This window comes from Equus caballus, chromosome 3 (genome assembly GCF_041296265.1).
Source record: "Equus caballus isolate H_3958 breed thoroughbred chromosome 3, TB-T2T, whole genome shotgun sequence".
Classification (NCBI taxonomy): Eukaryota; Metazoa; Chordata; class Mammalia; order Perissodactyla; family Equidae; genus Equus; species Equus caballus.
The window spans coordinates 33,392,903-33,462,942 of NC_091686.1; the positions used below are offsets into that span (position 1 = coordinate 33,392,903).

The window sequence follows — 70,040 nt, forward strand, 5'->3', positions numbered from 1 at the left end:
GACTTTCCCTCATCATGAATTTTACGACGACGATGCTGACAATACTCAAGAGGTGTGGGAACAAAAAGCGGGGCCACTGAGCACTGCCTTGTAATCTGGCAGGCAGCCCTGGGATGCACCACCCCTCCCAGGACTGCCCGAGGCAGGAAGGAGCAGGAAAGGCTGCGGCTGGTCCATCCGGGGTCTCCGCTCAGGCGCTCACTCTTTAGTTTTCCTTATACTAATCTATTTTCCACAATACCAAAATGATAAACTGATCCGTATTATCTGTATATCAATGTATCTGGACTATTCTGGCTGCAGGCGACAGGGAACCCAGGAGACCTGGCTTAACCGGGAGGGGTCATCACTGAGTGCAGGACTCTGCGGTCTCAGGCAGGTGGCGGCAGGCAAGGCCGCATGCAGGGCTCCCTGTGGTGGGATCAGGATCCAGTTTTTCCCTCTAATGGTGGCAAATCAACGCTAGAAAAGTCAACAAAAACTAAACCAGAACACGTCAAGTATGGGACAGGTTTTGGAAAAAAGAAGACAGAAACCAGAGTGAGGGGTTATGATGGTCAGCTCGCTGCTCTGGGTGGGGGGGGTGAGTGGGCCTCTGACACCCGAGCTGAACGCCAAGGGACAAAAACACCACGAGGACCAGCTGTGCGGACGGGCACGGACGGTTCAGGCCGAGAAAGAGGGAGCCGAGAGGCCCCAGGCTCGTTTAATTCACAGCAACTTAGAAAAGGAGTGCGTTTAATGAGCAAATCTTAGGACAGATTTTCTGTCTGAAGTCTCCACAGTATTTTCACTGTGAAACCAATGAGAAAACACCGTCTCAAAGGGAGACTGATGGCCTTGACAACGTTTTCTTGAAAGCCCGTGCAAGGCCTGCCCTCTTGAGGCAAATAATGCACTTAAAACATGCTCAGTAAGACCCTTGGCGAAAAAGTTAAAGTTTCCAATGTATATACATGTGAAAAAAATAAAATCTCCACTTAAATGCTTATTTTGACTTTTTGCCCAGGATCAACTGCAAAAGTGCTTCTGTTTAGAAAGCACAGTTCAGCCAAAATCCAGCGTGTTTTTTAGGAACCGAGGACTGGAGGAAAAACCCAGAACACATCAGGCACTGGGCACGCATGAGTGTGTGTGTAAGACTCTGTCTACGACGTAGGCCGGGACAATGCGTCTTCGGAAGCCAGTGTCTCCCAGGGGCAGAGCTTCCTGCTGCGTGAGGACAGCTGGCTGAGAGCGGCGGGGGCTCACCCAGAGGGTGGGCTGGCTGGAAAGGTAAGGTGGGGACGGAGGTGGGACCCGTTCGACCCAGGCTCCATGCGGGACCGACTCTCATCTCTGACACTAGGACTGAGTGGTGACAAGCAGTTTGTACCCAGGGGACTGACTACCTGGCTTCTGCAGTTTGCACACAGCCCCCTCCAGCAGTGGCAGCCAAGGAGCCAAGCACACGAGGGCATTTTCTGGTTTTGGCCCTCTGTGCTCCTGCACTTGGTCCCTGCCAGGGCCTCTCCTGTCAGGATCCTCTGTTCCTCTTAATTCCCACTCCCCTCAAATCCAGAGCACGCACTCTCCCAAATGGCTGTCACCACTTACTCCCACTTGTTTATTGCTCACTCAACCCCCTGAACCCTCCGAACTGCTGTCTCTACGGAGAGAGCCACAGGTCTATACCACCCGGCTGGCCAAAGGACCGAGATAAACTAGAGCCTGCACACACTGGGTTCCCAGCCTCCCGCACGTGGGAAGGGTGTCACTGCTCACTCCCCACCCATCAGGAGACTGCCAGGCAGTAACGAAGGCTGTGACTCCCTAGGAAAGGCTCATGCAGCCACAGCTCTGCGTGTCCTGCTCCGTGGGCCGCTGAAGCTCCACGGGGACTGGAGCAGGGCATTGTCATAGGTCAGCGACGGCCGGGCGACGGTTAGGGTGCGGTTCTCCAGGGCGGGTGTCCACCAAGTCACTGGGCCTCTGCTGCCTGGCCAGTGCCACCCTCAGGCTGTTGGCACCCAGGCGTAAGTCCTGCAGGCAGGAGACGGCCTGCTGGGCTGAGGCGGCGTCCGGGTAGTGGAGGAAGGCCCTGCGCTGTGGCCCCTGCCAGCTGAGCCGCAGGGGGGCCGCGCCACGGGCTCTGAGGGCCGTCTTCAGCTCGCTCACTCGGGCATCCCGGGGGAGGTTCCCAACGTAAACAGTGTCAGCAGGCACGTCTTCCCGCTGCGTGGCTAGGGGTAGGGCCTGGGGTCCCCTGAGTGCACGCAGTGGCGCCGTCTGCAGGCGGCTGGCGTCCAGGTCCCGTGGCTCATCCTGCAGGCTGACATCCTTCCCAGCCTGCTTCTCTCGGCTGCGAAGGCTCCTCAGTACTGGGATTTTCTCCATCATCTCACAGCTGATCTGAAAGAGTAAAACAGCCTGGCTATTCTCAGGGTGTCCACAGGGGACCACGACATGATCACACAGGAGGGGGAAGTGAAGTCACAGGGGGCCTCTGCCAGGTGCTCTCGTGAGCAGCCTCCACCTGCCACACTGCACCAGAGGAGTAGACGATGAATGGCCCAGCCTGGCCCTCTGGGAAGTGGGACCCCCACTGTCCTAACCAGGAGCTTTGACCCCCCAGCTTGTCACTAGAATGAGGGCTGTGATGGACCTGGTGACCCACAGGATACTGGGGGTCCCCGCCTCACGCCTGCCCCCTCCCTATCCCTTTGGGTGGGGTGCAGTCTTTAACAGATTCACAGGGCTCACCTCCCCCTCGTCTCCACCCCTCCACTGAAGGAGCGCATCTCAGCAACTGGAGCTTCCAAGGTTTGCTGAGAAAGCGCAAGCAAGGGAACCTGAACTAGAACGCCACCTTTGCAAAGATGTCTAGCAACGGGCCATCAAGCTACAACATAATGACTACTGCGCAAAAGGTTAAGTTCCAAGGAAGGGGACTTCTATCCGCAGGTCTGATCCAAGCATTCCCCGAAACCTGCCACAACCGGGCGGCATGAGAAGCCCGGCACGGGAGGCTCGGCCAGGGTGAACAGCTGGCATCGGCTCCATCCAGCCCGGAATGAGACTGCAGCCTCCATCCCGGGGGCGGTGTGCTGGGGGCTGCCCACAGGCTCAGGCGGCATCTGGATAACTGAGCCGAGGGCAGGGTTGGTCTCACGTTGTTGGAGGAATCACACGGCAGAAGAGGAAGAGAAAGACACTGGTTTGTACTTTCTGAAAATTCTTTCTATAGAGATGCTTTCTGTGTTTCTTTTGGGCTCAAAGCTTGTAAATGATCATAGTTACCAAGAGGCAAGCAATGGTCCCAACTCGGGGCTTCCCACAGACGTGGGTCTGTCAGAATACGGATCAGCACACAAGGTAGACAGGGACAATTTTTCTACAAAATTAAACAGTTCACTAGTATCAATGGTCTCGTTATTTTCAGGATCAAATGTAACTTGGAGCGATGGTTCTTATCCTCGGCAGGAATCAGGGACCTCGGAGAGAAGCTGGGGTTCCTTCTCAAGAGGGGCTCCCCACAATTATGTGTACAACTTCCCAAGGTCTGTTCATGGGCCTCCAAACCACAGGAGCCACACGAGCCCCCGCTAAGACGCAATGAGTCAGGTAAGATTTAGAGAAACACAAACACAGAACAGTGCTTTGCCTTCTCGCAAGCCTCAAGGCTGCTAGTGCGCATTGATTTAGGACGTGGCTCTCTCCTGGTGCGGAGGAGAGGATGCTCCCCACCTCAGCAAAGCCTCCTCTGTGGGTCAGGGCCCCCCACCGTCGCTGCCCTCGCTCCCCGCACTGCCGCACGCAGCAGGAGCCTCCGCGGCGGCACCCGTCCACTCTGGTCTTCGGGCGGGACAGACTCAGCTGCCAGAGAAGGACGCAAAGCCAGGCCCGCTCCTTCTAATGTTTCCCATTGTTCAGACGCAAAGAAAAAACAAAGAACCATCACGTCTATGCCATGGAGACAGTCACAAGATGTGACTGCTCTTGTATAATCAAAAAGAAGTTTTCCCTTTCACCCTCTGCAACGTTTTTCAATCGATTCATCCGCAGGTGACTGTACCCACAGACCAGCATCCTGGAGCTCTGGGTCCCAAAGAACCCAAAGGTGATCCAAGTCCAGCCAACAGCTCCTTCCCGAGCCCCTGGTCTACCTCCTTATCTGTCAGAATAGTTAAAAACAGATCGAACTGGGCATCATTAGATTCTTCAGGATTTCTTCAGTTACTACACCTAGTATTCAGAAAGGATGAGAAAATTCAAGCTGCGATTACAGTCAGAGACAAAGTGTGAGTAAAGTGAAAGAACTACACGTTACTCCACTCCGAGCGCGGCTGTGGGAGCCCCGAGGCGTGCCTCCCGGGAGGCACAGCGCCCGCTCGAGCTCTGGGCCAGGGGCCACCCTGCAGGGCCGTGACTCCCAGGTGTTTCTGCCGGCGGAACCACAGGGCTCCCTGGGGCAGAAGGAAGTGTCAGGAAACAAGGCTCCATACCCAGGCAGCAGAAATCCATTCTGAAACACGTCGTGTGACGCAGAAACACACGCTCCGGCGCACAGCACGGGGAGCCGCTTCATCCCGAGCCGGTGCACGCGCCAACCAATGAGCCAGAGGATCGTGAAAACGTGTACCACAGTACGAACTTATGGAACGGCCGCGGCACACCCGGCCGAGGCAGACGGGTCTGCAGAAATGGAAACGGTCGTTTCGGGAGCGAGGTCAGCCCCCCTTCCACACTCCCCGACAAGTCCAATGGAAAAATCTCCCTGAGCAGGAGCTGGCTTTTGCCACTTGCCCGGTTGTTTGCCATTTCTGGACTCTGCGGGCCAGCCTTGGTTGGTTGCTGTCCCCACAGACAGAAAGGCCTCTGTGAGCCCACAGGATGGGGGGCTCTTGCTGGGGACAGGGCCACGGGGGCAGTGCTCGGTTTCTCCTGGTTGACAATTAGCAAGATTTGTTACGTTTTGTCAATTTGCCATGCGAAATGGAAGATTTTGCTTGTTAATCAAACAGAAAAAAATATTTCTGCCCTTCTGTAACTAATCATTCCATTTAAAAAATCATATAAAGCAAATTTGATTTTCTTTCATATGCTACAACCACTCTTCACGGAGGCGTACAGGTGTCATTTATAAATACGTATTCTCTTTCAAGATGAAATTTACAGACTTGTCCCCTAGAAGCATGCGATAAGTCTAATACAGATGAGAACTCAGACTCTCAAGGTGTCTGCTGCCAACGCAAGAGGAAGAGACGCGAGCTGTAACCATACCTCCGCTACACACTGGTTTTACAATCGTGGGCAAGTCACTCTTCTTCCTGCCTCTCACTGTCCTCGACCAGAAGGTAAGGAGACTGGCACAGATGATCTTTAAAGTGCCTCTGGGTCTAAAATGCTACAATGTGTTTGAGCAGCTGCTGGCAAAGATAAACAGAAACACTGGGGTTTTCTGTGAAGTAGAACTTAGGCACCGATTGTCAGTTCTCTTGCGTGAGATTAAAGCTTATTCACTGACGGAAATGCGTTTGGGTACCTCCAGATGACCAAGGTGAAATGACTCCAGGACGAGGCATGCTTAGGGGCAGAGCCCAGCACCTGCAGGGCACCCACGCCCGGAGGCAGCTATTCCCTTCCTAACCACAGTGTCTCAATCATAATGCAGCTCACTGAAGACACCTTGTTGCATACAGCTGATCAAAGGTGCCACTTAACAGAAGTCTCCATAGGTTTGCCCCTTGAAGGACAGGCAGGGGCAATGACCACACCATCACTGAATTGGACGGTGCCCCAGTGTCAGGAAGAGACAGGCTACTTGGAGCGGCATGGAAGTCAGTACAAATTACTTAGCAGGGGCCGGCCCCATGGCATAGTGGTTACATTTGTGCACTCTACTTCAGCGTCCCAGGTTTGTGGGTTCAGATCCCAGGCACGGACACACACCACTCGTCGGCCATGCTGTGGAGGTATCCCACATACAAAACAGAGGAAGACTGGCACAGATGTTAGCTCAGGGTGAATCTTCCTCAGGAAAAAAAATAGTGAAAAACATTGTTATTTTCTGGTGTCCATGGTGTTCCATATCCCAGAACATCAGCCCCTTGGGGAAGAGCAGGCATAAGCTTTGCACAAACATGTTGGACAGAGCAGTGGACACAAGCTCACATACACAAGCACACGAATTCTAAGAACCGGTGGACCTTGAACTCTCATCTTTACCACCTCTGAGTGCACTGGGAACAGAGACTATACAGCTTAATGCTGTGAAACCAGATTCAAACACAGCTAGGATGAAAGTCCAGCTTGGAAGATGGTTACCAAATCTGCTGTCTTCTCCACTGATGAGTTTGATTGGGAAAGTAGCATGTGCTTGCTGTGGGAAATGTTGGGGGGAAAAGGAGAAAAGAAATCTGAAACCCTACCTCGCAGAGATAACTAGCTAATATTCTGGTATATTCCTTTCCATCTATTTTCTATGCACATTTTAACATAATGAGAACACAAAATTACATATCAAACATATAAATTTATATTCTGCTTTTTCCACTTGATACGTATTACCCCAGGAGCATCTTCTCAGGCCATCAAATATCACTGTGTGCACTTGAACTGTTGGGTTGGTGTTTAAGTGACTAACCTTTCCCCCTATTTTGAGGCACTGCCTTAGACCTGAATACATACAAATCAACCTTCACCTGAATTTATAAATATTTCCCTAGGACAGATTCCCAGAAGGTGAGCTATTGGGTCAAATACAGTAATTGTTTTAAGATGAAAGCATCTGGCAGCCCTCCTACCCCGCTGGCCCCATTGCAGGTAGGTGTCAGTTCATTCAGCTGTTGCTTCCAGAGAATGCGCGTTTATGTGGGATCTGAAGCTGAGCTTCAGTTCCCAGGGCTGCGGCCCCTCAGACGAGCTCCTTTCCCCAAACCCTTTTTCTTGAGGAGTCTGTCATTCTCAAGAAGGCGATCAATGCAGCACGTTGTGACCATCGGAGAACACCCTCCCAGACAGGCTGTGCAGGGTAAAGAGGCCATGCTGTGGAAGCTACAAAATGACCTGTTTCTTTGAGTCTAAACACGAGAACAACCCTGGCAGAATCCCATTTCCTTAATTAAGGAGAAAATGAGCTGAGCTGAGAAAGTGAGACACCCAGATTTTGGTCCATGGTGTCACGCTGCCATCCCCGGGAAGCAGGACGATACCTTTACGGCAGTTACTGAGGGGAGCACGGGGTGCAGTCGCTCGACCTGTGGCTGTGCCAGGGGGTGGGCACAGTCTTGTGGGTGCCCTGGGCCCCTCCAGGACAGCTGTTTCTCCGGACCTGCAGCCACACCCCGCGGTCTGCCCACGTCTCCAGGGTATTCCTAAAGTCGGTCCTTTACCCTCCCTCTGCCTCAATCGAGCTCACAGGAAATAATAAAAAACGCATGGATCTCGGCTGTCCAGAGGTCCAGCCCCTCGGGGCTGTGCGAGGGGAGCCGGGGGACACGGGACAGGCCTGGCCTCGTCCCATGGTGGGCTCCATCCTGCCGCAGCTGTCTCGACGCGCGCCTGGGTCTAGCAGGCGGCTATGCTCCTGAGCAGGACGCTTCACTGCTTGGCTGCGATTCACCGCACGACTTGCAGCCCCGGAGCTGACGGGCTGAGGGTGGGGCTGCCGGAGGCTGGCTGGTCAGGGACCTCGGCCACCTGCAGTTTACTTCTGCCAGAGCCCAGGCATCTGGGCCAAGGGTCTCGGCCCATCACAGATCATCTCGCACACGGCTGTCCCCAGGTAGGGACAGCAAACGGTCACCTGAGCTGGAAGAAGCGCCCGCGGTTCAGGACGATGCCCCACCCCAGCCTTCAGGTGTCCTGCACCGTCCTCTGCCCAGCAGAGACCACGGGGAATGCGCTGCCCTCCCCGGGGGGACTTGGGGCTTGGGCCCAGGGAGTGCTGGGCTCTCAGGGGAGGTGGCCTGTGGATGAGGGGAGTGGTCGTGGCACCTTGTAGCTCGGACAAGTCTCCTGAGTTCTATAGGTCACCTGGCGAGGAGACCACCCTGAGGGACAGAGGGACCCCACATGCAGATCAGACGTACCTTCCAGGAGGAGGAGGGGAAAGCAGAACGTGTGTGGGCCTCCCTCCCTCCTTCCTGCGTCTCTGTCCTCCTCCTTCACTGAGAGGCAGTAAAGCGCACGGCGAGGCCCCACGTAACAACACACAGCCACAGAGAGACATGGGTGAGACCCAGTCTCGGCTCAGTGAACCACCCAAAGGACTATCGTGAGGACTCTGCCGCCAGCGCCAAGATGGACACTGGGCAACAGGCTCCAGGCAGATCTCTCACAGTGACTAACCACCATCTCACGTTCGTGACCATGACGACAGCCAAGGCTCACCAGGCGCTGGGCGAGGCACTTTACACACGCGGCCTCCCACCAACCCTGCGAGGACAGGACTGACAGCATCCTCGTTTCACAGACAAACAAATGGGGGCCTTGGAGAGGGAGCGCCCGAGGTTACAGGTACAGCGACTAAGTGGGGCAATGTCACCTTCTAAGCTCACGCTCTCAAGCACCAGACCGTCTGGCCTCCCGTATTCAAGTTCACGAGGCACAGGCGGAGCAAAGCCGCGTGACCTCAGAAGGCCGGTCGAAGAGATCCACTGCTGGAAGCGACTACAGTCGGGCAACAGTCCACACCAGGCTGGTCTCCAGGCTGGGGCAGGACCTTCGCTGCTTGAAAAGCTGGAACGAAGGCCAGGGATTCAAATGCTGCACTATCTTTGTGTATGAAGAAGGAGTAAAAAAATGCATCACATTTTGTGCTTATTTCACAACCTTCATTTGAGTGGTCTACAGTGTTTAGAAGAAAAACACAATTCCAGACATTCCAATAAAATAGACAAGAGACAAATCCTTGGATTTTAATACCTACATGATAAGGAGTCTGTGGGTAGAATACTGTGGAAAGATATACCAATGTTTGCCAAATAGCCGATCTGAAATAGTATCATAACCCAGCATCAAACTCCCCCCGCCCCTCCCCGAATCTTCAGTGGAACACAGGGACTTGCCCCACGTCGACGAAAATGCACTCTGGCTGCACTGCAGCAAGGCCAGAACGGAAACCCCAGGGGCCAGGGAAAGCCACTGCCTCCGTACGATGCACGCAAAGGGACGACCACTGGGTGGTAGAACCGAGAACACAGGACCCAAATACGAGAAACGGCCTTTTAAAAGTGTGAGATTCTTGCCCAGGCCTCATGAACAGTTAGCATCTTCCGGGAAGAGGGGACGAAGTTGAGGTCCCAACAAGCAGCAAGGGCCCCGAGGCCCCACACACATCAGTGTGGCTGACCACGTCTTCAGAAGCTTTGGCTGAGTTTGTTTTTTATGTAAGAGCGATTATATTTGTCTAACCCGACCGATGCCCTAATTTGTTGCTATTTTTATATTTTTCTTGTTAAGATCTGCAGAATGTAACCATGGCTATTCCCCAAGGCACCATCTCTCTCTCCCTGCAGAGGCCACCCAGACCCCTCCTGACGTGCGCTGCATCTGCCCTCATCTATGAAGCACAGGCCCCCCGGGGACCTGCAGCTTCGCAGTGGCCAGCCCCGTGTGCAACCTCCCCAGGCCCGTGTTCCCAGCTCTGGGCAAACGCCACCTTGCCCCTATGACCCGCGCGTCAGCCTCCCCTTACAGGGAAGCGGTGGATCTGAATTGCAAGGTGAACCCAGGTTCTTATGAAAGACACCAAGGGATGTTTTAATATTCACCAAGGGTGCCACCACCTTCTCCCTGGTGCTCAGGGGGCACTCACTTCTGAGTCTCGCAAGCTCCTCCTCTCTGCTTTTATCAGGGGCTAACCTGGAAGGGGTGCAGACCCCCGACGGCCCAAACCCCGCCTGGCTGTGGCGCCTGTGTGCGTGCAGGACGTTTCGGCTCAGCGTTCACCCTTGGAGGTGGATGTTGCTGACTGCCTGTCCCCAAAGGCAGGCTGCCTTCCAACTCTGGGGGATTCAGGTTTGAGGAACGGGAAGATGGACAAACACGCTTCTTTAGCCGAGTCTCATTCCAAGGGAAGCACAGCTTCACCCGCTTGCTCAGTAATTCTGGCTGCTTGCCAGCAGACGGCGTCACAACCCTCTGACATGCCGGCCTAAGGCTGGCTGCTGGGTCCAACTCCTATTGCAGACTAACCTGTAGTATGTGCCCCTGCCTATTCTGGAGATAAAAGTCAGGAAGGCAGCAGCTGAGGAGGGCTTTGGGTACTGCCTCCCACTTGATTTAGTTCTGCCTGCAGATCCAGACTGCAGGAAGAAAATGTGGGTTTGCGAAAGGGAAAACCGTTGAGACAGGACGTTACTGTGATAGGACGTAGGAAGACAACTCAGAAATGAAAAGCAGGAGGCAAACAGATCCAGGGCATTACCCCTCCCAGTGGATGTGCTCACTGCTGCCATCTACAGCGACGTGTCTTGTAGCAGTAGACCTTAAACCTAGTGCTTGTCAGAACCTGCGGTTCGAAAAGTAGATTTTTGGGCCCATCCCTGGAGACTGATTCAGGAGCTGAACTGTTCAAAAGCTCACGGGTGACTCCAACGTAGAGCCATGCCAGGTCTGGGGACAGCCGCTGTGCCAGACAGAGAACACAGTAAAACAGGAGACGCCTCTAGGCTATGGGCCAGAGCTGGCTACGGGACCCTGCAGCCTCCCTCGAGGCCACGCAGTGACCCACCTTTGACCAGATGATTCCCGCTGGCTTCGGGCGCTCACACCCCGTGGCAATGACCCTCGTTGGAGTGAGAATATAGTCCACTGTGAGGTCGTGATCCTCAAGGAGCGCTTCAGGTATGTCAACGACCTGGGCAAACAGAAGACGGTAGAGGGGCTGTCAGGGAACCGGCTCGTAATGTCCATCATGTCCATTGCACTACTCAGTTCCATGCGGTGCGTCAGTACGACGTTCCCAAACCCACTCCGGATGAGGCCTGCCTGCTCTGTCAGCAACCAGATCCAGCTCCGGCCAGTCGACACCACTCACGACACGGCAGAGCCAAGGCAGAGACCAGTCCCTCCCACCCCATCCCATACCACCCCCCAAGAGGAGCATGGCGGTGGATCTGAGTGGCCCCTTCCCAGGAAGCACCTGGCAGTCGTGGACGATGGTGACCACTGGCGTCTCCGGGCTAACTGCTCCCATGGACACCATCATGGCATATTCTAGATCAGCATAACCTTCTCCCTTCCCAATTCTCCAGCCTAAGAGACAACACAGAAAATCACCATCTCTGTGGAGTCTGGCTGAAAATTATTCAGGAGTAAATTTTTCACCACATCACAATGGAAGGAGAAACTTGGACCCAACATCCCTGGCTCTTCCGTGGAAACTTCCATAATAACCCCACAGGCAGCCCACCAAAAACGGACTTACAGGAGTTAGAGAGGAATAACACTACTGATTATGTACAGTGGCTACCACTCAGTAAAGTGAACTTCAAACCTCTGAAACAGGGAAACCTTTCCCTACAAAGGAGACCCAGCTTGCATTCACCTGAGTTTTATGTTGGCAGGACTCACATTTCAAAGTAATGAGAGAGTAGTTTTTAAAAAGACTAAGAACAAATTCCTATTAATGGGAAAATCTTTTTCATGCGTTTCCCTTGGAGAGAATATAAAAACTCAAAAATCAGGGATACCGACGTGACTGAAGACAGCACAGCCTTGTCTTGTAAAAAGCATTCAACAGTTACCCCATTCAACCCTAAAGTTCCTGAGGAAAGGGCGGGTTAAGGAGCGCTAGCCCCATTTCGCACATTCGTAAACGGTGGCAGTAGAAAAGGATCACCTGAAGCTCGAGGAGAAGCTAAGCAGGAGGAAAGAACGCAGCAAGACAGGACACGTTAAAATGCCTTCTACCTCCCAAAGGAGTCCACATGTTCCCCTCCTTAGGAGGCCCATGGCGTTTCAGAAATTGTGACTTCTACCTAACATCACACCAGTGTCGTCACCAAGATTATAAACATCATCGCTCATGCGTCTTTCTAAGATTCTGATCTGATCATGCTGCTTTTACAAATAAAAGCTGTGCATGCAAAGAAACAAGAGAAAGGCAATTCAACAGAAAAACAGCAAATGATATGAACAGTCCCCAGAAAGAGTCAGGCAGATGAACAGAAAGCAAGTGAAACACCATTGTCCACTATCTCAGGGGTAAAAATTAAAGCTGGATAATTCTAGTTATTAATAAGGGAGCGGGGAGAGAGGCAAGGCACTAGGTGTTGGGGATGTGAGGCAGACAACCTTTCTGGTGGGTAATTTGGCAACATCCATCAGGATTTATAACCCACCCTTTGGTTGGCATCTCCTCTCCTAGGAATTACCCCATGGACAGTCCTCAAAGCACATCTAGACCATATGACAAGATTCTACCTCACTCTAGCATTATCTGTAAGGGCAAAGTCAAAAGCAAACCCTGGAGATAACATAAGTGTCTGTTAGTCAGGGCTATTCAACAGGAGGACGCCCACCCGTCCGCATGACGGGCAAAGACGGCGGAGACCCATCCTCCGCATGGCACAGAGTGCCGAGTGCTGCTGCCCCTCCTGCAGAGCGGAAACAGGATGGACACACAGCCTATGCAAGGAACGCACAGGACACCCGGACCTCACGCGGCGCTGGCATCACATGCAGGGGCACAAGGAACTGCCAATGGGGGCGTGGGGACAGGAAGAGGGCAGGTGCCGGGTGATGCTTCCATGCTATTCAAATTTTATAAACATGTGCACAGTGATTTTGTTGCTTTAACCAGGGGGTTATCTGGAGGATGACACTTACAAAACATTGTTTTCTTCTACAAACATCCTGAGCTAAAACAGAAAACTCCTGATGATCTTTCAAAAGAAGAAATCTTTGCTAATTTCCATAGCCCAAAGAGAATAGCCCAAACCCCTTCACTGGGCCTCAAGGCCTCTGGAAAGGCAGCCCCAGCCACCAAAGGGTCAAGCTACATGACCACACTGCTCCTTCTCACTCTCCTGCGCCACCTGCCCTGAAAACACCCAGCACGAGACGGAGCCCTGAGGTCACCTCTGAGATGATGCTCCAGGCTTGCGGGTCGCTCCTCCGAGCCCGCTAAAGTACATTCTGACTTCTGTTTCTAGCGCCAAGCATGTCGACTCATAGTTCAGCTATCCTGTCGGCTCCTCCACTCACTGTGGGCCCAAGGCAGAGACACGCAGTGTCCGCCTGGCACACAGGAAAAGTGTGCCCATGTGTACCCAGCCCTGATGACACACATAAAGCATGTGTAACTGAGAGTACACGGAAAGAAAAGATTAAGAACTATAACATCTCACACACGAGCCAGAGCGAGGGTGGGGAAAAGAGTAAATTGAAGGTGAAGATACTAAAGGCCAGCATTTAAAAACACGGCGCTCAGGGTTTGGATCGAACGACTTAGAGCATCTCTCTCCAACTATTTCCCGGGAACCTCTCTTGAAGGCAGAACTGGGCTGTGGCCGACTAATTTTCACAGAGAGTTTTGGGGACGAGCGTCTTCGGACAGTTCTCGCCTTTTTCTCTGGGAAGGACGGGAGGCGAGGACGCTTCCCCAGGGGGCCCAAAGGACAGGGTCCAAGCGCAGGTCTGAGATGGGCTGATCCCACCGGAGCCCGCTGCTCCCGCTGCAGCATACGCAGACTGTTCTCAAAGAGCACCCAGCCGGGGCTGGGGCAGAGCAGTGAGGACGGGGACGAGGGCCACAGGGGCCCGGTCCCGAGGGCGGCTCAGCAGAGCGCCAGGCCTTCAGGCAGGCCCGGGGCACCGTGCTGTCCAGGAGGCTGCTGCTTCATCACAAAGACAAAGCTTAGAACCAAGGTCTCTCCGTGTAACTGGAGCGCTCCAAAACCCACTATTTACGGACATACCGCAGTGCACTCAGCTCCAGTTAACGTAAGACCAGAGGGAAAAGCTCTCACCAGCTGAAGAGCGCTTACTTCCCTTTATCTGTCCTGTGAAGGACAGCGCAAACACGGGAGCGGTGCTCACAGGGCCGGGAATGGGAAGGCCTGGGTCCATTCTCCCAAGTGAATGAGAGGGGCAGCGGCGGGGGCCAGGCACGTGTCCAGAAAGCGAGATGACTTACCGTCCACGCCCAAAAGACAAGAAGGGTGGGGGACAGCAAGCTGCAGGGAAAGCGATCACACCCGAGGATTCCCATGTTGAATCTTACCTTTCTCAGAAACAGCCACGGACCCCACCACAACCAAGTCCACCTGGACCCTGGCGTCCAAGCCCACGGGAGTGCTGAAGCTCCTCACGCCCTGTCAACACAGACGGCGGCCTGAGAGCCTGCCGGCAGCAAGCGGCGACCCCCTCCTCACGCTCGGGGAGGAGCACTCGGGGTCTGCAGCAGCTCCTGCATGGAGCAAGGACTAGCAGGCCTTACAGCAAACACGAGGTGCTGTGGAGAGGCACCGCAGGGAGCCCAGGGCTCAGAGCCCGTGGGAGAATAATTCCCCAACTGCTTCCCCAGGAAAGAGGCCAGGAGGACCCGACAGCACTGCTGAACAGGATATTAATTTCCTAAAATTTAGGGAATTATTTTTTTCTCATGGGCAGTCAAATAGTGGTGAGAACACAGGCTCGGGAGTCCCACGGAACTGGGTCCAGGTCCCTCCTAGCCCTCTGACCTCAGTTTCCTCAGGACTGCTGTGGGAACGAAACGAGAGAGCAGAGGTAACGCATCTGGCATGTCAGACACGGTCAGTAACTGGGTGTGACACCTGCATTGCGTATGAAATCCTGGAGGCCATTATTTTCACGTACAGCATATCCCTTCTGAAATATTGCTTATTCAACCAAAATGCACCAAAAGCGCACCTACTTACACTAACTACTGGACGCCTGTATTTAAAGACTCGGGCGCTGACGGGGTCTGATTCTCAGATAAGGAGGGTACCGGTAAATCTAGGAAAGCAGATCAGGGCACTGTAGGGACCAGGACCTGGCAGTAGCAGGTCACCGGCTGTGGTACGGGGCCCTGTCTACAAGTGTGTGACAAGTCACTTAGAGGAGCAGTAGGTGTGATTAGTAAGGGGACCCCCAACAGTCCTTGGCTCGAAAGTCCTCGAGAACAAAAATCCCTTTGAGGTTCACGTCTCTGGATCTCTGATTTTGATGAGGATCTCATGTTATAAAACGCCAAAAGCTGCCGTTCAGTCCCACCACAAGCTCAGTTGTGAGAGCTGGTCTGGCATCACCCTGGGCCTGGCCACACTGTGAGGAGCACCCAGGAGGGACCAGCCCGTGCCACAGCTTCACAGGGCACTCCTGGCAACCAGCAGTGCAGCAGCCACCTTTCGGGCGGGGCAGGGGGTGCAGAGACGCTGGTAAGGGTGACACAGGCCACCACACGAGCACCATGGGTGTATCTGACCTGGACCACAATCCCAGGAAAAGGCCTGCTCTGACTGTCTGAGACCTACGCTTTATCACTGCTCACACTCCTGCTGGCACTAGGAGATGTGGGCTCCAATCTGGGGCCCACGTCCGCCGACTGCAGAGGGGCACACACTTTACATTTCTGAACACTGACCAGAATCACGCTTGTCTCCTAGTTTTCTACCTTTATTTTCCCTTTGCTCTTTTTCCTATATTTTATTATTTTACTTTATTATACGCATTTTGTAAGCCACTTCAAATTCTATTTTTGGAATAAGACAGGTTATCAATAAGTAATAAAATATTCAACTTTTATTCATCAAACTTAAGTAGAAAATCACTTTAAAAAAAAGAGAATATGTCGATGCCCTATTTTTTATTCCCAGTAGATTAGGACTCTGAAAAAAGTCATCAAATTCTACTTCTTTATCTGTAAAGTACAAGGAGAGTCCATTATAATGCACCTCCGTGTAATGTTTACACATTTTGGTTTTACGACATCGTGAGGCACTCAATAAAGTCACATTACTAAATTGCTAAAGCCATTATCACTTTAGAACTGGTGAGGCAATTTCCAGTGGAACACATCTTAGAAATTTTACTGTGTCCCCAACTGCTCTGGTGGCATTCAAGAAAAGGCCATAGGGCGCCAGGGCGATGTCGCAGGTTACCGCTAGAGGGCACCACAGCACCAGACGACTTGTTTTTCTTTTTTTCCAAGAGGAAATTTTAGATTTTCCAACTTGGTGCAAAATAGAAAGTCACACTGAGTTACACAAACAGAATACATGTACTCACATTGTTTTTACTCCTTTAACGTCGGGATTGCTGAATAGTTTACCGTCTCTTTTCATTTGGCTTTATTAACATAGATTCCAACCTTGTGGGGGATTTTACGTGATTCTAACTCACCAGAAGTCTCAGATGGGAACAGTTCCTTCCTCGTGGGTGCTGCTGCTTCTCGCACTTACCTGAGAGGTGGCACATTTTCTCAAGATGTCTTTAGTTGCCCCAGGGGGTGGTGTGATCTTATTAAACAATCCCGTTCTCAGTCGTGGTGTTGGAACCAACAATGTTTTTCTGCTCTTTTAAAAGAAAGACAATCAATAAATTACAAAATGAAGCAGTACTTTCGTGTCTATGTTTTTAACGTTTCAGGAATGGAAACAAGTTACTGTTATCTGCATTTTCTGGTGTGTGCCAAGGAAATGACCTGTTTGCAAATCCAATTAAACAATATGTGGGGGTCAAGTATACTTAGAGCCACAATTCTACCCTGCCTTAGGATGAAGAGGCAGGGCGTTCGTTAAAGTTGCTAATTCTAATTTACTTGCTGTTCAAAATCGTTATAGGTACAAAATGATAATGCAAATCCAAAGAAAGATCTGTTCTCATAGAGATTCCAACCATAACTTTCCTGGGGCGCCTGTTCTCAGCATTAAGCCCTACACAGTTTCGATGTTTTAATTTGAAACCGACACGGCACAGCTACATTTAAAATGTTATTCCATCATTTCTATCTAGTTTGCCATTCAAACTCGATTGTACTCATTGCAATCAATATTTAACACCGACCTGCGTCAACAGCTCTTTTCTTCTTTTTATCTCTCAGGTGCCTCACTGTGAGTCCCAGAGCGGGGACTCTCACAGTGGGTGCCCCGGGCAGCAGCATCAGCAGCCCCTGGGCCCTGGTTAGAAATCATCCGAGGCTCTGGGGCTGGGGCCCAGCACTGCGCTTTAATAAGCCCACAGAGTGATTCTGCCGCACAGGAAAGGCTGAGAACCACTGCCCAAGGGTGTCTCTGTAGATTATACAGGGGTAGGCCGTGAGGCAATCATAAAATTTATAAAATATTTCATGTGAAAAATAGTCTGTTTTAGTTTTTGTGCAGGAGATGACAGCCTGAGATAACAAAAGGCCTATACAATCACAGTCTGGCTTCCTTAAAGGTTTGCAACCACAAGGAAGAGTATGTGACACGAGCCACGACTGCGTGCTATTTCCTTTGGGTACTAAAGAGCTTGGGCTCATTCCACCTGCAGCCTCCAGACTCTGGCGGACAGGGGATTATTCCCATTACTCCCTCTTTGCTGGCAGCCGCTCACCTCCGGCTCAGGGGCTCTCAGCCCTAGTCATTCATTGGAATCACCTGGGGAGCTTTAAGACCTACTGAGGTCCAGACCCTCAGAGCCTCTGATTCAGAACCTGACCTTCGCAGCAGAGAGGTGTCCAAGCTCCGTGGCGGGGGGCCCAACATGCAGCCAGGGTTGGCAGATGCTACCCTGCCCAGGACAGTGCTTCCCAAAGGACCATCGAGTGTTTATTAAAAATGGACTCTAGCAACCAATGCAAGGTCTGGGGTTGAGTCTGGGAAGTTGTGCAACCCCAAGCACAGGCCACGGTGTCCCCAGGTGTGGGCTGTGCCATGTGCATCCCCGTCCCTGCCTGCAGTCAGGTAGAGCTGAGGCAGCTGCAGGTTCACCTGCTTCCCAGGTGATTCTTGACCCACTAGTTTCCAGAAAGCACTGAGAAGCCCGTGGCCCTAAAGTGCAGGGAGCACACGTCTCTGCGTTTCCACCAGCACATCCCCGTGCCCGGCGCAGACCTGGGACACGCAGATCCTGCACAGCTCAGCTGCTGACTTCCCGGAATAAATGAAGCAACGGTGAGGTCTCGGCTACTGCATCCTGCCACCTGGCCGCACTCCCCTGACAGGCTGCCTTGACCTAATCTCTAGCACATTTGAGGCCTTTGAGTTTGCGCTCTGAGGGGCTGCGAGGTAAGAACGCCCTGACCCTCACACATGAGGGGAGCAGGTTCTGGAGTCACGTGGTGGGTCAGAATCTCGGCTCCACCATTCCTGACGTGTGGCTTGGCCCAGACACTTGCCCTCTCCGTGTCTGGTTTCTTCAAAGTCATAAGGGCATGGAGATCACTCTTAGGGGTTGTTGGTAGAGTTAAATGGAGTAACACAGGGAAGTGTTTCGCTGGAACAGTGCCTCACACACAGTAACTGCTCACTTGCTCACTGCGGGGCCTTCTCTAGTTCATCAAAGTGATTTCCTGACTGGGAAAATGAAGGTGGCAAGAAAGAATGCTTCCAGAAGAGCCTAAACAGGAGGCCTCTCTTGGGGCTGAACCACTATTAGCAAACGATCTCCTACAGAAGACAGTTCAAAGACCCAGAACACGACCCCAGCGCCCCTCATTCCCTGTTCAGTTCTTTTCTGACTTATTTACTTCGCCAAGCAGGACGAAAGGCGCCGCGTGACCACAGCTCCTCAGGAGTCTGCGAGAACCGGGTCACCACGCAAGCTGTGGCAGCACAGGCAGAACTGCAAAGATCCTGCATGGCTACATTCAGCAGCAGGTCCCCAGTATCAGCAGTGATTTGTTTCAGCAAAAGAACACCAGCCCTCAGATTAAATCAGTGCTGTTATTTGGATGTTATTGCTTTCATCGTTTTGTTTATATTTAATTTATATGCTTATTTTGATTGTATAGGTGCAAAAGAGCTACGAGCATTAAAATTTATACCCAGTTTTACGTTTATAATTATTAAATTAAATTGTAACAAATTAATTTAAAGCAACCCTAGGGGAATTCTTTTTTTCTTGAAAAGGGGCCTACATATATAAGAAACACTGTTTTAATTTATATATTTTGGGGACTCATTTATCAAACCATGGATCATCAAGTTTCAAAGAATTATATTACAAAGGCAGCAGAAGGAAATAAACATTGCAACCTTTCTCTTCCGATGAAGCGCATCAGAGGTGAGAACGCCTCGGTGTCATCACTTTGAATGTCATTTGTCTTTGAATCTAGAAATAGTCAGGACTTCTGACTGACTGACTGCTAACAACCGAAAGACCGCAGCACTGTTCCTGGAAGCCCCAGCCTTCTAAATGCAGGACCGCACGCACTGCCAGCCACCTGGAGGACGCGGTCCGGCAGGAGCCCGGGCTCCAGCCCAGGGAAGGAAGATTACCTGCAGCGCCAGCAGCCGAACACCTTCCAGCGGTTTATCAGGGTCCACTTTAACTTCCTGCATTCTGGCAAAAACTTCTAGGTCTTTGATGTTTTGGCAAGCCAGATAAGAGCCCTGGTTAGGCAAAGAGAAAGAGTGGCACTTACGTCGAGGACGAGGAAGCGAGCATTTTTCTGGGGAGCATCAGGATTGACTTTAATGGTTCTGGCCATTTTGAACGCCTGCAAGCGTGGGAAATGCTCGGCAGCACGAGGAGCACCCTGTTTTTAAAGGCAATTGCAAGTTACTGAGGGGACAACATGATGGTGGGCCAAGTGCAGCCTGAGCAGTTTGGTCCTGTATCCCACCCAGCCAGGCAGGGCGCGCTACTGAGACGAGACTGAAGAGCCACCCAGAAACGTCTAAGAAAGCAGGCAGGGGAGAAAGGGGCTGAGAAAGCTAGCCGAGCCCCAGTTTATTTTTTACTGAAATAAAACACACTTCACAAAAAGTGTACAAATCATGGGTGTACGGTTTGATGAATTTTCACAAAATGAACACACTTGCGTAACCACCGCCTAAATCAAGAAATAGCTTATTCCCACTAACCCAGAACCCCCGTCCTTCTCCTAGTTGACGCCTTTTTAAAGATTTTTTTACTAATTCTGTGCATCTTTCCTGTTTTCCCTGTACTTCATGTACATTTCTCTCCCTGAGGTAACAAGCACAGAAACAAAACAAAGTAGCAACAAAAACCATACAAAAACAGGTGTTTCAAAGGGACAGGATGGCCCCTGGACCAGCTCAGCTGAGGACCAGAGACCGGCTGGGGTTTGCTTCTGAGAAGCCAGGCGCGGGGAGAGCCCAGCCCAAGTGGAGAGGGTGATGGCAAACGTCCTCAAGCCTGACGGGGCCGTCGGTGTATTGTCAACAAGCACTTTCTTTTTCTCGTGGAAAGCGTGCATGTCGAAGACCATGAGTTGTCTTGTGTTGCCAATTTTGAGCAAACTTTTTTCTATGAATAGCATCACAGACAGACATCTTTGATTGTCTTCTGTTCTGAACAGTAGGGAAACTGAGGCCCGGAGCTGGCAGGGCCTAGCGAGGCCTGCCTCTCTGCCCAAAGGCGCCGGCAGCGGGGCCTCCCTCTGGGCCCGCATCACTCCTCACCGCTTTTAGGGAGCCAATTTTGTGAAAAGGCACAATGACATGCTTCCAGCCAGGATAAATATCTCACTCTGCATTGACTGGCGACCAGTGGGCTTTGCACCACTTCGTGGCAAGACAGAACCCACCCTGCACAGAAAAGTAAGAGACTCTGCGAGTGACGATCGAGTAACACGAGGGACGTCTGGAAGCACAAAAACGCCCCGGCCAGCTGGTTTGGATTTCACGCCACCACTCCCCATCCACCGAATTCAAATGCACCATGAAGCAGGACGGAACTGTATTACTAATGTCGCTCATTTAGGAATGTCCCGGCTTCCTTTCCAACGCTCCAGGAACGCTTCAGTACCTTGAAGTTGGGAATCCTGTGATGAACAGGCCGGGGAAAGTCAGCTAGATTTTGTGATTCCATGTAGTCCCAAATCTGCTCACGAATGTCCTGTTTGGAAACACCTATTGCAAGAAACGGTGCGCCTGATTAATACAGCAGAAAGGACTCCCATAGCACAGGCAGTCCCGGGGCCTATCACGGGCCTGCTCCTGCTGCCCCCTCAGCCCTGCCACGCCAGACCAGAATCTAGGACTTCTCGTGTCTGCGTGGGAAAATCGGGGCTAGTGAGTACTCTTACACTCACGACAAACTGCTCAAGTCCAAAAACAGAGTAAATTCAACAGAGTCCAAGTGTTTAACCTAGTTCTACTGGCCTGTAGCAATATGAGAACAAAATGCAACCCAAACCACATACGCAAGCACGCCTAGAGCCCTCCCTCCGAGACTCGAGTTCTGTCCTCTCACACTCAGTCTATTTAGTCTGGGGACAGCTACAATTAGCTGACGTCTGCTGTCAATCCAGCAAGCCTGTCCGAGCCCTAAGTGATTTGCAGGCCGGTCATTATTTCGGATTGCCACCCATGATCTCCTTCATTAGGGTGGGAATCTTCTATTCTATACTCAACTTTGGAAACGCAGTTTTAGGTGACAAATATACTTTAGTATTATTTGACGAGGGCAGTCCTAATAAAATCTGCAGTAATTATGTACTCCTCTTGGAGTAGAGAAATATAAAAAGCATTTTCCATTTAACTAGAAAAAACACAAAACCAGCACATTCACATAGAAACATTTAAAAATGTTCACTGAGTCTTTTAGTTGGTCCAAAAGGCTATCCTTGTACTTGTACAGAAGTTTGTTTCAAATCACTCTCATATCAACTACTTGATTTATTTTCATAACAACTTCCTATACGGCCAGCATTGTGAATTACGAAGCAGGGAATTTCATGTGGTAATCTCATTCGCTGGAATACTTTTCCTCCCAACCTGGCAGGAGATTCAGTGCCCAAACGTAACTCAGGCTGAAGAGGGCTATGTACCCTACGCTATCCGGGAGCCTCCGCAGGCGACACACACACTGTGCTGAGAGCGTGTGCATCTCTGAGGCTGGGAGCTGCAGGTCGACCTCTTCTGTTCAGAGAACTCAGACGGTGCTCGCCATAACTGAACACACCGATCGCGAACATGAGGTTCTCCCCACCGGGTGTGTGGCTGGGGGACCTCTCATCACCGAGCAGGGAGGGGCAGCTTTAACCCCTCAGGTCCTCAGTCTCCGTTAAATGAGTGGAGGCTGCTCAAAAGTGACACAAGGGCGCAGCCCCACGGCCAGAGAGAACCGGAGTCGCGGGGATGGGAGGTGGCAGGGGCTGGGAGGCGGCTCCTCACCGTGAACATTTCTGAATTGTGTGGCTTTGAATCATGTAAATAAATTACATTCTAAAAGCTTAATTCTTTGTAAATGGATTTTTAAAACAAACAAACAGATCTACAATGAAAACCCTCTCTGCTTGCTGTCTGCCAGGTCCCAGGTCCCTTCCCCCCAGGCAATCCGTGCGCCCGTTAGTGCTGTGAATTCCTCCCCAGGGAGCTCGGGCTTCACCCAGGAGACGGGGTTCTCACCCGCCTGCTCTCTCCCTAAGGTCGGGCACTATACACGCAGCTACCCACTGCTCTGCACTTGGCTGTTGCTTTTAGTTACTATTTTGCAGAGGAGTCCATTCAGTACGAAGCACCCTCTGCCCTCTGCAGATGCACAGTGCTCCCCTAAAGGACAGGTCAAATTGTGCTCAGGCAGCCCCTTTTGTCACTGATGCATAGTCTACCGCCCCGCCCCCGCCCATTGATATCAATTTGTTAAACCTCTATGCATAGTTTTAAGGTGTAAGGGCCACAGCTAAAAGTTTCTGCTGCTGAGGCCCCCAGCTAGACCTAATGCCCTCGGCAGTGTGCAGACAAGGCCCCTCACAGTCAGGCTCAGGGCCTCCTGGAGGCCACTGCAGCACGACTGGTGCCTCTTGACCCTAGCTGTGCTTCTGAACCACTCCAGAAATCAAAACTGCAGATGGGGCCGTGCTCAGGGAATGCCCGTCTCCAACGATGCAGGCTGAGATTACACTGTGTCAGCGTGGGTAGGGCCACACAGGCAGTTTCCAGCACTTGGCTTATTCTTTCCTGCTGGGAGCTCTCCGCTTGCTGTTCTCTACTGGAAAGTCGGCTTGGCTCTCTGTCCCTCCAGCAAACCCTCACTCCTCAAGGCCCAGCTTGGGCACCACCTCCAGGAAGTCTCCCCTCCATTCTGCTCCAGTGCCCTGTGGATCCCTCTGTCACAGGGTACACAATGAGCTGGAAAGCCCTGCTGGCCACTTCAGCCTTATCTCCCATCACCCTCACCTCGAATGCAAAAAGTGGCTCAACCACTATTGGTTCCTGCCCCACACACCTGCCCACCTCTCTCTCTCCCTTAGGAGAGCCCCCTTTGGACCTCCTCTCCTCTCCTTCCTGGTCCAGCCCTTCTCTCCCTCCCCGGGGAAACATTATCTGAGTGCTTAGTCGCAGACAGATGCCCCTTCTTTAGGAACCCAGGGCACCCTCCCTATCTGTTTGATTTTTTTCAAACAGAAACAATTACACTGGCACAACTATTTAAGGTTTTTACACTTATCACTTTCACTAACAACCCATAGGTCGTACAACATCCCCAACACTGTGCAGGATACTGTGTGGGACACAAGAAATGTAGAAATGGTGGCCGTTGCTCTGGAGAGTCCATTAATCACAAACATTTAAGCGACTCCCATTTAGAAAGCAACGGGCTAATTGGAAGGGGAGAGGGCAAAAAAAACGGCAGGTCCCTGCCCTTGGAAAGTTAGGAAAACATGGGGAATGATGAGGATAACAAAAGGCGACGTATATTAATGTGTGAAATGCCTGAACCCTGTTCTGTAACGGCCTCTTTACTCCCCTCCACCGGCTCTGGGCCTGTCGGGTCAGCTCGGGTCCCATTCATCCTTCTACCTCTAGCTCTGAGCCCAGTGCTGGCGCTCCGCGGGTCTGTGTTATCATCCCACGGTATCATGGGCTTGTTACATGCCACACATGTGGGAAGGGCAGGAGTGGACTTCCTCCTGGCTCTGGAACTTGGCTTTAACAGAGCCTGGCGCATCAAGGGCCCTAGCAGGATTCTCCTTGCCAGGCAATCAGTCACCAAAGCTCTTCTCCACTAGAGGGTGACCTAGAGCCCCGGGGCTCGGGGCGAGCTTCCCAGCGCCTGGGACAGGCCCCGGTACAGCCGAGGCCCGGGAAGCATTTAAGAGCACAGTAGCGAAGACCCCGTTAAACTGGTTTCCAGTCCTGCCTCGGCCAGCAGCCGGGAGCCTCAGTTTCCCCTGCTGTCAGATGGGGATGATGCAGGAGTACAGATCCCCCGGGGTAGTTATGACGATTGGCACGGGGGCTCACGGACGCCACCACGTGCCCAGAGGTGGCCTTCCCTCCTCTTCACCCACTATTTTTAACCCACCGACACGGTCGAGCAACTGGGTCCAAGTCCGCCGCCAGTTCCACTCCGAACCCCACCCAGACCCCTCCGCGCCGCCCGCCCGCCCCCGGCGGCCCTGCTGTAGCCCCCGTCCTTCTCCAGGGCTCCCCGGCGCCACCCCAGTCTCTCCGGCGACCTCCCTCCATCCCCGGCGACCTCTCACCCGCACTCAGCTCCATGACGACGCCGCCAGTGCGCGACGCCTCCAGGGGCGGAGTCCGGCGCTCAGTGACGTCACACGCCTGCGCTCTCCCCGCGCCTGCGCGCTGGCCGGGAGGGTGGCGGTCATGTGCCCTGGGAGGCCCACTGCAGACCGGCCAGGGCGCGCATGCGCGTGCGACGCCGCGGGCCTGGAGGAGGGAGGTACGCGGAAAGACTCCTGCGGCTTCCAGGCCTGTGGCTTGTTTATGGGGCGAGTCCGTGTTGCCCCTGCCTTGCCCATTTGCCGGGCTCCGGGGCTACCGAAGTGAGCACGCCCCTGGCCTCTCGGAGCCCTCTGCCAATTCCAACGCAACCCACCCCTCTTGTGGTCCGCAGAGGCCGCCTCCGGGAGGCCGGCCTTGATTGCTCCTCCAGGAGGAGATTTCTCTCCTCTGAGACCCTGCAGACACTCAGGTGCTCACACCTGGGTGTGTGTCCGACTCAGCCGGGGGTACCAGTTTGAAATGTCAGGTTGCTGGGATTCACTGGGTCTGGAGTCCCACCCAGCCCCGCTCCTGGGTGAGTCCTCTGCGGCTCCGAGGCCGCACTTTGAGCTCACACCCGTTAGATTTTGCCGTGGATTTGGCCTCTGGATCTCCTAGAGACCGAAGGAACGTGGCCGCCTGAGTTTGTTCGGCTGCATCATTCATTCATTTGTTCTCTCATGCGCTCAACACACCGGATGTAACCTAAGGGCGGCTGGAAGAGACGGGGCTGAACGGACAACCAAGTCCATGCCTTCCCCTGGCTCTAATCTAGCGGGAGGATGTTTGGCGGAGCATTCAAGCCTTAGGAAGATGACCCCTCCACCACCACAAAAGGAGGGGTGGGAAACCAAGCCACTAGTACCCACTCCCTAATGTGTGATTGCATAGCCTAACAATGAGCCTAGTGTGTCATAAGGGCTCAAGAAGTGGTACCTACTTTCCAAAGTTAGATATCCGATACTTTATACATCCTCCCGGCAAACGTGTGAAATAGACAAAGATTCGCCCTGAGCTAACATCTGCTGCACATCTTCCTCTATTTTGTATGTGGGCCACCACCACAGCATGGCCACTGACCAGCGGTGTAGGTCCATGTGGCGAACTGAACCTGTGTCACTGAAGTGGGGCAGAGGGCATGGAACTTAACCTCTAGGCCACTGAGGCTGGCCCTAGACAAAGCATTTTAATACCTGCTTTACAGGTACTGCAAATGAGTTTCTGGGTGTTCCAGGGACTTATTCAGGGTCTCAGGAGCTGATCCTATGCCCTTTGTCTTCATCAGATGGAACGTAATTAATGACCATAATAAACAAGGCTACTAATGTGTCAGGCACTGGGCTAAGTTCCTTAGAAGTCTTATCTGAATATAATCCCCACAACAACCTCAGGCGCAAGTGTGACTGGCATTCTAGAGAAGAGGGAACAAACAGACTCAGGATGTTAAAGAACCTCACCTGAGGTCACCCAGCTGGGAAGGGGCAGAGCATGACGTAACCCCAATGGGCTTCATTGCAAATCGTGTGGCTCCTGGTCACAATTCTACGTTCCTATGTGGTCTCCGTAGCATTAACACATAAACACATTAAGGGGCCTTAGTACTGCATGAGAGTGTCTTTTACCAGGCTCGCAAAAGGAGTACAAAGCATCACTTTGGACGGTAGAGGTTATAAAGTAAAATCTCTCAGAGGGGTTGGTGTTCGTTCCCACTTTCAGGGAAGCATGGGAGATCTGTGCAGAGCATGTCATGCAAGTGGACCTGGCCCAGGCAGCGGAAACGTGTGCAGGGCTCACTGTGCTCAGAGCAGTGACTGGGACGCTAACCAACAGCCAAGGCCCCCAGATGGTAATGAGACACGGGACGGTCTCCCCAGTGGCGATGCTAGAAAGCAGATGGTGCCAGAAGGAAGGATGTCCCTTTAGTTCCTTCACACCGTGTTTCCCAGTTAGAAGCGCCCCAGATGCCTTGGTGCTTAAAAGAATAAATAGTTATGAAAGAGCTCGCTTAGAAGAATTGGCTGGCTCTTTTGTAAAAGATGTTTTAGAATGTTCACCTACATGCTTCAAACTCCATCTTATATGTAAATTTGCATTGGGTCGCTTGAGGATTTTTTTTAATAGACTTTATTGTTTAGAGCAGTTTTAGGTTCACAGCAAAATTGAAAAGAAGGTACAGAGAGTTCCCATACACCCCCTGGTGCCCCACACACAACCTCTCCCAGTATCAGCATCGTTACACTGACACATCGTTATCGCCGTGGACTGAGTGTTTGTGTCCTCCCAAAATTCCTGCGGTGAAACCCAATCCCCATGTGATGCTGCTAGGAGATGGGGCCTTTGGGAGGTGACCGGGTCATGAGAGCAGAGCCCTTGTGAGTGGGATTATTGCCCTTATAAAAGGGCCCCCAGGGATCTCCCTCCCCACTCCACCGTGTGGGGACACAGCAAGAAGACAGCCGTCTGTGAACGAGGAAGCAGGCCCTCACCAGATACTGAATCGGTCAGCACCTTGATCTTGGACTTCCAGCCTCCAAAACTGTGAGAAATAAATGTTTCCTGTCTAAGTCGCCCCGTCTGTGGTGTTTTTGTTGCAGCAGCCGGAGCTGACTAAGATCCCCCCGAAGGTCACGGTTTACATTAGGGTTCACTCTTGGTGTTGGACGTTCTGTGGATTTAGGCAAAGGTATAATTACATGTATTCACCATTATAGGATCATACAGAATAACTTCGCTGCCCTGCAAATCCTCTGTGCTCTGCCTGGTCGCCCCTCCCCACTCTCACCCTTGGCAACCACTGATCTTTTCACAGTCCCCATAGTTTTGTGTTTTCCAAAATGCCACAGAGTGGGAGTCATACAGCACGTGGCCTTTTTGGATTGGCTTCTCTCACTTAGTGATGTGCATTTAAGGCTCCTCTACGTCTTTTTAGGGATTGACAGCTCATGTCTTATCAGTGCTGAGTAATATTCCACTGTCTGGCTGCACCACAGCTTGTTCATGCATTTACCCACTGAGGGACATCATGATTGCTTCCAAGTTCTGGCAGTTATGAATAAAACTGCTGTAAATTCTCATGTGCAAGTTCACTTGAATATTTTATTTTTTCTGTTTGGGGGTGGGTGGGTGAGGAAGATTGTCACTGAGCTAACATCTGTGCCAATCTTCCTATATTTTATGTGGGACACTGCCACAGCGTGGCCTGACAAGCAGTGCCAGGTCCACGCCTGGGATCTGAACCTGTGAACCCTGGGCCACTGAAGCAGACTGTGCAAGCTCAACCACTATGCCACCGGGCCACCCCGAAGGTTTTAATGCTTGTCACAGACATTACCTCACAAATTCTTACTACCCCTTTAGAAGTTGGCCAGTAGGAGTGTAGTTAAAAAGGTGAGCACATGAAGAGCTCGGGCATGGAACTCTGAGCTATGTGACTGCGGGTAAGTAACTCCATCTCTCGAGCTTCGGCTCCCTCTTCTGTAAAGTGTGGGGGCGTGATTTCTCTGTTAGAGTTGGTGAGAGGACTGGGTCGGCTGGTATCGGGAGTCCAGGCACAGAACCTCGCCCAGCCCTCAGCAAGCGCCCTAGAGATGTTAGCGTTCATTGTTCCATAGCGATCCTATGAGATTGAAAAGAGAAGGCAGGTGTTGAGAGATGAGGGCCAATGGCCCACGCAGGTGCCGGGTGCTGAGAGCCAGACCTCCCCCGTGTGGGCTTCCAAAATGCCAGCTCTTGCAGCCCCTACGCTTCACAGGTAGGGGCTTTGAGCCTTAAACGCCACAGTCTGCTTTCAGCCCTGACTTCTCCCTGCGTCAGATGCACATACACACACAACTCGTAAAGTGCCAAAAAGAAAAAAATAACATGAATGGGTCTAATAACAACAAAGGCTGCTCCTGAGAAGCTAGCAGAGTCCCTTCCACCTTCAGGCACTCCTGTCAGCTGGCTCTGCGCCCGTCCTGGGATCAGGTGAGGCCCATCCCTCAGCACCTGGCCTTTCATGGGAGATTGGCAAGACGAGGACGTCTGCAGTGTCGCAATGATGCCTTGCTATTCCCGCTGCCACCACCCACGCCAAGGGTGTGTCACCGTGCTTCAGACTGCAGCCACCTCCTGCCTCCCAACTGTGCTCTCTCCCATGTCCTCCCCCTCCTTCTCCTCCTCTCCTCTCTCCCCATCCTCCCCTGCTTTCCCTCTTTCTTGCCCTCCTTCCACCTGAACTCTACCTCTCTATCTTCCACCTGTGAGCTGGTGGCTCCATTGCCTGCACCTTGCAAAGCACAAAACTCTCCCCTGGACAGTCCAGCCTCGCCTGGCCGCCAGCTCATCTCTCAGCCACACAGCCTCCCTATCAACTCAGCTCTTCCTTCCTCCTCCTCCTGGTTTTCTTCTTCTTTTTCCTGCCCCAGAAATGCCTTCCCCACCCTCACCCCCAACTTTTGCAGGTCACAAATCCCACCCCAGATGGGCCTGGTGACTGGCACGACGGAAGGGTGGGGAGCCAACCAGCTCCTCTGACAGAGTGGAGAGTCAACCGACGCGAGCACGGTGAGAGTCGAAGGAAGGCGCACCGAGAGCAAAGAGGCAGGACTTAAGGGCACAGATGGAACCCGCGGAGGACGGAGAGAAATCTCCTGGGGAAGCTGGCGGAGGGGCCGAGGGAGGGTTGAATGATGCCCGCACAATGCACTGGCACCCTCTGGAGAACCAAGTGCCCATTTAAAATATACACACTGTGTGACCATTACACAACAGGGGTAAGTGGGAACCATTTGGGTCATGTTCTAAAGTGTCCCCCTTGCACACGGGAACCAGCCAATTTCTCCTAAGTGAACTCATTACCATCTTTAAACACAGAGCGGGAAGGCAGAGGTCACAGCCATAGTTGCTAAAAAAAAGAAATAGCAGCAAAGCCTCTTTTTTTGAGAGACTTTGGTAACTGCCAGAAGAAACAGTGAAAGGAGTTAGTGGTCTCGGAGTCCAGGAGGGGTGGCAAGAAGATGCTCTTCTCATTTTGGAGTCTTCTGTCCTCCCGGGATTTATAGCCGTTTAACATGCGACACTCGTGCTTTTTAAAAATGAGTGTAATTTCTTCCATATCCCAAGCTTCGGGCAATCCATCGACATCTCCTGTATCCAGCCGGGCACACACAGTTACCGAGCAAAGTAAAGACACTCTCCTGTTATGCTCTCCTTGTACTGTGAACTTTAACAATACATAGCTATTTGAAGCTGTGTCTGATACTTAATAAACGCAAGACTGTTTAATAAACTAATAACCAAAAAGGTGTTTGAAGGACTTCTGTTTTCCCCAGTGGGTTGCCAGACGAAATACAGGATCCCCAGTTAAATCTGGTTTCAGATAAACCATGAATAGTTCTGTCGGTGTATATGTCTGCCCGATGTAGAATGTGGGCATTAGTGTTTTTATTTGCTAAACCTGGCAACCCGCAGCGTGAAGGAAGAAGAAAGACGCTTGCAGGTGAAGTTTTGCTTTGCCCACGTCTCAAGGCCCAGCTTGATCGGCAGCTTCTCGAGAAAACTTCTCAGCTCCTCTTCTGCCCCTTTCTGAGTCTCCGCTAGCTCAGCCCAGCCCCTCTGTCCGTGCCTGACGGCCCCACGAGGGGACAGTGCCACAGCGGAGGGCTGAGCGCGGGGCCCTCTGGTTCGAATGGCAGGGCTGCAGCTCGCCAGCGGTGCGCCTGGGCAAGTCCCTGGTGCTCCCCGTGCCTCGCTTTCTCCCTCTATAGAACGAGGATGACGGCACTGCTGGCATCTCCCTCTCGAGGCTGGTGAGGATGAGTGCTGAGTTTGAGCATAGCCACCCGGCGAGGGCTCTCTGTGTGTTTGTTAAAATAAGAGTTTCAGCCCGTGAGCTCCCTCAGGAACAGCCTCGGGGCGCATGATGCTGCCTGCCCACCCCTGCTGCACCGTCTGCCTAAGATAAGTGCCGTCAATGTTTGAACTGAGTTCTGGGTTTGAACTGCTAAATGGGAGACTGGCATGTGGTTATGGAGGGAGAGGAAGTGACTCTGAAGCTGCAAGGTGACATCCACTCATTCGGTTTATAGTTCCAGAGCGTGGAGTCTTGCCGAGCAGAGCAATGGGGGGCTGGGTGTAGCGGGGTGCATGGGGCAGACCAGGGCCCTGCCTCCCTTCCTGTGGCTGCATCGCGGTGTTGGGGGGCAAACAGATGAACAGACAGGATCATGTCAGACAGTGAAAATGAGTCAGGGTGAGGGGTGGAGCAAGGGGACAGGGAGGAAGCAGGTGGGTGATTGCCTGAGGCCTTAGGAGAGGTGGCACTGCAGCACGGAACTGAGTACGAGGGGCCCCAATCAAAGGGCACGGCACATGCAAAGGCCCTGTGGAGGGTCCAGGCTGGTCTGGCATTGGAATTCCCCTGTGTGAATGCGTATGTGCAAAGGCTGGGAGCCAGTGTGGGTGTGTTCCTAGCTTTCTGGGATTCTTAAAGGGGGAAGCACATCCTGTGCCAGCGATGATCTGATTCTCCTGGGAGAGCCACTCTGTGCTCCTGACTTCATCCCATTCCTTAGATGTTCCCCTGGGGCCTCCCTCAGTTGTTGCCACCGTGAGACCCAGGAGTCACTTTGAGGCACTGGCCAAAGCTGCCCCTAGATTGTGATTCCAAGTCTGGCTTATTCCCTGGGGCTCAGAACACCCGCCCCACAGGCTGCAAATTCGGTGAAAATCAAGTAGGCTGCTCTCATCTTTCTCCCTGCCCTTGTCCGACAATCCCGGCCCTGTCTGCACCTCCCAGGGAGCCGGCCGCTTTTTATGGGCTCTGAGAATGAGCCCATTTACCCGACAGACTTAATTACAGGGTTTCAAGCTGATGATATAAAAAGCTAGAATTTCACAGACATTGAGTCATGTGTTCAGAAGCCATGCCTTCGTGCACACGCTATTGACTGTGTATATATGGTTATGAAATTATATGTACATGTTTCCATGTAGACTTTTTATTTATATAGAAGTTCCTATTTTAGCTTCAGAAGTCTTCTCCAATTTCCAAGGCCCTAACTCTAACCTCAAAAAGGCAGCAAAGTAATGGGTTAAGAGATCCCCATTCCATCGCTAGCAGCTGCAAGACTTGGGTTAGTGATTTAAGATCTCTAAACCTCCGTTTCCTCCCCTGTGAAATGGTGACATTGACAGGACCTATTCTGAAAGAGGATTAAATGAGATGCCATGGGCAGAACATTCGGCAGGGAGCTCGGCACACAGTGCGCATGCATTACATTGTCCATTATGTAGTAGGGAGAAAAATACGGGAAACGTCATACATTCATTCAGTAAACACTTCTTGTGCACCTACTGTGTGCCGAGGTATTGTGCAGGGCAGTGGGCTGCAGAGAGAAGAAACAAGGCAGGCCACCCGAGGAGCTGGGGTCGGGTCAAGTCACTGAGGCTTGAGGTGTTTGTTACTTAGCAGACACTGGCTCAACTGACGGATACACAGTGTAACTCATTTACATAGCAATACGGACAAGGGCAAGTCTATAGGACCTGGATGATACAGGCAGCATAGAGCAGCGTGTAATCAACTCTCTTTAGAAAGAAACATGTGTATCTTTAATCATCTGTTTTGAAAACATCTGTAACGCTCTATTGAGTTTCTTGTGTCTTTGACTTATCAATTGTGGTAACACTTGCATTATAAGACAGCTAAGCTCCTTAGAGAGTCAACTATTTTTTTCCTTTGAAAATCGTAAGTTAATGTGATAAACTCCACAGATGTGGAAGATTGTTTTTCAGAAATTTCCAGAACATAAGGAGAGGGGACCCAGGGGCCAGGTTGGACCTCCACTGGGGTTTGCAACTTTTTCCATGGAAAAAGTTGCTTTGTGTCACAAACGTTTTTTAATTTTCAGAGTAACAAAGGTCTTTTTCTCCCATTTTCTTTTTTAAATTTTGAAAAATTTCAAACTTCCAGAAAAATGACGAGAACAGCACACAGTGAATACCCACATACCATAGGTTCAGCAATGGCTCTCATGTTACTTCGCTTTACATGACTTTCTCTCTCCTTCCCCCCTCCGTGCTCCCTCCCCAACTCTGGCAGAATCTTTTAAAAGTTGCAGAGAAGCTGAATATCAGCCCTAAATATTTTGACGTGTACCTTCTGAAAACAAGGACGTGTTCATACCTGACCATGTGTAATTATCACACTCAAGAATTTTAACCTTGATACAAGATGATTATCTAATCCTCCAGATTCAAATTTCCCCGGGTATTCTCAAACCTGTCCTTTATTAGTTTTTCCCCCCCCTCTTGATCTAGAATAAGGATTGCATTTAGTTGTTCTGTTTCTTTAATCTTTTAACCAGGAAGGCTCCTCATCTTCCATTATTTTGTTGTTCACGGCAGGGCCATTTGTGAATGGCGCCATGTCGCTTTAACTCCTTGGGAAGGTCGTGCTCAGTAAAATGGGTGCGGACAGATTCCATCAGGGACGCACTGTTTGTCCTGGAAGAAGATAATTTCTAGGAGCTGGATTAGAATGGAGTTTTGAACAGCAGCATTGACTCTGTTTAACCCAAGGATTCATCAGATTCCAAGCAGCTCCTGCAAGCCTGGGACTCCTCTTAAACCTGGGCCCTTTCCCTAAAACCTGGGGCATCTCGGGAGCCCAGAAGGGAAATGTTTGAAGGATATTGGGCCCAATGTATTGAAAACGGCGAGAGAAGACACAAAACTCCTTTCACGTGTCCCCTCTGTGAGTTCTTTGCTGTGCCTCTGAAGCAGAAGGGGCTGCAGACGCGTTTACGTCTCCCTCTTGTTAAAACCAATACCATACACACACGCAGGACAGACGTTTTGCTGACGAATTCCCTGAAATTCACGCCACACGCGGGTCACGAAGACAGCTGCCGTGAGAAGACACCCACGGATGAGCAATTTGTTTAACAACCCTGGAAAAAAAAAATACCCAGACTTCTAGCCACCTAAGAGGCACAGATTTTATTTGCTTAAAACTTCAGCGAATCTCCCTAGAGAGGATTTCTTGCTCCCCCAGCAGTTTCAAAGACATTTCTGTTTTCCAACAGATCATGTTCTTGACACATTGCAAAGCTATGGAAAATGTTTTGGTTTTTCTTAATCGACGCGCCGCACACGGTTTATTTACCTTCTCTCTCCCTTGCAGATTTTGAAGGCTTTATTGCTGGCCGTGCAATGCTAGGGTGCAGCCATAAGGTGTCAGCACCTGCATTGTAACCAGAAGGGTCGCGTGGGTTTTTTTTTTTTTTTTTTTTCTTTTTAAAGAGTAGTTCCCGTATTGGCCTCAAGGTGGCGACAACACCACAGGCCGGCCAGAGCCGCCTCCAGGTGCAGGAGCCGGCGGCGCCCAGGCGGGGATGCATGGCGGTGGAGGGAAAGTGACTGGAATATCTTTTGCTTTATCATCGCTTATTATTCTAGTAACACACAGGGCTCTCTGGGGCCCGATTCCGCTTTCGGCTCACTGACAGCAAGGTCAGGAAAGGAAAAAAATCAGCAAGATATTAGCAGCCCCCAATCCAAAACAAAAAAAAAAAAAACCAAAAACCCTGGCAGGTTAAAGAAAAGATCCGAAATATGGTTTTTGCAAAGTCCAGGTGTATGGAAGGTGTTGTTTTAATAACCTGAACAAACATCTCTCCCGGAGTCCCACTGAGAGGAGAAGAAACCTAATTCCAGGGCAAAGGAAAACGTTTCTCTCACCTTTTCTGTCTTGATTATGAGGATTTCTTCCCCTCCCACCCCCACTTTTTTTTTTTTTGGAGGGGGTAATAATTCTGGCAACTCACGTTAGTTCTTTTGAGATGACATTGGTTTAAACCTGGACACCCTTGTAGATGCAAACTCAGGCAGAAACTGCCATTTTGGAATTTCTTTTCCTCCGTCCTTAGCTATTTTGGGTTTTGCCCTGTGCTGTGATAAAGCTTAAAAAAAAAGAAAGAAAAAGAAAAAACCCCGTAAAAGCAGAGTAAATAATATTCCTCCAGGAAGCCTATAGACTGAGGAGTGTTTCTTGATCAATAGTTTGCATTTCCAGTAAAATCGTGAGCAGATTTCAGAGTGCCTGTCACACACTCCGGGAGAAAGGCGCCTTTTGCCAGTTTTTGTTTTTTTTAAAGATGGATGTGAAAATACTAGAGGTATTAAAAAATAATAAAGTCTTAGTGGGAGTTGGGGGTAGCTAGGAGAACGCTCAAACCATTCACCTGTGAGCTGACGACTGACTAGCTTTATTTTACTTCGTTGCAAAAAAAAAAAAAAATCGAGTTGGAGAAAGAACTTAGAGCACGCGTAAAAAATATAGTGAATATTTCAGAAGTAGAATATTCGAGGTCATAGGAACCTGTTTTGGACTTTGTCTTCGATCCTGAAGTTGTCAGGAGATAATACCATTCATAGATAATGCACATAAATAATATATATATTTTTTGCTCTTTTATTGAAAATGAATGACGGATCCCCAATGCCCTCTGTTCATCTCCCAAGAGATAAGCGTTGTGGGTCGATTCTCTCAAATCCTTTCCCTGGGAATCTAATAAACTAATCTAATAAACTGATGGAAGAGTTAGGAGGGCAAAGGACACCTGAACTCCGGAAGTTTTCTTTGAAGTCTTCCTCCCTGCTCATCTGGACTGGACACCTTCCAGAAGAGTTCTGACCCATTTAGCCCTCCTTATGGGGGAACCCTGCCTCTTCAAGGGAAGCGGCAAGGGAGGATCTGATTCTTCGAGGTGTTGAAGGAATAAATACTCAGTCCACACACAAACCACCTTTCCGCGATTCCTCGAGGGAAGGAGGAAGCGTCGAGGGCGAGGACCTCCGCGCCGCTCCAGGTCAAAGTCCCAAATGACACCATCTCTGCGGGGCCTTGAACCGTCTGCAATCGCTTACCCCGTCCTCGTCCTCGCACGGAGCCCCGGTGCCCAAATCACCTTATCAAACACCAACTAAACAAAAAAGACTGAGATATAGGAAGTCAAGTCGGAGATACCCAAGGCGGCTTTGCCGGGAGCGGGAGCCAGGGAGCGCGTCCTGGGTGGGTGTCCCAGCCGGCCGGCGCGGGGTTAGGAGCCCCCAGCAGGGATGCGCGTCCTGCAGCGAAGCCCCCCGCGCAAAGCGGCTCGGGTTTCTCCTCGCGGGCAGAGGAGCCGGCTCTGCCCGGCCCGGTGGCTCGCTGCGGCATTGTTCCCGTCTTTGGGGAGCGCGGGAGTCAGCTTGTCAAAGGGAATTTATCTCTGGGAAAAGCGAGAGACGCCGAGAAGCTGGCGTTGGTGGGCTGCAGGCGTCTACGCGGGAAGGGAAAGGGGGAAATGAGCAGAGTTATTTCACTCTCTTCCCCAAACCCCACAAAAATCCTCACGATGACGCGGATGATTTGCCGAATCCACGGCGAATTTAAAAGGATTAAATTTTCAAAACGTTGCTGACTTCCCCAGTCCGCTTTGCCCTGTAGACGTCTCGGCCTGCCTCCCCAGGTGGGGGTGAGGGGCCTTCAGACGCTATAATTTGTCTCTAAAACCTTTATAGGTTATTCTTGACGGCCCAGAACCTGCAAACTCACTGTTGGTTATTAATTATTTGCTTAAACAATGACAACATCCATGGGAGGCCCCTTCCATTCATCTCCCACGCCTGCTTTGCCTCCATTACACCTGGGCCCCGATAATTAGGAAATCTAATTATTCGCCTCATCACTCATTAATAAGAAAAGTAGTCCCAGGGTCTCGGCTTCTTACATGATCTTTGGGGAGATATTTGACTGCATTAATCAATTCGATTTTATATTTCAAACTTTTTTCTGCAAAGGAGCATCGGGGTTGTTTTCTTTTTCCCCTCTGGGCACGTGGGCCCATTAGCCAAAATGTGATAATAAAATAAATTTTAATAAGATATAACTTTTTGAAAAAAATCTTTTCAAGTTAAGACTGAGCTGCATGAAAGTCTGGTTCTGCGCGGCTGGGTCTTAGAGCCGACGGATTCCGGCGCTCCTCGCCCTGATTGGCGCCAACTCCCCACAGCTGCCGGGTTATTGGTCCAAAGTTCCCGGAGGGGGCGTGGCCGGAGGAAAGTAAAAACTCGCTTTCAGCAAGAAGACTTTTGAAACTTTTCCCAATCCCTAAAAGGGACTTTGCCTCTTTTTCCGGGCTCGGCAGGGCAGCCACTCTGGACCCCGGCTCGCTGACCCTCAGGGCTGCCGATTTGCTGGGGGGCTTGGAGAGCCGCCTTTCCCCCGTGGCGCGGACCGAGGGGCCAGCGTCCGTCCGCGGCGCGCGCGGCGTCTCCGCTCCGCTCCCCGCCGCCCGCCCGGGCTGCCACCCGCCGGTCCCGAGAGCGAGGGAGCGAGCAGGGGCCGGCGCTGCGCTCGCCGGGGCGCGCCCTCCAGGATGCTGATCCGCCCGGTCCGCTGAAAACCAGGGCCCCTTCTCCGCCCGAAGGCGGGCGCCGAGCGCCGGCGCCTCCTCCAGCTCGCCCCTGAAAGCTTCCAGGCGCCCGGGGCTCCCCCCGCCGGCTCCCTTCCCCTCTCTCTCGCTCTCGCTCTCTCTCTCGCTCGCTCTCTCTCGCTCTCGCAGGGCCTTCTTCGCGGTCGGTGCGCGCAGGCGGTGGCGAGCCGTCTCGGACGCAGCATGCAGGCGCGCTACTCCGTGTCCGACCCCAACGCCCTGGGAGTGGTCCCCTACTTGAGCGAGCAGAATTACTACCGGGCGGCGGGCAGCTACGGCGGCATGGCCAGCCCCATGGGCGTCTACTCGGGCCACCCGGAGCAGTACGGCGCGGGCATGGGCCGCTCCTACGCGCCCTACCACCACCATCAGCCCGCGGCGCCCAAGGACCTCGTCAAGCCGCCCTACAGCTACATCGCGCTCATAACCATGGCGATCCAGAACGCGCCCGAGAAGAAGATCACCCTGAACGGCATCTACCAGTTCATCATGGACCGCTTCCCTTTCTACCGGGAGAACAAGCAGGGCTGGCAGAACAGCATCCGCCACAACCTCTCGCTCAACGAGTGCTTCGTCAAGGTGCCCCGCGACGACAAGAAACCGGGCAAGGGCAGCTACTGGACCCTGGACCCCGACTCCTACAACATGTTCGAGAACGGCAGCTTCCTGCGGCGCCGGCGACGCTTCAAGAAGAAGGACGTGCCCAAGGAGAAGGAGGAGCGGGCCCACCTCAAGGAGCCGCCCCCCGCAGCGTCCAAGGGCACCCCGGCCGGGCCCCCCCTAGCGGACGCCCCCAAGGAGGCCGAGAAGAAGGTGGTGATCAAGAGCGAGGCGGCGTCGCCGGCGCTGCCGGTCATCACCAAGGTGGAGACGCTGAGCCCCGAGAGCGCGCTGCAGGGCAGCCCGCGCAGCGCGGCCTCCACGCCCGCCGGCTCCCCAGACGGCTCGCTGCCGGAGCACCACGCCGGCGCGCCCAACGGGCTGCCTGGCTTCAGCGTGGAGAACATCATGACGCTGCGAACGTCGCCGCCCGGCGGCGAGCTGAGCCCCGCGGCCGGGCGCGCGGGCCTGGTGGTGCCGCCGCTGGCGCTGCCCTACGCCGCCGCGCCGCCCGCCGCCTACGGCCAGCCTTGCGCGCAGGGCCTGGAGGCCGGGGGCGCCGGGGGCTACCAGTGCAGCATGCGCGCCATGAGCCTGTACACCGGGGCCGAGCGGCCGGCGCACATGTGCGTCCCGCCCGCGCTGGACGAGGCCCTCTCGGACCACCCGAGCGGCCCCACGTCGCCCCTGAGCGCCCTCAACCTCGCCGCCGGCCAGGAGGGCGCGCTCGCCGCCGCCGGCCACCACCACCAGCATCACGGCCACCACCACCCGCAGGCGCCGCCGCCGCCGCCGCCGGCTCCCCAGCCCCAGCCGGCGCCGCAGCCCGGGGCCGCCGCGGCCCAGGCGGCCTCCTGGTATCTCAACCACAGCGGGGACCTGAACCACCTCCCCGGCCACACGTTCGCGGCCCAGCAGCAGACTTTCCCCAACGTCCGGGAGATGTTCAACTCCCACCGGCTGGGGATTGAGAACTCGACCCTCGGGGAACCGCAGGTGAGCAGCAACGCGAGCTGTCAGCTGCCCTATAGATCCACGCCGTCTCTCTACCGCCACGCAGCCCCCTATTCCTACGACTGCACGAAATACTGACCTGCCCGGCCGCTCCGGCTTCGCCTCCCAGACACGACTCTCTCAGACAGTTCAGGCTGCAGAGACGCAGGAAGACCCAAAACTTGTCCACCAGCTTTTTCTCAGACCCGGGAGCAGAGAGAGCGCGCGCGCCAGCCTCAGCCCTCTGTGAAGCTGCAGGTAACTTTAATTCGCCACCCGGGTTCCGAGATTGCAAGAAGCCCCTGTAAAGGGACGCAGCCCAACGAGATGAATATTGATTTTTAAAACCCCTCTCCCTTCCCAGGATGGCTGTGCTCACTACTCCAGTCGGGGTTTCAAAAATCAGTTATGGACCAAATCCCATAGCCACCCAGTAATGACTCTCTGTAGGGACCCCCATAGGTTTATGGGGGTCTCTATAGATTATATACGTGCTGTGTGTAATTTTAAATTTCTTTAACCGTGCTGTACAAATGTGTGGATTTGTAATCAGGCTGTTTTGTTGTTGTTGTTCAGAGCCATTAATATAATATTTAAAGTTGAGTTCACTGGATAATTTTTCATCTTGCCCAACCATTTCTAACTGCCAAATTGAGAACTCGAGAAACCTAGGTGGGATTTCTTCCCCCTGTACAATTATGAGACGTGATTTTTTTCCAAGTTGTAGGTCTTTTACAGAACAGGAAAATAATTTATTTTTTGTTGTTGGCGGATAAAGAAGTCGAGTATCTGATACTTTTTATTTGCAAAGTGTGATGGTTTGTATAGTAGATGCCTCCCTGAGCATTCCTAAAAGAAAAAAAAAACAAAAAAATTTCACTTCACCTGTGTTTGTCTTATGTGGTCTTAATTGTTGTACTTACCTTAAAATAAACCCGTGTTGTTTTTCTGCCCAAAGTCCGGACAGTGTATTTGTGTTCTCGCATTTTTTAAAAACAAGGTGTGTTTGCAAATCCACCTGTTTGGATAATTTTTGTTACGCAGGTGGGTAAATGTGTAGACAGATACAGATGATCACAGAGGAATGGGGGCACCAATCTATTGTCTTGTTAGTGACGGAAAAGGCTTTCAATTAGTTCAAAATCGGACCCTGGCCGGGGCAATCGGGGAAACAGTTCTGGGCGGACGCAGCTGCATGGAGGACAGCACTCTGTAATCTCATTTGCTGTAATGCATTTTGCTAAATGCAGAAAAACATGCCAATTGTCACAACAAACAGTGCCATTCCCTCTTCATGTCCAGCCATCCCCAATTTAGGAGGCAAGGGAGGGGAAGGATAAACATTTTCCATCAGCTAACTACAAACCAGGGGTGTGCTGTCCCTGAATTTCCTAAAATGCGGACTTCCTTGCCCACGCTGATGTTTTTTCAGTAAAGAATTTGAATTGAGCCAGTGAAAGTCCGAAAGGGATCGATTCTCCAGCCTTTAACCACCGTCCGGGCGGTGGCCGGATCAGAGGTGGATTCCAGACCTCTTCACTTCTTGATTTGATTTCCAAATCCTGACCCTATTGCAGTGAAAAATGTTAAAGCCTCATTGCCCTTCAAAAATAATTTACACTGCTTTTAGAGTTCTAAATATATCAACTTTGCCAGGACTTTAAATGCTAGGGAGATGATTTTTCTCTTCAATTTTGATGTCTCGTCTTTTTTTTTTTTTTTTTTTTTTAATAACAACGTAGCTTTGTGAGACATGGCCGAGGGGAAATAGCTTTATTCTCTATTTCACTGGCCGAAACCCACAGCTCCCCTCCTGGTCTCTGCGTGTGAATTTGGGGGCCAGAGCTCCAAATTGGGAACTAGTTTCCCACCCCAGCAGGTGAGCTGTACTTTGCTAAGGGTGGAATTCCCGGGGAAGCCAGCATTTCAGGCCGTGATGATGTCCCGAGAGGCGGTTTTGCTTGACGCGGTGGTGTCGATCGTAACCTGGGTGTTGTGTTGCTTGAAATGTCATTTTGTCTCTGGGTTATGCTGAAATAGAACTGGGGGAAGCTCAAGCACAATAATATTGCCCATATGTGCAGCACACATTTTTTAAATCTGTGGCCCCAGAGGTGACATATGGTTAAAACTGTAAGGCTGCATTTTATTCCTTTTCAGAACTCGCAGGAGCCGGGAAACCTGGTGGTTGGTGCCTGACTTCCAGCAGGCCCCCAGGCCACTGTGCTTTGCTTGAGGGAGCCGGCCAGCCAGTTACAGTGGGAGGGGGGAGAGAGAGAGACAGAGAGAGACCCCCCTCTCCAAGCTGCAGAATGACAGGGGCCAGGGCTCCTTGCCCAGCTCTGGCAATCCGTTTCACTCTGCCCTGTTCTCTTTATGCTGTTTGGGCTGCAGGAGGTGAGAAGAGTGTTCTAGCTGGCTTGCTGCTTCCCCAGATGTTTCGAAGAGTCCTCTCTGAAAATGTTCCCTCAGCTTAAGATTTGGAACTCAGAGGAGGTCTGAGAGACACATGGAAAATAAGGGAGAGAGGAGTGGGCCACAGCGGGGTGGGAGACCCTGCACTGGCCCTGAAGCCACGCTGGGGTCTTCTACCTTTGGGAAGGCCTCTTCAAGAAGTCCCAAGTGGGTGATGGAGAGGGGCTCCCTACCACATGGAGGCCGCAGCCAGCGGGGGAGCCCTTGCATTCCCTGGGGGACGTGGTCAACTGGGGGGATTGTATTCGGGGCTTTATCCAGGCTTCTGGAGGCAGCAGAGTGGAGGGGTGTATGATGCCAGGGCGCTTTGGGAGGCCCGGACCAGGAAGGCTTCCCCAGTCTGAAGCCCTGGGGGCCGGGGAAGGTGCGGGTAAGTGCTAGGAGGCCGGTGCTGGGACTAGGGGAAGCTCGGCTCAGCCCCGGCCATCCGCCATGTGGTGGACCTCCTAGGGGCTTAGCAGCCTCGGGTGTCTGTCTGTCCCCACGGAGTAGGAAGACCCTGCCGCAGCGCGATGCTGAGCAGCCCGGCCCTACCTGGCGCGTCTTCGCGGCCGCCTTGTGCGCAAAGACTGCGTGCGCCTGGCATGGCCGGCCTTGCGCCACGGATCCGCTCTCTGCCCCTTCTTTCGCCGCTTGGTCCTCCAGAGGCAGGGCCTTTCAGGAAAAGGGGGAAGGAGCTTGCAGATGCAAGGGCCAGAATGCCTGTCGCAGCCTGCTGGGGTACCTTGGCTGGAGCAGGAGGGGGATTGCTATGTGGTCCCCTGAATGCAGTTTGCACGAAGGTGTGTTCTCTAGCCATGTTCTTTCCTGACCCAAGAAGATACAGTTCGTCAGGTCTGAAAGGTACTGCAAATAAAATGGAAGCAACACAAACACCATGGCAGAGACCTTTTCCCATAGAGTTAACCCTGCGTCCCCAAGTGGCCTTGGCTGGGTGGACTGTCTCTCTAACCAGGTCCAGTTTTGAGGATACTGGCAGGCCAGAGAGACCCGTGGCCTCTGAGCATCCTGCTGCTCCCTACTCCCGGAGAGGCTGCAGCTGGAGTAACCTTTGCTTCTCCTGAGACTCAGGAGGGACACCCAAGCTCACGGCTCTCAGGGAGAGGGACTGGCAGTGTGTGGCCCAGCCCTGGCCTCTCTCCCATGGCCAGACTGGAGCCTGTGGCCAGGTGGTCCTCCTTGCCCTCGTTCAAGTGGCCTGTCCCCGAGGACGCCAAAATCGTGACTTGCATCCTGGAGTTGTGGGAACACTGGGCTAGGAATTAGAAGACCACATAGTGCTGTGAAGACAAGCCCCTCCCCCTCCCTGGCCTCAGTCTTCTCGTCTGTAAGATGACCAGGTGAGTGCGAGGGCATTTTGCGGCCCGGCACTTTCCTCCCCAGCATAGCGGGGCCTCCTGCAACCTACCCTCACTTACCCGACTCCCGTTCCCCACTGCGAGAAACTGAGATCAGAAGTGAGAGGGAGAAGAAATGCAGGGCCTTGGAACTTCAGCATTGGGCTCATAAATTTTTCGGGGTCCATCTCCTCCCCTTTACCCCATCACTGCCTGGGGGGTCACCTCCAGGCCTGGGAGGGGCTGGTGAGCTGCACTCAAAGAACAGAGAGCAGCTCCCTGGAAACGAGCCCTGGTGCCTGAGCGTTGCCTCTTGGCTGCTCATCCCCACCCCAAATCCAGAAACCTGGATGGAGTGTCAGGCAAGGTTGGTCCAAGGGGAACCTATTGATAACCATCCACATGAGGTAGGTGGAGAGAGTGACACTGAGAAAAGACACCCATGGATTAATGGGCAGAACCAAGTTTTAGGAGAATGTGGACACTGCGTCCTGGAGCCCGTGCCTGGCGCCTCAGGGAATGTGTGCCTGCGTCGTCCCAGACCATACGTTCCTGCCTCTCAGGGACGAGGAGAGATCTGAGGCGTTATGCCTTAGGTGCAGCCAGGCCAGGGATGTCTGGGGGCTACCCCCAGGTGAGCGGGACACACTGGGTCAGAGCCACCACTGAGTCCTTCTGGCACTACGCACTGGAAATGCTTTCCCAAACTTTGAGAAGCATTCCCCGCCTGCCTCTTTCTTGCATAGCCTCAGCTCGCCAAGCGTTTGAAATGTCTGCTTTTTGACATAGGCATGTAAGGAAGGGAGTGGAATGTTTCAGGGCGTTTGGAAGGCTGGGCAGCTGCAGTCGGGGACAGCGGCTGTGCCTGGGAAGACGCCACCGCCTGGACTTGTGCAAGCCTTTCCCTGGGTTTTGCACATTCCTGCTCCACAGCAGAAGCAGAAAGACGCTGCTCTCGGAGTTGGATTCTCGAATGCGTCTCTCCTGGTTTGGGTTTTCCCAGCTTCAGACTCGTGGGCACTTTATCCTGGGGCTGTGAGTGTGTGAAAGCTGAAATGGAGCGAAGTGGGCTTAACACATTGACGAGCTCGCCAGCATTGCAGGTCCCTTAAAGGAATGGAGTTGGGGAGCATGGAGGTGGCGTCCCCCCCTCGGGGGCCTGGGGTGCAGCTTTGTGCTCACTCTACATGCCCACCCAGGGTGGGAGGTCATGGAGGCCAGAGGGGCCCCTCTGACCCCTGACTCAGTGGCCTTGGCCCTGGGCCTTCTCCTCCAGCCGCCCCTTGGGGACTCTCTCTCTGCCTCCAAGATATTTTTACGGGCAGGGTCCCCCACAGAGTCTTTCTCTCTAGGATGAACCCACATGCACCAACTCAGGCCCTACACACAGGCCAGCTGAGGCTTCACGTGGCCTCGGGCATGCTACCTCAAGCTCCCTGGGCCCATTTCCCAACTGAACATGGTGGGATCATCGAATAGGGTTATCGAGAGTATTAATGAACCCAATACACATTGGGAAAGTGCATTTGATGGTGCCCACCCGTGGATTAGACTCACTGTAGGCTGTTAGGACTTGCCTGGACAACAGAAGAGAAAGGATTCTTTGGTCTCAATTAACTGCATATATTTACCAGGCTAAATGCGGATACTCGGGCAGGGCAGTGGCCGTGCCCTAACTACCCCTGTCTAGACCCTTTAAATCATTTCTGGGAACAAGGTGAGTGCTAAAGAAATCAGTCATTTGGAAAATTCTCCCTGCTCTCTGGGGTTGCTCAGCATCAGCTGACTGGCCCACCCTCACCTTCATGGCCCACTCCCCAGGAGAAGCGGCAGGAGAGCCTCCTCCCCCTCCTCTCAAAGCGGGAGAGGAGGGGGAGGAGGAGAGTGTTCTGGGTTTGGGTAGGATGTTGGTGACGACTTGGATTTCCTACATCTAATGCCCCAAATGTCCCAGCTCTGGAGGTGCCACACACCTCTCCTGTCTGGAGGGCCCCCTTTCCATCTGTTTATTCCTGACACATCGCCGGGAGCCTCTGCAGACACCTGAGGTGTCAGACCTCAGAGAGTCCACCTTCCGAAGAAATCACGTGAGTTCCAATCCCTGTTCTGCTGTTTACTACCTCCACTGTCTTGGGGTGCTCTGTGCCCAGCCTGTTTCATCATCTGTAAAACGGGCGAATCCATCACCCCTGGCGTTCATGGATGCTGAGCGGGTTCTCGAGAGAGAACTTCCACAGGGCCCTTAGCCTCCACACACAGCAGCTGTGATAATGTGATTGTTTCCTGCCCTGGCAACACTTCCTCACAGGAGACCTGAGGCGAGTGAACTTCCTGGCCTCAGTTTCCTGGTCTGCAGAATGGGAATGATAAAGATTTCTGTTTCTTTTTAGGATGGCTGTGAGGATGGAGTGATTTAATACAGGGAAAGCATTAGAACGGTGCCAGCACATGTTAGCATTGGAAACATCTTAGTCGTCGATATTATCCTTGTTGTTATCATGGCCTCAGATGTGTTCAGGTTGTCGGCAGGGTGCCCAGGCTGAGTAAGTCCTGCATCCTTCCGCCCTCACTGTTTGCAGACACAGTGCACACAGGGTGGAATCATTCACTCCTGTACATGTGTACATATACATATACTCCATTAACTGTCTCCACATTTAGAAAAGTGATGTAGATATCTGGAAAGATGATGCAGACATCGTTAACTTGAGTGTCTGCTTTCATATTTAGGGGGGAGCAGGGGAAGGGGAGATGCCCCTGATGTGGGTAGCAGTGTGAAGGGCTCTTGTCTCTGCCCCCAGCCTTTTTTTCTGAGGCCTCTTTGGTCCCAGGGCCTGGTGCCTGGCCTCCGCCCAGCCTGCCCAAGGGGCACACCTTCTCCCCGAGAGGTGGGGGTGGGGTGGGTGGGGAATGGTACTCTCTGCCCTCATCCCACGCTGAGCCAGATTTCTGCTCGGGCCCCAGAGATGGAACTGCTACGGTCCTTCCTGGAGCATCCGGGCAGGCGGGAGAGCTCAGGTCTTTCTCTCGGGCCGGTGGGGCGCTGCGCTGGCACTGACTTCTTTTCTGGGGTCTGAAGACTCAAGAACTTGCAGGGTACTTTCAGGGTCCCCGTTTGGCTCTTTGGGACACGCTCTGCCCGGGCTGTCTCCCAGGCTCGGCGGCTCCCCCACCGGGCCTCGGCTCCGCTGGGTCCTCACCGGATAGAGCTTCCGCACGAGGGCGCATCCGCTCTCGGACGCTAGGGGCTCGTGCCCTGCGCTCCCCGGAAATACGCGCCCGCACGGGGTTCCTTCCTACCGCGGCCTCTCCTAGGCTCAAGTTACAAACTCTTCACCTGGGAACCCAGGATTCGCACCCTGCCAGAGGGGCCGGGTTGGGGCGTCATTCTGGAGTTCTAAGGCTGGAACCTCCCGGAGACTTTGCAAACTTCTGCAAGCGCGCGGGACTGGATGTATCTCTCCAGACCGCAACTAGAACTTGGGTTTTTTTTCCCTTTTACTATCAGTGCCCCGCCCACCAGCCGCGCGTGTCTCCGCCTGCGTCCGGCCCATGCCCAAATTGGGCGGTGTTTATTATTGTGCGAATTCAAGCTCGGATTTGCCTTAGAGTTTAGAAGAAGCGCTGCGGCGGCGCGCCTTGTGGAGAGGCAGGGATGTGCGTGCTGGACTTCGGGTGCCCAGGAAGCTCCAGGAAGGGCTCCGAGCGCGGAGGTGGGGGAGTGCGTAGGGACACCCGTTCATCTCTTGCTTTGGGTCTGTTAGAGCGGGCGCCAAGGCTGGAGACCGAACTGGATCCAACCTTGAACTTGCTGGGGACGCGCTGGTCTGGAGAGGTTGGGTGACCCCGGGGACTGTGGGACCCGCGGGTTGCAGGAGCGCGGGCATTGAGGTTCTTTTTTCACCCCACGGTTGGAAGGGGCGCTCTAGTGAGGGCCAGAGAGAAGACAGCGCCCCGCCCCCTCCTGGCTGGAGGGCCATCCCTAAGACCTAGGCCGGGGCCAGGCTGGGCTGAACGGTTGGCCTAAGTTAGAAATGCAGCGCCGTGGAGGGAGGCCTGGAGGTGTCCCGGGGCCTGGCCTTGCGCTCCCTGAAGCCATGCCGGCACCCAAACCGGTTTTTCGACCCTGGTTGCGACTTCCATTTGGGTATTTCAAACGTCCCCCCTCCCCTGCGGTCTCTTCGGAACCCCCAAACACATGTTACTTTCCGGATTCCCCATTTTGGAGGGGAACCTCCTCGCTTTTCCGTATTCAGAGGTGGCTTGAGAGTCCGCTACCGGTCCCCAGCGTGGTGTCCTCTCTCTGCGACAGCAGCATCGGCCGACCCCCTCCCCATTCACGCACGTTTACCGCCTCTTTCTCCTTCCCGGCGGGCGGGAGCGCTGGGGTGGGCCGTTTCTATGCCCACCTGCCGTCCTCACCCCTCCCTCTTCTCCGCGGCATCGGCATCGAGGCACGATTTACTCAATGAAACGTTAATTCAGTTATCCCGTGTTTCTTTTTTTTTTTTCCTTTTAAAAAGAATTCAGAGATCATAAACAGGAACTAGTCACGCCAATGCCTCTCCAAAGCGGTGGAGTGGGAGGAGGGACACCTCCTTCCGAATCAGCATCATTCAGGGATTTTGATTCAAACTGTGACGTGGCTAAATGTAAAACGGGGGTGGGGGGTGGGATAGGGCGGGGTGGGGGGTGCTTACACCCAGAGTGAGTGAGTGGGTGGGTGGGTGGGTGGGGGGAGAGCACCAGGCTTCCCAAATGCTTAATGTAATCACGGGCCAGCTGCGTGCACTTGTAAAGTTGTTATAACCCCCCTCCTTGGTATAAACAGGAAAGCGCAGAATATAAAGCAAGAGACCCGCATTCACAAATACCAGCTCTCCCGCGCCAGCTGCCAAATTCCCCTTTTATGGTGTTCCTCGCTTGCAACCTCAGCCCCATCAGAGAGACCTTAGTTTCCTCCCCTGAACTCTCCAAATGGGTTTATTTGAAACTTCCCTCCACTGAGCTGTGGACCAGGTACCCCAAGCCCTCTGCAGCTCCCCAGAGTCCTAAGCACTGGCCTCAGAGAAGCTGGGTTCCTGGAGCCCTCTTCCCCAGGTCCCCAGGGGGCCCTGGAGGGGGAGGCTTGCCCATTATGCGATAGTAGGCCCCTAGGAAGCCCCTGACTCCTGCAGGGCATGTGGAGGATGCCCTCTCCTAAGAGGGCTGCATCCTCTTCTCATCAGACTCTCAAATCTCTCAGACATGCCTCTCCCTCCTAAAATAGCTAGACGCTTTCAAAGACCTCCGAAGGCATTTTATGAGACTGTGCCATCTCGCCATCTCCTATTAAGCCTGCGAGAAGAGAAGACCTTTTGTGGGAGGCCCAGGGATTACGGAGCTCCCCCAGGCAAGTGGTAAAACTCAGCCCTGCGCCCACCCCCCCATCTCCACCTCTCCTTCCTGGCCCGGCAGACCCCGCGCGGAGCCATCGCGGTCCACATCCTGCCTCACTGACTGTGTGTGCTTACAGCGTCAAGGGGTGGACGTGATATTTCAAACATCAGATCAGTGCGTTTATATATTGGGTGCCCGGAAATTTTTCCAAATAAACACAGCTTGATTCAACTTGGGTGGGCGGACTTATCAACAGACTAATTCTATAAACAAATGAAGGAATAGCCCCGAAACCGATTGGCTGGTATCAAAAAGACACGTGGAGAGAAAAGCTTGGAGTTTTTCAGCAATGAAATTTTAATTAATGTGGGTGGGCTGAGAACACAACGACTGTTTATCATAGACAATTTATTTGCCAGCGCTAAGTCAACATATAATAGCAAACTTACAACAATTATTTAACATTTTTAAAGCCATGAAGAAGGGACAGAGCGCGGAGCGGCGGGGGAGAGCGGCAGAGCAGGAGGCAGACGCACGGCGGGCTCCCCCGGAGGGCCCTCCCGGCGCGGGGCGCAGTCCCTAAGCCGCCCGGGTTGCCTGCGTCGCGGAGAGCGCAGCGCCGGCGCCCACTCGCCATGAGCCACCTCTTCAGTCCCCGGCTGCCTGCTCTGGCCGCCTCGCCCATGCTTTATCTGTACGGCCCCGAGAGACCCGGGCTGCCTCTGGCCTTCGCCCCCGCGGCCGCTTTGGCCGCCTCGGGCCGGGCGGAGCCCCCCCAGAAGCCGCCCTACAGCTACATCGCGCTCATAGCCATGGCGATCCAGGACGCGCCGGAGCAGAGGGTCACGCTCAACGGCATCTACCAGTTCATCATGGACCGCTTCCCCTTCTACCACGACAACCGGCAGGGCTGGCAGAACAGCATCCGCCACAACCTTTCGCTCAACGACTGCTTCGTCAAGGTGCCCCGCGAGAAAGGGCGACCGGGCAAGGGCAGCTACTGGACGCTGGACCCTCGCTGTCTGGATATGTTCGAGAACGGCAACTACCGGCGCCGGAAGAGGAAGCCCAAGCCGGGACCCGGGGCCCCGGAGGCCAAGCGAGCCCGCGTAGAGACGCAGGAGCGCGGCGCAGAGGCGCAGCCAGAGGCGGGGAACGGGGCAGGGCGCCCCGTGCCCGCGAGCCCCCGCCACGAGGAAAAGCCCGCGCGCCCGTCGCCCCTGCGGGAAGGCGCCTCTCCGCCGGCGGCCCTGCACTGGCCCAGGCCCGCGTCCCCAGAGGTGGACGCAGGCGACGCTGTCCAGGGCGCAGCAGCCGTGGCCGTCGGCCAGCCAGCGCGCACGGTGAATGGCCCGGGGTCCCCTCGGCGCTGCATCTCCCGCAGCTCTCCGAATTGCTCCGACAAATCCAAGAGCTTCAGCATAGACAGCATCCTGGCGGGCCGGCAGGGCCAGAAGTCGGCTGGAGGGGGTGAGCTCCTGGGTGGCGCCAAGCAGGGGCCGGGTGGCTGTCTGGGCGCCTCGCTTCTGGCCACCTCCTCCAGCCTCCGTCCGCCTTTCAACGCTTCCCTGATGCTCGACCCACACGTCCAGGGAGGCTTTTACCAGCTCGGGATCCCTTTCCTCTCCTATTTCCCTCTGCAGCTCCCCGACACGGTGCTTCCCTTCCAGTAAAGCCAGCAGTGGCGTGGGTCTGTCCCGGGTCCTGGTCTGAGCTGCTTGTGAGCGACCACGGCTCCCACCGCTGGGGGAAGGAGTCACGTTTTTAAAGAATGATCTTTTCCTCTGCCGACATGTGGATCCTGGGAAGTGTTACCAACTTCTGCGCTCAGGTGAGCACCCTCACTGGCCTACCTCCACCAGGGGAGACCTTCCCAGAACCAGGAGCGTCTTGGAGATTTAAAAGACCCTTCACCAGCTGGGACTTGGGCAACTCAGACCTCCTACAGCACCAGCAGAAGAATTCCTTGACCTTAGGTCAGTCTGATGGTGTGATCTTCCGATACCCACCCCAAGTCCTGCGTGGCCGGGGCACTGGAGGGCCCACACAGCCCAAGGGCAGGACAGACGGACTCAGTGTGGTCGTTTTAGTCTGAGAGCCACGGTCCGACTGTCGCCAGCTCAGTTGTGGTTGTGGCCCAGGCCTTGGCTTTGAGCCCGTCGTGGGGATGGTTACCCACAGCCGGGTTTGTCCCTGAAGTCCAGTTGTGGGGACGCCGAGGGTGACCCCTGTTTTTCAGGTTCTTTGGCAGATCTACGGCCTCCTGAGGATTTCGGACTGATGTCCAGGTGGAAGCTGAGAAACCACACTTTTATTTTAAATAGAGTTTTTCTCTTTTTTCCTTTCTAGACAGTAAAGGGAACATCCTATATTCTTTGGCTAAATACTTGACTCTTTTTACTATAACAATCGCCCTGTGGAAACGTCTATATTAACAACTTCTACTAAGAAGGTGCACTCTACATAATATAGCATTTTGTTGCATTACAACAGCTCATTAGTCAATACGCACGTTCTCCAATGCATGTTACCAACCATAGGAGTGGTCCTGTCTTTTTGCTTTTGTTTTTAAGGGATCAAAAGATTTCAGGGGACACTGGAAGTGCGCGAGGGGGAGGGACGGTGTCTCAGACAACGTAAGATTTTCAATTTCCATGCTTTTTCAAGATCTAGGATTGATTTTGCTACATTTTCTAGAGTTGTGTAGTGAAAGACTGCATTTAATCCAAAAAGTTGGGTGAAACAGACACAGGGAAGGCAGGTAAAGGGAGAGATGGGTTAGGGCCCAGAAGAGCAAGGGCCTCTGCTGGTGTCTTCGGGAGGCCGCTCTGTGGAACCCAGAGAGCATGGAGCTTCCAGAGATCCCCAGCCTACTGCATCCCTGCCTGCAACTTGGCTCCTCCCTCCAAGCCCCCACCAAGCAGGCCCAGGGCCTGCTGCTAAATAAACACCTGAGGGAGGTGACTGGAAGTCTGGCAGGAGGGGTGGGCAGGAAGGCAGGGGTCTGCAACAAAGACCTGGTTAAGAACGTGGAGATTTTCCCAGCCCTGTTCAGTTCAGCTTGGACCTTTTGGGAAATGCGTCTAACCTCTTAGGGTATCTCCTTGGTTGCTTTGGGGCTTTTGACTTTGAGTTCCTGAACCCCCACGTTACTTTAGTCTTACTCGCTCTGGGAAAGGCGCAGCGAGTCATGAGGTCTTGGAGACTGGCTGAGATAGGTCTGCAAAATTACTTCTTCAGTAGTTTCCAGGACTTCTATAAAAATGAACACAAACTTTACATCCAGAGAGCCTGTTGGTTAATATGTTGGAAAGGACATTTCGGACAAGCATAATAATTTAGTAATTAGTAGGCACAGAGTTGACTTTCTGAGGGTTCCTTCTTAAAGTTGTGTGCTGCTGACGGGTGCATATCTCCCTGACCTCATTCTACCCAGGCTGGGGGCATGCTTGGTGAGCTGCAGCGCGTCCGCGTCCGTGATTTTAAGAGCTTTGATGAGATCCCATTGTGGAGGTCCAGGCTCGCTGTGATTAACTTAAAATATGCTGGAAGGGCTGTCATTGGATATTTTGTTATCCCAAAGCCTCAGCCTTTGTGAATAAAGTTGTTTTTTTCATTAACCTGTCAGTGACTGGCTCAGTGGATTATTGGAGGGGATAAACAACGAGTGTTACAGGAAAGAGGGCACAGGCTATATTTGGGATGCTGTCGGCATCTCCAGGGGCCCTGGCTTCCGACAGTAGGTGCACACACAGTCTGTAGGGGCAGGAGCAGAAAAGCCTAGTGGATGCTGCTTGGATGTCAGAAAGTAAGATGAAAATTCCCCTGTATAGGATATATTTTTAATTTTTTCTTCTCGTGTTTGACTTGCTATCTCGTGTGCTTTGTTAATTTATGATGGCTGTTTTCTGGAGAAGCCAATAATCTAATACTGCCTTTTAAAAGGATAGTATGATAGTATTTTAGAGTTGCAATTCCAAAAAGTATAGTATAAACACTATTTTTACGGCACAGAAAAAAGGCAGGAGTATGTATCTATTTGGTAAGGGTGTTTATACATACATAAGGATAAATTCTGTTATCTGATCCCCGTATTCATCTGGTTTAGGAAAGCTAGGAGAAATGTACGGTGGGGTCATTTTCTATGGAATCTCTACAATTCTGTGCATCTTCCTTCCTACTGAGGAGAAAGAGGGGTTTTGAGTCTTAGTAATCCAAATAGTTTTTCTAATTTTCCAGATTTAACCATGGGCTCCAAATTATGGATCAACGAGACCAAGAAATGATTTCTACTCTTAATTCAAACAAAATCTCAGCTATATTTGGGGTAAATCAGAAGCAACTATCTTGTTCTACTCTTAGGCACTCTGAAGGTATGCCTCTGTGCTCCCATCTAAACAAAGGGAACAGAGTCTGTTTCCCGTAAGTGATCTTGGTTCAAGCCCTGGTAAAACACACAGACACACATACACACTGGTGAGCCTGCTGATCGTAATGGGGGCATGGCAGGTGTGTGTACAATGATAAATAAGTGTATATATGTATGTGTATATACATGTATACTTGTATGTGTGTGCATATGCGTCTGTGTGTGTATGTATGTTCTGTACATAGGAACGCTCAGAAGTTAAGCTTTTTTGCATATAAGTGGGAGAGATGGACTCAAATCAAGTGCTGAATCCTTTGAAATTAACCCAAGTGTTGATACTTTGGGGAAGATTTTCTTTTTCTATGTCGTTCAAGTCAGGGATAGTTTGTTTTTTTGTTTTATTATAGTGAAATTAACAAAGACTTAGATAAAAGGATCTTGGGAGACATATCGGCTTTGAGAAGTTTATGTCCGTGATTTTTCCAAGGATGAGAGAACTTTGCAAAGGCCGTTTGCTTAGTCTGGCCTTGGCTATTTGCTGGCTCCTGGGGAAGCTGACGGCCTCCTGGATCTGAAATGCCCCATAAGGTTTTCCAGAACCTGGGCAGGACATGTTTTGCCATTTGTGGATATAACTGGGTCTCTCTGAAAAGGAATCATGTGTGGTCTCCACCATTTCATGCAGAGCGGCCAGTGTATATCTGTGTGTGGGTTAAAGAATTAGCCACATGTGATGTCATTGTTACAGCCGAAGGCCGAGCCTGTCTGCCCAGACACTGGTAAGCTAATGTTAACATCGCAAAAGTGGGGGACGTTTCCAGGAACCGTGTCCTTCCCATCTTCCCAGTGGCTGGCGTCTTGCTTCCATAGAGTCAAAAATACACACGATGATAAGCAAAGTTTATTATTAAAATTAAAGGACATGAGTTTGTTGGAAAAATAGAATTCTTTTAATCCACATTTCAAGCAGTTTTTACAAAAATGCCTGAATAGCCAATGGCAAGTTCTTTACTGCACGTGCCTTATCCAGAGGCCCCAAACTCGGGGTTCTCCAGAGTCAGGCAGATACCATAGATGTGTACAACGACCTGCGGTGGCACAACAGGGAGTGGGGGCCTGGGCTGAACTGGGGGGTCTCTTCCAATGGTGTCCATATGCCAGTTGCACTGGGCAAACCAAATGAGTGACTCATAGGCCAGATGTGGATTCAAGCCCAGGGTTTACACCATGGTGGGCAGCTGAGACCAAGCACAAAATTCAGCTCTCCCCCTTGGAGGTGACTGGGGGAACATGTCGTGAGTCCCGGGGGCACATGGTCAAGTCAGGTGTCTTTCTTTACCCCGCCAGTGAGGAGGGAGCGTGAAGGGGAGGTGGCGGGGTGAAGATTTGGTCCCAAACTTGTTTTTCCATCAGGCACGAGAGTCAGGGTTCTGGAGGAAACAGAAACCCACTTGGACGGGCCACTGGGAAAGACGAGGGTGGAAGGACTATTTATGGGAGAGTGGGCCAGGAGAAGAGACACCCTCCCCCCCGGGGTGAGCAAGGGTAGATGTGGGTGCAGATATGGAGCTGGCACAGGCAGGAGCTGAGGCAAAATACCATACCTGTCTCCCCTCCCATCTTCCAGCCTCCTGTTGATACTTCTCATGGGCTGAATGCCACCAGAGGTCCAGCCTGCAGGGGGCCCAGGTAATGCGGTCCATAGGGGTCAGCCTGCAGGGGCAGAGAGGGGCTCCAAATGCACCATGGTGGGGATGGGGCAAACAGAACATGGCTGGCACAGCGGGGTCCTTCCTCCAGGGCCAGTTGGCTGCAGCTGCCCTGACCACACTGTTGATGTCCAAGAACCCAGACTAGGACATCTCCAACAACACCGGCGGCTGCACCCGGAATTCTAGGAGACTGGATTCTGCTATCTGGCAAGCTTCCAAGAGAAGGTGGCTCTAGATCCTAATCTGAGACCCTCTTAACCGGGCGGGGTCTGGACCTAGCTCCCGAGGGCCCAGCGCCTGGCCCTACCATCTCTGCTTTCACATCTTTGAGCCTGGAAAGGACTTGCCGAGTTGCTGGGGGCTGCGTGTGACTATCCATGGATTTGTATCAGTTTGTCAAACATTTGGAACAAAGTTATCCCTCCCTGGGTAGCATCCTGAAATTGTTTGGTGCTAGCTACTCTCCTAGAATGTGCGGCCGACACGTTGAGGAGGACGTCCTCCAGCCCAAGTCCAGAGGACGTAGGGCACAAACGAAGCGTCTCAGCCCCAGGCAGTGTCTAGGTTGGGCCTCTCGGAAGAGGGGAGGGAGGACATCTTGGTGTGCACAAGACCACATCACCTTAGACAACACGAACTCTAAACCATGACTCAGGTCCCTAGCATGTGCAGTGTAAAATATTATAAATATCGTGCCTGTCCTGGCATCCTGGTGTCACGCATCTTTCCCACATTGCAGGTCACCATCTACTCTTTGTTCTCTTCCACGTTTCTCTAGACACACCTACAAGTGGGGAAGATTCCTCTCATTAATGTCTGATTGATTCATTACCATTCAATAATTTGATGTTCGGGTGTGGGGGCGGGGGAGGAGTATGTCAGCTTCGTCCAGAGTGTAATTAGCCAGACAGAGGCTAGTTACCTAGCTCTGCCCTTACTTGCTGTGTGACATCAGGAAAGTGACCTGACTCTTCTGTGCCTTAACTTTCTCATCTGTACAAACAGGGATGATATTAATAAGTGCTTCCTCGAGCTGTTGTGAGGAGTGACTCAAATGATGGGTATAAATTCATAGGACAGGGCCTGCCCCAGTTCTCATCTGCAAGAGGGGACTAGTCAGGATGCCTCCCGCACAGGGCCCTGGGCAGAATTAAGTTAGGTAATACATGTAAAATGTCTGGCACACGGGAAGCCTTCGAGAAATGGGAGGTCTTATCGCTGTCCACAGACATAGCCTCTAATCTAAACACTTTTGTTTTATGAGTCCATTTGCGACTTCTTAGTTTGGTAACAAAATCATGAATCAACAACTCTGCTCACGTTGCATAATTCTGGAGGTAACGGAAGACTCCTGGGGGCTGACTTCTCCGGCGGGGCTGGGACCCATCTTCATCTCTTCATTGCCGTGTTATGTCTCTTGAGATGCTCCCACCGTTTGAACACGAAACCAAAAGCAAAATAAGCCGCTACACACGGCAGGGGCCTCTAGGAAAACCACAGGAGAGCCGATGCTCACGGCCGAGGAGGGCAAAGTGCCTTTGGCGTTTCTTTGCTGTGTCCGGGAGGTACAAGGATCTTAGAAGGGGCTTCCCAGGGCTGGCCGGCTAGCCATTGTGAGCACAAGGGCCTTGGGAATGACTAAAATTCTTCATTTCTGACCCCAGCACCGAGATGGATCATTCCTGTAGGCCAAGGAGACGCTCCACCCCTCTCCTGGGCAGAAAGGGACCAGACCCGGGAGCAATTTTTCCTAAACTTCTGCGTCTCATAGCCCGCCTTATAAAGTGTAAGGAACATTTCTTTAAATGCTGTGGCTAAATATAGCAGGGGCGTGGTCAGCTAGAACATTTTTAGAAAGCACATTACAAATCAGGAATGTTTTGGAGAAATAAATAAACTTTCCCACATTTTTGGACTTCAAGTCTGCACCGCGGGCTCCATCTTGAGAGCTTGATGGTGTGTGTGGGGGCTGATGAATAATTCATGCTCGGGCTCTCGCCGGTCCCTTGCTTCACTGCGTGTGGGGTTACAGGACAAGGATGGGTGGGGGTGGGAGACACCGTCAGCTTAAGGACAGCCCAGCGTCTGAATAAGGGCCACTCAGTGACATAAGGAAGTGGGGATTAAAGAGAAATAAATCCATTTCCGAAGCGTTTCATTTCTCGTCTCTGCTGTTTGTTCCGGATGTTTACTGGACTTCCATGTGAAATGAGAACAGATGCAGGACTGTGGGGCCCACCCCTGTGTGGCAGGAAGACCTGGAGCTCTTGCACCCTCCCAGGGCCTGTGTCCTGTGCCCAGGGAGCCCTAAGCAACTGGCCTGCAGTGGGACCGGACACTGTTTCTCTAAAAGCTCTTCAGGCGACCCAGCTGTGCGGCTGGAATTGAGAGCCGGGCGGTGAGGGGCCCACGCCATCGGCTGGGCCGGGAGGGTCGGCGGAGTGCTGTGAGGCGGTTCGTTCGTCTCTTCTTCTTTCTTTGCGTCCATCCGTATTTGTACACAGTTTCCACCGGGTCAGAATGGACTCTTTGCTTCTCTCCACGACCTCAATGTCCTTCTTTACTTTGGGTAGAGTTATCTTCCACCAAAACACCCACAGTGGGAGTTATACGAGTTCAAGCAAGAAATGGGGAGTATTTGGAGAAGTATTAAAAAGAGAACAAATTTGTAATCTCATGATCCTCTGTAATAATCCTACCTCCAAGAGATATTGGCTGGTGTTTTCAATATATTTTGGTATGTCTTTGTAGACTATACATACATGTAAAAATTGTTTTTTACTTCACCAGTGCTATCACCACCACCATCATCATCACCATCATCATCACCATCATTACCACCACCATCACTACCACCACCATCACCACCATCACCGTCATCACCATCACCATCATCATCATCATCATCACCATCACCATCATCACCACCACCACCATCATCATCATCATCATCACCATCATCACCACCATCATCACCACCACCACCATCACCATCATCACCATCATTACCATCACCATCACCACCATCATCATCATCACCATCATCACCATCACCATCATCATCACCATCATTACCACCACCATCACTACCACCACCATCACCACCATCACCATCATCACCATCACCATCATCATCATCATCATCACCATCACCATCATCACCACCACCACCATCATCATCATCATCATCACCATCATCACCACCATCATCACCACCACCACCATCACCATCATCACCATCATCATCACCACCATCACCACCATCACCATCACCATCATCACCATCATCATCACCATCATCATCACCATCATCACCATCATCATCATCACCATCATCATCACCATCATCATCACCACCATCACCATCATCATCACCATCATCACCACCATCACCATCACCATCATCACCATCATCACCATCATCATCATCACCATCATCATCATCACCATCATCATTATCACCACCATCACCACCATCATCACCATCACCAATTCCCTGTGCACTGCACACACAGAGTACTGGAGACAGAGACCTCTATAAGGCACAATCCTTTTATTTCAATTGCTGATATCCTGGCAACAGAAAGAGATGAACAGAAAATAGATTTATTTATTAAAACTTCTTATTGTGAAGGTCGGCCCGATCATGCAGCAGTTAAGTTCATACGTTCCACTTTTGTGGCCCGGGGTTCACCAGTTTGGATCCTGGGTGCCAACTTATGCACCGCTGTCAAGCCATGCTGTGGCAGGCGTCCCACATATAAAGTAGAGGAAGATGGGCATGGATGTTGGCTCAGGGCCAGTCTTCCTCAGCAAAAAGAGGAGGATTGGCAGCAGATGTTTGCTCAGGGCTAATCTTCCTCAAAAAAAAAACACCTTATTTTGAAATACTTATAGATTCACAGGAAAATGCAAAGAAGTGTACAGGCAGATGAGAGAGACTTATTTTGTATAAGAATTTTCACAGCCATTTTCTCATTTAATTTCAACCACCCTCATGTAAGGTGGGCATTACTACCATCTCATCTTACACACACGCACACATGCACACTCAGAGAGGACAGGTGGCTTGTCCTAACACACATAGTTAGCCAGTTTCAGAATGAGTCCTGGAGCACACCCCCAGCCCTGAGGTTCTTTCTGACTCCCTGCTGTGATGTCTGGCACCAGGGGCTGGCGACAGAGACCCCCACCCAGTGACCACTGGTTGACAGATCCAATCATTGACCTCTCTGTGCCCTCCCTCCTTGTCGCGGGGGCACCATGCTGGCTTCTCTGTCTAAGCCACATCAGAACCTAAGTTCCATTTTCTTGTTGGTGTCTATTCTTTCAACAGTTACAGAAATAGCCACCGGTTAGAAACTTGACTTTTGTCGACTGTTTAGACGAGTGGCTCTCTGGCTGGAGTAAAGCCTGGAATCACCACGGGGGCTTTAAAAAATGCTGACAGCTGGGTCACAGCCCCACATGGTACTTTAGAAACCTCTCCAAATCATCCTGGTGTGCAGCTGAGTTTGGGAACTGGTGGTTTTGATACCAGTAGCGGAAGGCGTGAGGTCAAGTGCCCGGATTATTCCAAAAAACCCGCTTGGCATGAGGAAACCAAAAAGTCAGTTTGGGGCTGAATGAGGCAGAGCAGCTGTCGACATCACTCAAGGCTCATGTCTTCGCCTGTCCTTCCACATCCTCTTGGAGGAAGGTATTAAGCACGTAATCTTTGCCACACATCATCTCATTTAATCATTTCAACAACCCTATGAGGTTGCCCGGAGTCTTCTGAGCCGATGGATGAGAAGTCGAGGTTGGGGTTAGGAAAGTGGACCCGTAGCAGCACCTGGTTAGGAGGAACCTGAGTCAGACATCGAGGCCAGTTCTTGCTCAAGCTCCCGCTCTCTTTCACGCCGTCCTCGATGCTGCACATGCTGGAGTTTCACCAGTGCAAACAAGCACACAAGTGCATTCAGGGATATGCACGCAGGGTGAGGAGGGTTTATGTTTTCGGTGACCAGGAGCGTGAGTTGTATCAAGTGGCCTTCGTAGTGAGAATAGTTTGTCATTCTTCATCTTACAAATAGTGAGTGCCCATTCACTGCCAGCCTGCGACACGCCTTAGGAATATACAAACGAGCCAGACCCAGGGCCTGCCCTCGAGGGGCTTATGTTCAGGTGGGGAAAACTAGAGAAGCAAATTGGCATGCACCAGCTAACAAGCTTTGGACGTTTACGGTTTCTCAAAGTCTTTGAAACACTCTCCACTTGCTGGTAGATTCCCACACTTCCAGTCCATTCTTCCCTGTATAAAATGAAAAGAAAGAAACCTCTGTCTCTGTGTGCTGAGGTGGGTCTGCCACCCAGATGCACAGGTGTGAAGATGGGAGCCAGGTGGGCAAAGCGGAGGGCGTGGTGTGTCTGCTCTGATGCTGTGGACTGTGAAGCTGGCCCTGGAGCCAGACGCCGAGACAACCACTTGCTGATTCGAAGTCTTCTGATCCTAGAGGAGGCAGCGGTTTCCTTGGGGGTCCACCCTGCGGTACCGTGCAGGGAGCTATTCTGAAAGCGCCACCTAGAATCCGTTTTGCAGCCTTTGCTGAGATTCTGTGAGCTCTGTGCATCCTTTCATATAAACCCTTTCTGTGTAAACGAATGAGAGTTTGCAGTAAAAACTTAAGCCGATAAAAGATGGGGTCTGGGTTCAGGCCCTCTGGCTCTGGAGCACCTGTCATGACTGCACTCAGGTCCTCCTCGTGTTAGGAGCACATGTCACCTGGCACGTGTCAAGCTCTGTCTTGAGGCCTTTACGTGCACGGTCTCTTTAGTCTTTAAACAATCCAGGAGGTGAGTATCACTGTGTCCGCTTTATCAGCGCTGTTTCTCTCGTTGTTTGCTCAGATGGCAAAGCGAGTCCTTGGCAAAGTGTCACACCAGGTGTGCCTGTCTTTAAAGCTTGTTGCCACTCTTCTGTATCACCTGAGCAGGTGCAAAAGTAGCGGGCACACAGTGAAAATACAGCTCACCTCATAGAGTGAAAGACGGGTAAAGAGACCCACCCTCCCACCAACCAGCATCCTATACAGAGCTCCTCCATCGGGGCTGCACTCCAGCACCATCTAGGGAGCTTAGCAAAGTGTGGTACGCGGACCCCAGCCCCACAGATGCTGAGGTATGTGACCTGGGGTGGGGTCCATGCTCAGATGATGATTCTAATGCAGAGTTGTGGCGGAGAGGCGTTACTCCCACAGATGCCAGCATTGGTCTAGTACGGTGGTCCTCAACTGGGGGCAGTTTTAGTTCCCCTCCCCGGGGCAACGTCTGGAGACATTTTGGTTGTCACAGCTGGGGTGTGCTACTGGCATCCAGTGGGCTGAGGCCAGGGATGCTATTAATCATCCCACAGTGCACAGAACAGACTCCCACAATGGACAGTTATCCGACTCAAGATGTCAAGGCGCTGAGGGTCGAGAAACCCTATAATCCCTCTCTGTGAGATCTCGACGCCCAAAGACGCCGCTAACGGCATAAACCACGTTTCTGTCCGCTTCTCGTCTCTCTGGGGGCCTCCAGCTAAGGGGCCGCATCGTGCCTCTGCATCAGGAGTGCCTTTTTTAACCTTCTAGACCAGCGAGCCAAAAAAGAGTCGTTCAACAATTTTTCGTAGCCACGTTTAAAAAAACTAAAAAGAAACAGATGAAGTTAACTGTCGCAATATATTTTATTTAACCCCACATAACAAAAATTTTATCATTTCAACACATGGTTTAAAATAAAAAGTGATTGAGATCCTTCACATCTTTTTGGTACTAAGTCCTCGAAATCCAGTGCCTATTCTGTGCTCACGGCACATCTTACTTCAGATGAGCCTCCTGTCACGTGCTCCAGGGTGACGCCCACCGTGGGGCTGCCCTGGAGGACGGCACAGCTTCAGATTCTCTTTGGTGGCCGTTTCACACTTTATAGAATTCTGCGATTCTTTCTAGTACTTATCCCAGCTGCAATTAAGTAATTATCTGCCCAGTAATGAGTTTCACATCTGTCTCCCCCACCGAGCAATAAACTCCATGTGGGCAAAGGTTACAGTGTCATTTTTGTTACATTCCTTTTTTCCTGCAACATCTTGCCTGGTGCCTGCCACACAGTAGGCATCCCAAAAGCCTTTGTTCCAGGATATTTCTTTTGATGCCTGACTCCCCTGCTAGAGCGAACGTCCCTCGGCTGATACAAGCAAGGGCTTGGTGCATAACAGACAGCAAGTGCTTGTAGAATAGACACATAATCTTATGACGGCACTTCCCCAACTCCTCGTGCTTCTTTCCATACTGGGCTCCACACTCCTTTTATCCCTCAGCCCAGGGCGGACAGGGGGGCTAAGGTGGTCCAGAGCTGCCATTGACTAGTGGGCAAGCCTGTTGCTTACCACAGTAAAAGCCACAGTCTCCAACTGAGCTTTTAAAATACATGTTTTGACTTCTTTCTGCCCAATCCTGTCATTTCCCAGAGGCTTCAGAATTCAGGCAATCTCCTAGTTTTACTGGCAAGAATCCCATCGAGGAGCAGGGAGGAGAAGCCAACTCTCCAAGGCATGAACTCCTATAGTGGAGGGTCCTGTGGGGGCCCAGCTCCCAGCGTGGAGCGCAGCGGGTGGAGCTGCAGCTCGTGAGAACAATGCGAACTGGAAGAGCAGCTCTGACTCTGGACGCGCCTCTGCAGGCAAGGACCTTCCGGAAGAGTCAAAGAGGGAGGCAGTCTGGACACCCCCGTGGACAGGACGCAGGGGTTCCATTTTCAGTCTCCACGACTTCCCAGAGGACAGGGAGACCGCTCAAACTGCAGGCTCGGCCTCTGGATTTATAGGTTTTCGAGTGAGCTGTATGTCCGTCTCCTCTGGCGAGAAGGATGCTGCCTGCAAGCTGGAGCTGTGGGGGTGGGGGATGGGGTAGGAACAGGGAGGGGTGGCAGCCCGGGCCTGTGAGAAACAGGAAGAGTCCTTCGAGCTCCATTAAGAGCGAGCGGTTGTCTTTCCCAGCAACAGAAATTCTCCATGGGCCCCATAATTCATCCCGCAGAGCTGAGCTTGATATTAGCTCAGAGAGGCTGCACTCGCTATGACCACGTGATCAGGACGTGTGAGTGGGGTTGTGGTTGAGCGTGTGTGGTTGTGCATGTAGTATATATGATTGTGTGTGTGGTTGTGTGTATGTGTGGTTGTGTGTGAGTGTAGTTGTGCACGTATGGTTGTATGTAGTTGTGTGTGAGTGGTTGTATGAGTGTGGTTGTGTGTCAGCGTGGTTGTGTGTGAGTGTGGCTGTGTGCGGTTGTGTATGTGTTTGTGTGTCAGTGTGATTGTGTCAGTGTGGTTGTGTGTAAGTGCGATTGTGTAAGTGTGGTTGTGTGTAAGTGTGATTGTGTAAGTGTGGTTGTAGGACTGTGGTTGTGTGTGAGCATGGTTGCATGTGAGTATGGCTGTGTGTGGTTGTGTATGTGGTTGTGTGTGAGTGTGATTGTGAAAGTACGGTTGTGTGTGAGTGTGTGAGTGGCTGCGTGTGAGAGTGGTTGTGTGTGATTGTGTATGAGTGTGGTTGTGTGTGTAGTTATGCATGAGTGTGGTTGTGTAAGTGGTTGTGTATGAGTGTAGTTGTGTGTATGGGGGGCAAAGTTGGGAGACAAGGAGACTCTGAAGGGATGTGGCTCTCCGACACTGACCCTTCCTCTGCTGGCAGCTGGACGGGTCCTGCCAGCCTCCCAGGGCTCTCTCCTCCTCTCGGGTCCGGGTCTGTAGCAATCCCTCTGGTTCCCAAGTCAGTGTCTCAGGCTTCCCAAGTCTTTGTTTTCATTAGCAAAGCAATATGTAATAATAGTTGTTAAAATAATTGTATTTCTGTTTTTACATCTGTAAAGATTAAGTTAAACAGTATGAAGCCCATTAAACGATTTCATGACACGCTGCCGTAAATTGCCCTTCATTCCCTCTGCTGCTATTATTCCAGAGGAAACTTCAGAGATCTGGCGGCTGCCACGAAGGGTTATTTATAGCGGCTCATTCATCAATAAAAAACTTCAAAAGGAATCTGTTACTCTTCTATTAGGGAGCCAAAGAAAACTCACATAAAGACAGCCCTGTTAGGAAACAAAGCGGAGCGACCACAGGACATTCAGTTAAGTAAAATCCTGATTTCGAACAAATACCATGTCGCAAAAAGAGATTGCTGGCAGCGTGACTCCATTTAAGCAGCTCTTTCCCATTGGATAGTTAACCCAAGCTGTTGAACACTTGTATTTACGTTGGCTTCAAAGGGCCTAGGCCTCCTCTCCGGGTTTTAGAAGTGTAATAGGTTTGTGATCTTGACGTGGCGAAGCGAGTCCTTTCATCTTAAGCAAGCCCGGGGGACCGACTCATCCCTCTGCCTGTTGCTTACGTTTGAACCCACAGCGCTCCTGGCTCCTAGGGCGAAAGCGGACTGGGGGCTGGAGCACAGTCTGCAGCACTGGGAACGCCATTACCGAGCGCTCACTGTGTCCTGGGTACCACCCTTTAGAAGCAGCTATTATTGGCTCCATTTTGCAGATAGACGGACGGAAGTTGAGGCCAGTTCAGTCCACCTCCATCATGCTGGGCTGAAGATATATCTCGTCGGCGTGACCCCAGGTCTGGCAACATCTTAGAATTGGAGTGATTTGTTTGGTATCAGATCTGGAGGCGAGATCAGAGGCAGCCATTCGCACGTTCACAGACGAAGCAACCAGCAAACGCCTGGCTCGCCCGTGAAGGCAAATCCCAAAATGTCAGTGGAGAAGTGCAGACAGTGGGAGCCCCGGCATTCCTTTGTATTTCTACGCCTCGATTCTGGACGGGTTCTGGCAGGCATGATGCTGAGGACCGGGCTATGCAGTAGAGACGAGCTGTAGAAAGGAGCCTGCGTTTGAAGGACTCTGCGTTATGGAGACATTTCGTGCTTCTGGAGGCGGAGGCCGGAACGTTGGCAGTGACAACACAGTCCTGAGCACTCACAATTATCGGGCAATTAGCATGTGCTGGGAACCCTGCCAAGCGAGAGCGTTATAGGTCTTCTGCCATTTATTTTTCCCAGCCTTGTAACTTAAGCACTAACATTAGGCCCACTTTGCAGACGAGGGGATTGAGGCTCAGTGAATTAACTTGCTCAGGGTTACCCAGCTGGGTGGTGGCAGAGCTGGCATTGGAGCTCACTCAGAGCCCTGGACGCTGCACTGGAGTGGCTGTCCCCTCCTTAGCTCTCTGCCCGTGCTCAGCCAACAGGAGGGGAGGCCCTGGATTCAGACAGGGTCGTGGCGATTGGCCCTGCAGCTTGTTCCCTGCACAGAACTAACCAAGGGGTGGGGTGAATATCAACCTCCCTCTGCTTGCCAAGTGGCGCCCCTTGGAGAAGAGGTACCTTCTGGGTTCCAGGTGGCCTGGGAGCCGGCCCTATCTGCACTGGCAATCTGGCTTTGCTACTTGTCAGCAAGTTATTCAGCCTCTTGGAGCCTCAGATTCCTCATGCCTCAAATGGGGTAATGACATCGAGGCGTTGGTGAGTAGTAAGTGGGATGAAGTCATTTATCTGCGGTGACTGGCATAGCGTGATAATCAAAACAATGAGCATCGACAGAGCGCTTACCCCGGGCCAGCCCAACGCCAACAACCTTACATGTAGAAACTCAGGCAGTCCCTCCAACCGTGCTCTGAGATGGGAGCCATGATTATCCTCATTTTGTAGATGGGCCAACTGGGCCACAGAGAGGGTAGGCAGCTTGCCCGACATCACACAGCTCTAAGTGGTAGAGCTGGGAGGCAAGCCCAGGCAGGTTGGCTTTAGCGTCTATTCTCTTATGGCTGTTCTCATCCATCTCTCTAGCGGGTTCTCAGTAAATACGGATGGAATGGGTGCTAACCTTTAGAAAGCACCGACTTGGCAAAGGTGAGAGTTGGTACCTATTCTGGAAATGCGTTGGCCGCTGATGCATCTTTTGCACCACTCCAGGGACACAGTCCACAAGGATTCTCAGGGTTATGCTCTAGAATGCTCCCCTGGAGTTGCGCGGCACCTGGTCCAGTATGCAACCTGTGCGTGTGGCTTTGGAATCCCGAAGTGGGTCCCATTACTGGCATCCCTGCTGTATATCTCAACGGGTGACTCCCAGCAGGGCCCTGCGCTCTCTGGACTCAGTTTCCCTACCTGTATTAAATGGGGGTTAGCTCCAGTGATGGCCAAGGACTGTTCAGTCTCTGCCCTTTGACCTCAGAGGAGCCCCTGTCGTGGATGCCTGAGCCCAGACCCTCCTTTGAGAGTCCAGACTTTGATTCTCAAAGAGCACGAGATTTGCTTTTGTTCCGAGCTTGAGGCGGGGCCCAGTCTCACGCCCCCAGAGCGGGGACTCCATCCCTTTCCTTGGCGGGAGCCATCCTGGTTTCCGATAGGTGGCTGCAGGGGGAATTTTGGAAGGCATTTCTAATTGGGAGTGGGGACGAGAACAAAATGGAAATGCTGCCTTTTGCAATTTCCTCTAACTTCCTTTAATGCAGTTATCAAGAAGAACAGGGCGCCTACAGAGACCAGAAACACTTTGTGGCCCGTTCACTGGAGTCTTCAGCTCACGGCTTTCTGGCCTGGCCAAGGGGCCCCTGCGCCGTCAGAGGAGGAGCAGCCGCCCCCGCCCCGGCCTGGCGTCCTCTGCTTGCTCTGCGGGATCTTCTCCTCAGCCTGCTATTCGCACTGGAGGAGTTCCTGCATTTTGAATTTGCCGACCATCTCACACTGTTTGTAAAATGCTTGGGGTTTGATAAAACCGAAAAGGTATTTGCCAAGCCCCTTTCCCCTTCATTTTAAAACCCATGTGGATTTTAAGGGGAATTTAATCCATATGTTTCTGATTCATTTGCTCTTAACTCATCAAAACCTTGTTTCGAAAGTTATTTGATGTCCAAGGAGCTTTTGGAGTTGGGTTTTAAACCATTTAAAGTCTTCCCGTCCGGGCTTTGAAATGAGAGGTTGCCTTTTGCCAAGCATCAGTGAGCTCCCAGGCTGCAAGAAGGTTCATGTGTGGTTCACAATTAGAGAACTGTGAATTCTCAATGGGCTGTGAAATGGCAAAACCTGCCTCCTTTGAAGACCTGTCAGGACCCCTCCCCCAAATCCAGGGCCAGCGTCCCACAGCCTTTGAGTCCTGCAGCCGTGTCGTCGGCAGGGTGAGCGACAAGGATCCTGGGCTCTGTTGCCTTAGCACCTTGGTTCTGCCTGGAGAAGGGCGGCCTGGAAGGCATTTGTGAGGACTGGTCGCCCCACGTTTTAGGGGAATATAAGTCAGGAGGAACTTCTAATTTGTTTATAAATTATTTTCAATTGAAGTATTTTAAGCTTTTTATGATGAAAAGGTTAAGCCATGTAAGAGTGTAGGGCACACCCCCATGTCCTACTCACCATGCTTCCGTGATGACCGGGTCAGGACCACTCTTGATTTTGAAATGGATCCTGGATTTCACACGATTTCATTCTTAAATATTTCAGAATGTATCTCTAAACATGAGGAAGGACTCTTAAAAAAGTCCACAGGACCCTGATCCCAAACTGACAATAAATTCTTAAGTGGCACACAACACCGTGACACGGATTAATTTCCTCCTATTTTCTCATGAATTTTTTGTTTTTAGAAATTGGATTCTTCAAATCAGGATCTAAACAGGGCACTTGGCTGCTGTGTCTCGTAGGCGGCTTTCAATCTTTCGGTTACTCTTCTCTTTCTCTTTCGGTAATTTTTCTGTTGAAGAAACAAGTCGTTTATCACGCGGCACACGTATCCCACGTTTTGGATTTTTCTGGTTATGTCTTTGCATTTAACAAGTTTCTCTTCCTCTTCAAAATATGAATCCTTAAGGTGTATGTAAAAAAATACTTCATGCAGTCAATCCTATTAGAACAATTTATTTCACATTTTGATGGGCCTAATATTTCCTTTTTGCTACCTTGAAATATACCTTTTTGCCCTGCATATAACTCCATTCTCTGGGTATATCTCATACACACACACACACACACACACACACACAAGCGGTTTATTTGTTTGGACCCACAGTCACAAGACATCAAGTGTGGCAGTGGCAGGCCCCTGTTGCATCATGTACTGAGACCAGACAGGAAGGAGGGGCAGGAAGGACCAGGGAGATCCTGACAATGAACACACAACTAAAACCAGCAGGTTTTCCACAGGTAGTTTTCACGTGGTGCTCCGAGGCAGCATTATCTATCATTGAGTCACCCAGTGAGAAAGCTTCTCCCTCTTTCATTGTCCTCCACACTGTGTGACAGCATCGAGGAGCGTCTCAGTCTGGCATGGGCCGTCTCTAACTTCTCTCTAACACCCGCCAATCTTCTCGTTTAGCGAAGGCAGATCAAGGCCTGGGCACGGAGCCTCGGGCAGGTGACAATGTCTAGCTAGAGTTGAATACCGTGGCTTTCTTTTTATTGCATCTACTTTTAGCTGCAGTCCACTTATCCAGAGATGTTTCACTGATGGCAATCCTTCAAGCTTTATTTTTAAAAATTATTAAAGTAAGAAGTGTGAGTCGACTTAAAGGAGATACTCACCACAAAGTGGAACGGCGGTCAGTCCTATGGTTGTCTTCACGCCCGGGGAATGGCTGATGTTCGGGGAGAAGAGCAGGGGAGCAGGGAGATTTGGGGGGGCAGCGAGGAAGTCTGGGTCTTTTTCCTCTTCTTTGTAATCTGACAAGTGACTGCAGGACACGTCACTTCACCTCTCTGCAACCTGCCGGTCTCACCTGCAGAGTGGGGAGGGTCTCTCTGACCTGAACCCCAGACCCACCTCAGGGTTTCAGTTGAGGAGCAGAGACGAGGAATGTGAAAGCGCCTGTAAACCGCAGTTATTATGCGTAATTTAATCATCTCGTCGCACTCCTCTAGCCAGCATTTCTTCTCTCCTCCTCCTTCATTATAGTCTTTACACTCTCTTCTTGTTTCCCCGACTCACTCAACATCTTTCTGGAACTATAAAAGGATGGACTGCAGGCTGTTGGGTACAGACTATAAAGAAAACCACAAATCTTTGTTTGAGGGACCAGAAATAACCCACCAGTAGTTCTGTCTGTATCAGACTCCACCCCTGGGCCACAGTGATTGGCCCAGCTTCTGACATGTGACTCCTATTGGGCCAATCAGGATCCACCGCAGGATTTTTCTCACTGGAGCTGGCCGGCTAGTACTCTTTCTGTGAGAGAGGATGGGAGCCTGGAGATGCTGCGACCCTGGGTCCAGCCTGTTGGTGGGGGGATGGAGATGACCTGAGAGTCACCAGTGAGAAAGCATTCCCCCCTCAGGATTCTCCTCCTCACCGTCTGATTGCGTTGAGGAGGTGGCTTCATTTTGGTGATTTCTTGTTTTTTGGGAGAAATAAGAGCCGAAGGATGGAGAAAGAGGGAGCAAAACAGCATTCGAGTCCCTGAGGCTCCTGACACTTGATTAGAGGAGCTGATAAATTCTTAAGCCAGTTTGTGTTGTATGTTTTGTCACCTTCATCTGGAAGAGTTCTCATGAAATACATCTGACAAAATTATATTTTTAAGCACATACAGGACAGTTTGGTGGCTAGAAAACAAAGCATTTGCAAACGGAATTTCAGACCAGCCCAGTGGCTCTGCAGTGACCTGCCTGAGGTGCTTCGGAGAGAGAAGCCGCATTCCTGGTTCAGGTGCCTGAGCTGTAAGTTTCTGCAGTGTCATCATTGCTAAGAGCTGGCCTGCTGTGACAGACCACTTCAGCTGGTGCCTGGCGTTTTCCTAGCCTTGCTAAGTGTTGTCAAATTTACCATTTCTTTCTCAGAGCACCCCTTTGATATGGCCAAGAATGATTGATTAATTAATTTGATCAAGCATCCTCGCTGAGTACCTACCATGAGTGGGGTGCCCTGGGGGGATGTTCAGTGATGAGTAAGATGGAGTTTCTTTGCCTAGTAGATGACACTCAAGAATCGTCAGCCATTTGATGAAGAAACTGAGGCACGGAGCGAGGTCGAGGGTCTTTCCTGAGCAGTCTCAGGGCCGCACATGGAACAGGGGTAGGCACACCTCCTTGAACTGCCCTGTCGGGGTCCTTCCATGCAGCCTGCTGCCCCCATGGCAGCATTTGAAAGAAGCTCACTCCTGGATACTTCCCTCAGTCTGCTTTCTATTGCTTGGCTGTGCCAGCTTGGGCAGGTCCCTTTGTGTCTCTGGACACAAACTGTGACACCCTCTGGACTCCCATCTGTAAAACAAAGGATTGCATACAGAGGGTGCAGACTTGCGGTTTACGGCTGGAGACACGCAAGCCTTGGCTGTTTTCTTTGGTTCAACAATATCTTAAGACACGCCGTGTCTTGCCGATCGCATCCTCGGTCACAGTCTGAGCAGCCCAGAGTCCACGGTCCCACGCCGGGCCCACAGCAGCCGCTTTTACTCTCTGCCTGGCCCCTGTAGACTTTTGAGTTTGCAACCCCCAGATCACAGGTGGCCTCTTAGGCACTTTCCAGTCCTGACATTTTTATGTTCACATCTTATTCTCCAAAAAAAAAAAAAAAAAAATAGAGAGGTACTACATACATAAAGCTTTACACATGTGCACACTTTCAGTGACCTCTCAGGTTATGACATGGAATATGTCTGTCACACAGGAAGTTCCCTCGTGCCCTTTCCCAGTCAACACCCCCCATCCGAGGGGTAAGCGCCATTGTCACTTCTATCACCAAGCTTAGTTTTGTCTGCTCTTGACGGTCATGTAACTGGAATGACGCAGCGTGGGCTCCTCTGTGTGGGGCTTCTGTTCTTTGGCACGTGGTGCAGACTCGTCCTTGTGGCTGTGTAGCAGTGGTGTGTTCCTTTTTCCCTGCAGTGTGCTATTCTCACAGGAATATACTGCGGTCTGCTCCCCTACGTGAACGCACCACGATTTGTGTTCCCTTCTGCTGTTGACCAAGGCTCAGGTTGTTTGCATTCTGGACTGTTAGGAGTAAAGTTGCTGGGTGCATTCTTGAAACACATAAGCCCTCATTTCTCTTGGGTATATACTCAGAAGAGGAATTGCTGGTCACGGGGT

At 52.0% G+C, this 70,040-nt stretch overlaps 3 protein-coding genes across 15 annotated transcripts; 2 read left to right on the top strand and 1 right to left on the bottom strand.

Annotated features, from left to right (window-relative positions):
* Positions 1-721: 721 nt before the first annotated feature.
* Positions 722-25,461, bottom strand: MTHFSD (methenyltetrahydrofolate synthetase domain containing). Of its 9 annotated transcripts, none has more exons than XM_023637447.2 (8): positions 24,596-25,461; positions 20,911-21,014; positions 19,416-19,529; positions 16,395-16,508; positions 14,213-14,303; positions 11,129-11,241; positions 10,718-10,843; positions 722-2,391 (listed from the first exon to the last, which is right to left on the bottom strand). In XM_023637447.2, exons 1-8 carry the CDS (start codon positions 24,609-24,611, stop codon positions 1,897-1,899), a joined length of 1,173 nt encoding a protein of 390 aa, XP_023493215.2. In that variant the 5' UTR covers positions 24,612-25,461; the 3' UTR covers positions 722-1,896. The 9 variants fall into 9 exon arrangements, with proteins under 9 accessions (XP_023493215.2, XP_023493216.2, XP_070118241.1 ...); XM_023637448.2 differs by lacking the exon at positions 19,416-19,529 and adding an exon at positions 19,562-19,675 and having other exon boundaries at positions 24,596-24,733; XM_070262140.1 differs by having other exon boundaries at positions 19,416-19,675; positions 24,596-24,652.
* Positions 25,462-37,261: 11,800 nt separating this feature from the next.
* On the top strand, positions 37,262-38,770 carry FOXC2 (forkhead box C2). The gene has a single exon (NM_001083597.1). It carries the CDS (start codon positions 37,262-37,264, stop codon positions 38,768-38,770), a length of 1,509 nt encoding a protein of 502 aa, NP_001077066.1.
* Positions 38,771-46,063: 7,293 nt separating this feature from the next.
* Positions 46,064-51,482, top strand: FOXL1 (forkhead box L1). Of its 5 annotated transcripts, XM_070262145.1 has the most exons (4): positions 46,086-46,196; positions 47,753-47,875; positions 48,336-49,332; positions 49,506-51,482. In XM_070262145.1, exons 3-4 carry the CDS (start codon positions 48,498-48,500, stop codon positions 49,628-49,630), a joined length of 960 nt encoding a protein of 319 aa, XP_070118246.1. In that variant the 5' UTR covers positions 46,086-46,196; positions 47,753-47,875; positions 48,336-48,497; the 3' UTR covers positions 49,631-51,482. The 5 variants fall into 5 exon arrangements, with proteins under 5 accessions (XP_023493223.1, XP_070118246.1, XP_070118244.1 ...); XM_070262143.1 differs by having other exon boundaries at positions 46,091-46,196; positions 48,336-51,482; XM_070262146.1 differs by lacking the exon at positions 47,753-47,875 and having other exon boundaries at positions 46,091-46,196.
* Positions 51,483-70,040: the final 18,558 nt, after the last annotated feature.

What these genes read in the sequence shown, in the direction of transcription:
- MTHFSD (XM_023637447.2), bottom strand. An exon ending in GAAAATGTGCCACCTCTCAG is followed by an intron (nt 14,304 to 16,394) that starts GTAAGTGCGAGA and finishes CTGTGTTGACAG; the next exon opens with GGCGTGAGGAGCTTCAGCAC. An exon ending in CGGGAATCATCTGGTCAAAG is followed by an intron (nt 2,392 to 10,717) that starts GTGGGTCACTGC and finishes TTACTCTTTCAG; the next exon opens with ATCAGCTGTGAGATGATGGA.
- FOXC2 (NM_001083597.1), top strand. Translation starts at nt 37,262, where the DNA reads ATGCAGGCGCGCTACTCCGTGTCCGACCCCAACGCCCTGGGAGTGGTC.
- FOXL1 (XM_023637455.2), top strand. Translation starts at nt 48,498, where the DNA reads ATGAGCCACCTCTTCAGTCCCCGGCTGCCTGCTCTGGCCGCCTCGCCC.